This window comes from Gymnodraco acuticeps, unplaced genomic scaffold, assembly GCF_902827175.1.
Source record: "Gymnodraco acuticeps unplaced genomic scaffold, fGymAcu1.1, whole genome shotgun sequence".
NCBI lineage: Eukaryota > Metazoa > Chordata > Actinopteri > Perciformes > Bathydraconidae > Gymnodraco > Gymnodraco acuticeps.
Genome location: NW_022990673.1, coordinates 3,364,331 through 3,416,181, shown reverse-complemented (window position 1 = coordinate 3,416,181; position 51,851 = coordinate 3,364,331). Strand labels below are relative to the sequence as shown.

The window sequence follows — 51,851 nt, the reverse complement described above, 5'->3', positions numbered from 1 at the left end:
ACAGAATACAAGGCTACTAAGCAAAACAACCTGGTGAGAAACAAGCAGACCTTTATATATACAGTCTATGGCACAGACATAAAAAAAAATACAAGTGAAAATAAATGTAGAAATGTAAAGGTATATAATGTGTGTTCTGTTTATCTCAACTTGTATTTTTTAATTTATACATTCATTTACAGAAAACTTGTTATCCTAAAAATAAAAATAGGATTAAATTGAGTGCAATTTTAAAACCTGTCACTGAATGGCTACATCCAGACACTGTCAGCAGGTCACAGACAGGAGCTGCTGCAACTGTCTTTTTCAGATCAAAAGTGATTCGACTGCTTTAGTTTATAACCGATGTCTTTTGACTCATACCGATTAAACAAAACCAGCACAATGAAGAGAACCACAGATTTAAGGATTGAACAAAACGTTTATTGCAAAAATGTGTTTATAATATTTACATTAATAGCAACATTTATTGAGAATGATTATATTTCACTTGATTTTCTAACATTTACAGTTTAGCTGTTAATTTAAACCACTCTGTTCACAGAGTTTGAAAATCTACATCTTCAGAAAGATGTATACAGAACACCAGTACTTAAGAACCCACAGAACATATCTTAAGGGATTTCAGAAAACTCAGCAAACAATGCTAAACGCACGCATGGGAATGACCAAAACTCATTTTGGTCTCTGCACATGACACTGGAGCCCAAACTGTGGTGGCAACTTAGCCATAAATGTTCACCTGCAACATGAGACGCAGGCAATGTGTAATAACTGGAAAGGCAATACACGGTTAGAGAGCTTTAGGTTCAAATTTATCTTCCTTTTCGCCCCTTACCACCCTTCATCCCTCCTCCCCTCGGGCCACCCTTTCCTTTGCCGCCTTTTCCTTTGCCCCCATTGGCTCGTTGTTCCTTCCTCTGCATCCCCCGCATGTCCTTCTTCATGCGATTGTCCACCACTTTGAAAGCTCCCTTGACGCCGGCGGGCCGCCTCACCTTCTTGCCAGCTCCCTTTTTGCTGACAATGTATGTTAACTCTCTCTTCTCCTTCCCCATGCCTGCTTTCTTGTAGATACTAACAGAAGCAGAAAGAAAAGACAACGTTTTTCAATTGATGTTATATTACAATTATCCAGTATGAAGCGATGTATATAGTTTCAAGGTGCGGGCTGTCATACCTCTTCAGCTGAGCATTCTTCTCCCTCTCAGAGATGTCGATTGTGTTGCAGACTGCCTCTGCCTTCTTCTTAGTCTGATCCATCTTCTTCAGCATCTGGAAACATCAGAGAAACACAGAATCATTGTAGATGTTAAGTAAAAGTAAAAAAAAAAAAAATGTTGGGTAGTTTTGTTTGTCTTAAAACAGATCTAGCAGCTGAAATGGTTTCGAGCATGATCCAGTTTTATGTCTGATCATCTTCTTACCCTCCTCTTCTTCCTGGCCTTCGCCTCAGCAACTCGTTTGATGGGTCGGGCATCGATCTCCTTCCACTTCTGTTTGAACTCCTCCACCATCTCTCTGGTGACAGGAGTCGGCTTCTTCCTGTGCTTCTTTTCGTCAACCAGGAACCACTCCGGTACATCCCACTGCTGCTCGGAGCTAGCAAACCTGCAAGAACAAACCATCAGTTTGCTGTCTGGACATATTAAACATATATTCTGGGTTCAGAAACAGATACTGATGTGTGTAGTTAAATCATGTGGCATCTGGTAACAGATTTGACAGGAAATTCAAATCCAATTATTTTCAAATAATACATCAGGCATATATTATATTTCAGTCATTATATTTCCCTATTGCTTCATTTGACACTCAACCCCTAAAGCCCGCAAACTGAGGTTGACCTTAGTGTCCGGCTTTGGCAACAGAGGTGTTTCTGATAGTATGATCTACATATTGTTCATTTTGATGTTTTTATTGGATGTGTTGACAATAAGAAAATATAGAATGTTTGTAGCCTTTTACTTTAAATAAATACTGTAAGTTTTGTGAGACAATTTAAACCAGTTGAGAAGTGAGAACATCATAACGCAACAAATTCAAATCAGGGTTCCTGCCGGTTTCGCCAACTCAAATTTAAGACTTTAAGACCTTTTTAAGACCACTTTGAATAGAATTTAAGCTCTATTTCACGGCAATAAAGTATGAAGGAAAATTGCTATGAAAGAAGAAATACGTCCCATAATTACTTACAAAGTAAATGTATTCATGTTCAACATAAGAACAGTGACTGAACATAACATCATAACAGTACACAGAACTGTGTTAGCGTGTTAGACAAAAAGTGTGTGTGTGTGTGTGTGTGTGTGTGTGTTAGGGCTGTGCAATTAATCGTAGTTTAAATCGCAATTCCGATTTTGGCCTGCCACAATTACGAAAACAACATAATCGAAAAAAACGATTATTTTGCTTTGCTAGGTTGTGACAGTGCACTACAACATATTTGATCTTATTAAGTTTTAGTCTCATTTATTTATCATATTTATATATGATAAATAAATAAAGTAGCTTGTGGAAGTGCGCTCCAAAATATTTGTTGATCTTGTTTATTGGTATTTATTATTTTGATATTATTTATTTAAATGTATCATTTATTTAATTAATTTTTGTATTGGTTTTTCAGTTGAATTATACGTTCAGGGTAATCAACAGTTAAAAAGATACTGTTCAAATTATTATTCGTTTTAAAGTTCATTTAGACGCTGTCGCAACACAGAAGTACCTTTCAAATCCGATCATTTTTAAGACCTTCTAAATCATATTTAAGACCTTTCTTATTTTTTTAAGGCCTTAAATTCAGATGATCAAATGTAAGACTTTTTGAGACCCCGCGGGAACCCTGTTAAATACACAGACACACACCTGTGGAAGGAGCCGTCCACCATGTCCCTGGCTCGCTTCTTGGATGTAGCGATCATAGAGCCCAGGGCCAGGCCCTCCGCATCCAGGATCCTGTGTTTCTTACCTGAGGAGCACAGAAGCCAAAACTATTAACAAAGACAAGTTACACAAAACAAAAAGCTAAATACATTTTACTGGCTGCATTTTGAAAGTATTTTGAACATATAACCTGGTTTTCAGTTGATTTCCCCTGAGGTAGGATGTGTGTAGGTTGGAAATTATCAGTTTAACACTTTCAACATAAATGCTCCTCATACTCACTTATGCTTTCTACAGGGACAACCTGGAAGTCCTCGTCATTGGCCTCAACTGACGTCCCAGCAGACGTCCCCCCAGCCCCTCTAGTGACCTGCTTCATCTTGTTGATCTCCCTGAAAACAAGCAGCAAAATATTCATTTAACTATTTGTATATTTGTCAATAGTATGAATGTAACTGGATTTGGAACAGAAAACAGCATAAACAAAAAATCAGGTTTTACTTTTCATCATCACTGCTGTCATCTGAGTCGCTGTCAGTGTCGTTTTCAGCTTCTTTTGAAGGTCCCGCCTCCTCCACCTCCTCCTCCTCTGGCGTAGCAGTCTTCTCTTCCTCCCCCTCTGCAACATTTTCATCTTCAGCTTTCCTCTTTTTGCCTTTTCCAAAAGAAGATCCATAAGGATTATTATACTGCCTGTATCATTTATAGAGCTACTATCCTTTTTAGTAGATATTTTACTTTTTGTTTTACTGAGTCATGAAAGTACGTTGTAGAAAAAAACGACTTTTGATGAACAAATGTGAATCATTTCATGAGAAACAGAGGAGACTCTTACTTATTTTTTTTTTCTGAAGCCACTCAGTCTGTCGGAGCTCGCTTTCGGCGTCTCCCTCCAGGTTAATCTCAGAGAATATGCCCTACAGTGCAAAAAGATGGAAGAGTCACAGGTCACACAATAATCCACTTATTTGCAGATCAGTAATGATGTGAACAAATAGGCAGCTGAGAAATCATTTTATAACATTGTGAATATATGAAATGACAAACCTTGCTGAACCACAGGTTGGTTTCTCGCTCCTTCTTCTCATCCTTTCCCTCCAGTTCAACCAGCAAGGCACTATCCTGCCCTTCTACCTCCTTTTCTTCATCAAACTTTACTCTGTTAACAGACACAAACAGGCATTTTTAAAGAAATAATTACATGGTTTTTTTCTGTGAAAGTAGCACAATATTATCGATACATGACCGGAAAAACATTTATAATAGTGGTCTGTCTTGGTTCATGCGATATGACTTTACTTACTTCTTCTTCTTTGGTGCCAGCTCTCTCTGCTTCTGCTCCACCTCTTCCATATCCTCATCATCTAAGTCAGATGCGAGGGAAATCTCATCTGCATCGTCACCCTCTATATCAGACAGGAGGAGGTCGTCGTCTTCATCTCCCAGGGTGTCCGCCAGCTGCATGTCCCCTTTGGATATATCTGTCAGAGTCTGATGGAGAGACGTGAATGGCAAAGGAATTAGCTTTTTTGAGTCTTCCCCACCACCAAACACTTTGGAAGGAGACATTAGAGATGGGACAACAGTATCTGCAGCAAAACTAAAGACTATGCTTCCACAGGATGCATTTCAGAAGCGGCTCCACATAAAACTACACGGCACGTTGGCAGTGTTGCACATATTAGATCAAGCCGAGAAATATTGCGATGCAAAAATTGGCCCTGCTATGAAGCTCCCCTGGAGACGCACAGGCCCCCCACATTTGAAGAGCAAAGTCTAAAGACATTGAGTGTAGTCGCAGAATAGGTTTTTTTGTTAAATGTCCAGTGTACTCGGTAACAGTGCTGTAGCAAGTTTATACAATTGTGGGAAAATGTCCTCTGCCTGTGTGTGTGTGTGTGTGTGTGTGTGTGTGTGTGTGTGTGTGTTATCTTCACCTTTTGCTTCTTGATGGTGCTGATGGAGAACATGGAAAAGTCGTGGGAATCTGCGATGGAGACGCCGGGCAGGTCCATCTTCAGCTCCACCCTCTCCCTCAGCTTCCTCCGCTCCTTCAGCAGCTTCCTCTTCTTGCTGATGAAGCATAAGAGTAAGAAAATCTCACATTTCTAAACAGAATGTTCCAAATTTAATTAGCTTCCAGTCAAACTGAATCAAAAAATGAATTTTTATTAAATTATATCCAGAGTAAAAAGAAAAAAGTTGATGTTGTTGTACCGTTTGAGCTCAGCCACCTCCTCAGCTTTCATTTCTGCCAGTTTAGTCTCCATTTCTTCCTCATCTTCCTCATCGTCCTCACCCTCCTTCTCCTCCTTTTCCTCCTTCACCCCGGGTTGCTTCTTCTTCTTCTTCTCCTTCTTCTTCTTCTTCTCTTCTTCTTCATCAAAATCGGGTTTTTCTTCATCAGAACTTAGGCTAAAAAAACAGCAACAAGGATGGTTTTTATATATATGCAATAACACAGTCTGTGAAGACATGAGAATATTTCTGCAGCTTTCTGTAAATACGCTGTAAAGACTTTACTTTATATCCGGGTCAAGCGGTTTGGAATCTCCCTTCAGTTTTTTGGCCAGATATTTCCTCAGTGTGGTCCTCCAGGTTAGCAGCAGGCGGAGCTCTTTGCGTCCTAAAACTTTGATGTCACGCAGACACTCTTTTATCTCAATACTCGTGGACGGGTGAGACTCCAGGTCTGGGTTGTCAAAGGTGATCTGAGAGAAGAAGACAGAATATGAACTGAAATTCCTGAGAGCTTTTTCTTAACGTAGTCAGTCATTTTATTATTATTGCATAGTCCAGTACAGGATCATTTATAACTTTTGCTTACTGAAATGTATATTCAACAGGATTGTCTGTGAAATGGAAGAACATGTTAAATGTTAAATGATAGCAGTTTACTCACCTCATTGGCTTTGCTTAGGAAGTCTATGGCGTTATCGGCTTTCAGGAAGGTTGTCACTGTGAAAGTGTGGTAGAGTGTCAGATCACCATCTTCGTATCCCTCCGCCTGGAACAAAATCAAATATTATCATATCAACAAAATAGCAAATAATGTGTAAACACTGATTAAACTTGGATTGAAATGATATATCAATGTTTATCTGATATTCCTATGGCGTGTTGAGTGTACATACCTTTGCCTTCTTGACAGGAATCAGATCCCTGACAGTTTTGGCCTGCTCCTCCACCTCTTTGAACGCATGTTTGGGGTCAAAAAACCTGGCGTCAATTTTGTCCGGGGCAAGATAACCTGTTAAGAAAAGACAATGTTTAGTTCAGGTGAAATCTACAAAAGTGGCTAAGAAATAAGCGTCTGACAAGCTTTTTTCTGTCAGTCAGCTGCCACTGACCCTGACAGATGACAAAGATCTCAGCGGACTCGTTCCTGGACGCCTGCGGCTTGGTGGCCTGAACCTTCTTAAAGAACTGCTGGAAGATCCAGAGCAGCGGCTGGTAGTCTTTGGAGCGGAAGACCTTGGTGACGAAGGTGCCACCTTTGGTCAGAAACTCGCAGGCCAACTTCATTGCCATGAGGGTCAAATGAGCTGCAGGTGAAGCGGAGAACAAAGTGAGATAATGGGACATTTAAGTTTCAAAGTGATCCCTTATTCCTCACCGGTATACCATTGGGCACACTTTTACTTTTTGGTGGCACATACCTTGTGTGAAGGCATCATGTTGCCAGTTGGCGCCCACATTCGGGGCGCCGTCATTCAACACAACGTCGACCTTCCAAGTCTGCAGTTCCTTTTTTATAGCCTGTATGTGGGGCAGAAAGTATTGCACTCAATACATCAATGTTGTGTCTCCAGTGTCTTGTATTTTGGCAGGAGTTTTAAATTGTTTATTTAGTGTTTATCAGTGTTAGCAGCCTGCACACTGATGTTAGTCTGCAGCTGCCTCACCTGTCTGCATTTGTCAGTGGTGATGTCTTCCTGCAGTGTAACAACGTTGGGGATGGACTTAATGGGCACCAGGTCCACACCTGAGAGGAAAAGAACAACACATTTTATTACTTTTATCACATCATTTCCACATACAATACCAATTCATTCGATTAAAAACAGACATCAAAAAAGCCAGCCCACGACAGAACCATTTATTAGGGCTTCATAAAATGTATACATTTTTAAATTCCAAGTGTCTATTGAGCTTTTAAAATGACCTTTTAATGTTTGTTGTCAAATATTAGGACGTACTCTCGATAAACATATAAAAACCAACATTTGAATAAAATTGAATAAAGTCTAATTTAAAAAATATAATAATATAAATATTATTGGTGTAGCCTAATTATATTCTATAACTGTATAGAATTAATGGATTAACCGAAATGAACAGAGACATGCAAAAAGAAAGTTCATGAATGTCAGCATTTTGAATAATTCGGTACAGCCCTACAAAAAATTATAAATCAGAAAATGGTGACATAATACTCACCAATAATGATACTTGATATAGGCATAAACTTTGACGCCACCTGCAACCTGCAAGAAGAATACACTCACAATCATGAGTTCTACAAACAATAATCCACAAAAAACATTTCACTCATCTGCCACACTAGGCCGAGCATACACTACATAGCACCTTATTATTATTATTAATGATTGGAGAGACGTTAACAGTGTGCCAAAGATAATAAAAATACTGAATTAAAACGTTATTGTTGTTTGAGGAACTTATTTTTGCTGTCAGGAAGAAACCGTATATAGGGTGGATCAAATTCATAGAGAAAGAAAAACGTCTGTTAATTTTAGCACGTTCAAATGCTTTAAGGCTGACACTCTACAAAGTCTGCAGACTCAAGACATAGTAAACAGATGTGTTTATGCTTAAAAACTGTGTAGGTCTACCTTTATTTCCCCCCAAACGGAGAATTGATCAACTATCAATAATGGAAAATATACATTGATAATATTGGACTGATAAGCTGAACTGATAGTGGTATTTGGTTATAATAATTAAATATTGTCAATACTTATTTGCTCCCCCATTTTGGCCTGGGAAAACTACCAAGTTGAATAGAAAATAAAATATAAATACTTTATGTATGACAGGACACGATTCGCTGTCCCCCAATGCCGTTTAATGTGTGTCCCTTTGTATCTCTAGTTTGGGGACCATTGCTTTAAACCCTGGACATGTTAGTAGAATAATATATTTTGTTCCATCTCAGATAGTGTTGACAGGCTCACCATCCTCCAGGAGCAGCACACAGATCCACCACAGCTCTGGCTTTCTGAAGAAACTGGAATTTACGGTTGAGCTGAATTAGCTTGAAAGAAGATCGAGAGCGGTAACCTGAAAAAGACAAAACCAGATGTTATCAGAGAGCTGGTACTATTACAATATAATCCAGCGTACACTCTTCTTAGTGTTAGCAAGTTAGCTAGCACTCATGCTAATATCTACTTCAATGCTTACAGTCTAAAACGTGCTATATTTTCTAACAGTGGAAATGTACCTGTTTCTTTTGCCAGATGGTAAAATTTATCCTTTCGGGTTTTTCCGACTTTGAGTTTCTTCCCCATGTTTGTTGCAGTGTTTTTAACACTATTACTCTAACACAGAAATACCACAGTAACAGCACTCAAACGTCCATGAAAACAACACGTGGGGAGTTCTCGGCGCAGACAATCCACGTCACACCGCTGATCCTATTTCTTCTTCTACTGATTTGTTTCAGGATGATTGCAGGACGTGGTTGCCACCTGCTGCCTCACCGCAAAATGCAAGAACTTTGTTCTTTGGACCATGGTTTGGACATGTGATAAAGAGGAAATTCATAATTTGATATGGACAGATAAAACATTAACTGATAACAAATATCCTTCATTGTTGATAATTATTTATATATATATATATATATTCACTGTTTTGCATATTTCGTTTAACTTCTACTGCTGATATATAGGCTATAGCTTTATTTTTGTTTGGTTATTTGTTTTTTTTGTTTTCTTTTAGGTGCAATGTCTTATCTACATGCTGCTGTGACATAACATTTTCCCAAATTGGGATCAATAAAGTGTATCTGATCTTTATCTTATCATATTCATGAGTACATTTAGTCAACATATAAATACAGAGGAAACAGACATTGTAAAAACAAAACAAAAATGTATCAGAAGAAGAAGAAGAAGAAGAAGAAGAAGAAGAAGAAGAAGAAGAAGAAGAAGAAGAAGAAGAAGAAGAAGAAGAAAGAAGAAGAAGAAGAAGAAGAAGAAGAAGAAGAAGAAGAAGAAAGAAGAAGAAGAAGAAGAAGAAGAAGAAGAAGAAGAAGAAGAAGAAGAAGAAGAAGAAGACCCTTGATTAATCCCCAAGGGGAATTTCAGTTCACCTTTGTATTATATTTACAGTCTATACTGTAGCTGCAACATAAACTCAGATAAGGGTTCTGGAAACTTGGTCTGCACGACCAGAACCAACTAAAGTTTAATGTATAAAATCACACCTTGACCAAGCATCTGAGTTGTTAATATCTGACCAACAAACACAGTTGAAACCCTACAATGTAAACTCTACGAGGCCACTTTCTGAACAAATAACCCAATCATTTGCATTTTCATTCTTTATATATTTATTTCATGTATTTGTGTATCACAGCCGCATGAATGTTGGGAGGCAACACCCTTCAGTGAAGATCACAGCTGTCAGAAAGGCCTGTTTCTGGATCGTGTGTTGATCAGTCCCAGGACAGAGAAAGCGCTGGCTGCTGCCGTCACCAAACTGATGGCCCCAATGGCCCGCGTAGCCTGAGGAGACAAAGAGGACAAGAGGAGGTGGACTGTGATCTTCAATATATTAAAGAAAACAAGAACGTTTCTAATGTTCAATATGTTACACCTGTCTGTAACACAGAATAAACAGCATATTTATTTTGAGAGTTAACTGCTTTGATCATTTTCACATATACAAATCAAATAACAAACCTTCAACCCTCTGCCTAAATGAAACTTGTTCAGATAGGCCCAATTTTTGTATTTAGGAGCATTGATTTAGCATTGCCAAATCTATGGGTAGAATTAAAACGGGCTAGAGCCTATTTCATATACAAAGTAGAATTGTTTCCCCTTTATATGTCACAAACTGCAAAGATTAGTAGATGTTTATGGTGAGGATTACTTTAAAGAAATGTCCCTTATTCTCTTCTAAAAAGTGTAATTCACAGTTAACACTATGACTGTGGTGACATGCCATCAGTCACTGTGGTCTGACGAGTGGAAGGTTAGTATTTTGCCCTGATGACACATGAGACAAAGACAAAATAAACAGTGAGAGACCTGCTCGGACACCCCCTCCCCGTAGCGCAGAAGGGTCACAAAGTGCTCGCAGTTGCTCCCCAGCAGGTCGTAAGACACTTCCTGGCCAATGAGGACTTGTGCTCGCTGAATGATCTCAAAGACGGGCAGGGGTGTGTGGTTGTGGTCGTACTTGTTGTTTACACGGTACGAGTCACTACCCACCACCTCCTTCAGCAGCTGCATGCGCACCACTGCCTTCCTGCTGAAGACGGACTTCACACTGGACATGGCAGCTGCCTGGTTCTCGTCTAGAGAGGAAAAGGATAGCCTCAGTGTGATAACAAGATTTTTGACATAACAAGTATTACCAGAAGTGAACATTGTAGTATCCGGAATATTGCAGGTATTGACAATATACTGTAATATACTATTGACAAAATATAGACTAACAGTTGAAGTGGGGTTTGCACAACAAACAGACCCGAAAGTCCAAAAGCCAGGATCCAAAATGGGACGGAAACAACATGATTTCATCAAACTTGAACCAGTCTTAAAGACTTTAGTGGCTTCTATATTAGAAAAAAATACCAAGAACCTTAAAATGGAGCAAACACTTGACAAAGATTTACAAAACTAGCCATAAGTCCTATGAGATAAGATATTATTTAATTGATCCTTGGTCCTTACTTACATGTTATCTTCCTCAACTGTGGTTGTCTATGCACCATACTGTATACAACAAGGCAACATGCTCAGACGTGTAAACCTACTTGGTTATAAACCTGTTTCTGATTCTGACTATGATGGTGAATTTCAAAAGCTACCCAATGTGCAGAATTGGTACTTGGTAACATTTTGAATATAAGACTTTTACTTTACAGAGTATTTCTCCACTGAAGCATTAACTACTACTTTCACCTCTGAGAATAAAACCCAAGTTTCAAGGGACTTTAAACCAAACCACAAAGGTGAAAAGAGTATTTAGACTCTTTCACGAAAGTAAAAGTCACGACACAGAACTCAGCACTCATCTCATGTCCTACTGACCGACGGGAGTCAGGTTGATGATGTAACCGTCTCCCAGGTAGAGAGCCCAGTGCTGATAGGCTGGTCTGAAGATCTCAATGAGGTCACCGGGCTGAGGGTCACCGGAGGGGTCAGGAAGGTCAGGGTCATTAGAGGCCATCTGTACACAGAAGGAGAGACACAACACATATAGATATAGCTATTTCACATATCATTAACTTTCATAAAAGATAAGCACAGTGTGTCTGTTGAAAGAAAATAATATGGTTATAAAATAAGGAGGTTTAGAAGAAGGAGCAATTGGCATTTGTGAATTATTAAAAGTGAAAACATTATAAAAGATTTCCCATTTTAATCATAATCATCTAATGCAGTAGGACAGAGCATATAAACAATTATTTAAATGAACATTTATCTTCTTTCCAATCAGGCCTTTGCTACCCCAACAGTAACTATTTGTTAAAATGATAAACATGTTAAAACATATGGAAAGATTTAGCTGTAAATAGACTCTTGAAATGACTTGGATGTTTCTCCTGTTGGAGCATGTGCATTCATGGTTAATTATCACATATTCGGCCAGCATAATAACACCCACTGGTATATTTCAGGTCACACTAACAGCCTTCAGTAAACTTACAGTTGTGTTTTGTTGTTGTTTATCCATCCCACATCATGCTTCCACAATTTCTGAAAAGAAAAGAAAACACAAATAGGAGAGACAGACAACAAGACACACCAATAGATAACTGAAAGTGAATCGGACAACTAAGGAATTGTATTTGTGTTTTTTTATTTTTAAAGACTGTGTTAAGACTGGAGTTAAAAGGTCAAACACATTCCCAGGGAAAGAGAATGCTAGATAGGATGGTACAATGTAAAGCGGTCCCATACATTCACACACAGACAATACACACATAAGCTCTTGTGTCACCTGTGCGGCCACAATAGCATCAACACAATGAGGAAGCTGACAGAAGAATAGTTTGAGCCCAGGTTATTTCACATAGAAGTACTTATCCATAACACATTTACGTTTCCTATCACTTTCTAAATGTTTCATAGTTACATTCTAAATTAACTGCCTTGGATCACCTGATATGACTATTAACGTTTTCTTGTAATTCCACAGAGAGGAGAGTTTAGTTTGGATCAAAACTAAACGTTGATGGGATGAAATCTATATCCACCCAGGAGAGCAATTAGTACATCCATCTCATCATTAATGTATGATGTGTAGCCATGCTGAGAAAAAGTCTCATATTATTTTACCAAACCAAAACTCTCAAATGAAAATGTAAAGTTTAACTCTGTCTGGAGATTATATCATTTTTGTTGTAACACAGTATGTTGTAATGCTCTGAAAACATTTGTTGTTACCATAAATAAAACACATTTTGTAGAAAAAGAATAGAAAATACAAAAATAAGAGTCATACATTTAAAGTTGCTTGTTGTATTGATATGGCATAGGAACTTTACTGAATGTATGTGAGAGGCTCAAACAGTCAACACAGAGCAAATGCAAAGAGAATTAATACTTACTCAAACACCAGCAGCTTTTTCTTCCTCACCATTTTAGTTCTCCATCATAAATCCGCACATAACCATAAAAAATACAGAAAAGAAAAAGAAGAACGGAAAGAGATCGATTCCAAGTTTCGTAGTGATAAAAGATTGCCAATTATCCCAAAGCCAAACCAAATGCTGGAGGTCCTGTTGGAGGTATTTCAGTATCTGACTGATGACAGTTCGCCACAGTCGCTAAGGTCACACACATGAACACACACTCATGAACACACTCATGAACACACACTCATGAACACACTCATGAACACACTCATGAACACACACACACACACACACACACACACACACACACACACACACACACACACACACACACACACACACACACACACACACACACCACACACACACACACACACACACACACACACACACACACACACACACACACACACACACACACACACATGTGTTTCCTCCCTGCCATTGTCCCTTTCAGCAACAGCCACACTGCTCTTCGGAATAAGAGTTATTGTGGGCTTAACAAATACTTTATTTTATTTAAATGCTGTCTGCTCTCTGCTTTTAATGTGTCTATTGTGTTTTTCAACATTTTCATTTTCTCCTATCAGTTTCCAAGTTCCAAACAAAACAAAAAACCCTATTTTTCCTTCCTTTAGTACTATGTATGGGTATATGGTTATTTTTTGTATGATTGACTGGATTACATTACTTTTCAGATGACCGTTTTCATCCCATTCATGTCCATTATAACCATGTATCTTTACATGTATCTATTTTATAATGTTTATAATAAACTGAAAGATTGAACTTTCCTTTATGAGTTGAGACAATTATTATATTTTTTAAGCTAAATAAAAAATGAAAAGCCCTTTTGAATCAGCTGGTCAACTAATCACTACAAAGTCGAAAACAGGGCTGTTAGAGATCATGTACATCTTTCAGGATAAAGGTGCTTCCAACATATGATTATCTACTCAAATGTACTGCTGCAGATTAAACAACAACAGTATACAATTTAGTTACACTTACAGAACATTAAACAGTAGTGAATTGCAACATACATAGTAACACAGCAGTAATATTTATTTAGAAATATCATAAACTGCAGGATGTTAAAACACTGACAGAGAGCTTTTACTGAACTATAAATCCTCTTATTTTAAACAGGACTACTTTAACTACATTTTGCTTATACTTTTCCTGAATGCAGGACTTTTTAACATATAGTTTTTTTTACATAGTGTAGTATTAGTGTTTTAGTTCAGTAAAGAATATTAATACTTCTTTCACCCCTGCCAAACAGTCATACCCTTGGCGTTCATGAGCCTTAGCTACAATACAGGAGATGTCAGGGGTTGGATGGATTCTTTGCTCTCTGATTGGTTGGAGACAGATAACCTCTCGTCACTGTTCTCCGCCCCCTCGGCTGTACAGTTCATTGGGAAGCTGTGTCAAGCTGAAGACAGTACATCTGACCAGAGCAGGAAGTTAGACACGTTAAGTTTAATAAATAAATAATACATTTAATACATGTACATTTCAGGAAGACTGAAAAATCATAGTATATCAGTGGGTTCAATTTATGGAATTTACTTGCAAAAACTTTGTAAGTTTAAAATGTAAATATGATACAATCGATAACTAGAAGAAATGTAAGATGACAACAAAAACAATTGTAAATATTGGATCTACCTTTAGCCTAAATATGTTTATTTTTTACCAGAATGAATCTGAATCTGCTGGATTTGCAGACATTTGACTGCTGATTATATAAACAAAATGATATAAATTGATGATATAAACAAAATTAGCTATAAAATACCAACCTGAAAGAAATAATAGATTCCCTGTCAAATCAAAACCACAAGCAAGGGTGCATTTTTTTTGTTTAACAACCAAAGGCAAGCTATTTAAAATATATGCAAGTCAGTAGGAAATACACGTAAACCTTATCCAACCATATTCAAACACATTGTGGCATAATGTCAAACGCAGCAACTCAGATCAACTGGGCTTTTATTTTGAAGGTAATCCCGGAAGCTCTTCTTCTTTTGCGACTAGCGTGACACAGGATACAAACAGAAGGTTAGCCCGGCTGACAGCAACTCATCTTTCAGTGGGGAAAGGGATTCTCTGAACTGTCGCCGCGGATCGATATTGCTTCTGTTATGAGAAGAAAACACTGGCTCTGTTAGGACTGTGGTAAGGAAATGCTAGTGTGCTAATGCTAGTTTACACCCTGCTTGTAACGTTAGCTACTGTTAGCATAATCTGTTAGCTTGTTTTTCACCAACACGCGACCGCTGGTTTACTTTCATTTTTTCACATCTTTATCATAAGTAGTTGAGAAAAGCCAGGCATATAAAGTCATAATGTTTTATTACTGTGTCTCCAAGTGGGACCATGTCACTGCTAACTTCTTGACAGTTTGCTTACTAACGTTACTACTACTAGCTAACACACGTTATTTAACCTCTCAGCTTTCTTGCAAACAATTACCTAGAAGTTGCACAACTGCATTGTCATCATTAACACTCGTCCAGCCTGATCGGTGTAATACAGTGATCATGGTGGTAGTTAACGTTGTTTATGTGCACTTGTGTAACTGTGTTGACCTGTTTGACCCCTCTGTGTGTAGATTGAACACCATGGCTGCAGCCCCTCCTCTCAGACGGACGGATTCAGCTCGGGGGGAGTTCTCCCCTCTCAAGAGATTTGTTGTGGCCAAGAAGAAGATAAGCGATGTCTTTGAACAACTACTGAACTACGTGAAAGAGACTTCAGAGTTTGTAGAAGGTGAGAGGGTTTGCTTCTCTGTTCTCAATTTACAAAAGTACATTTACTCAAGCACTTTACTTTTTGAGGAACCTGTACTATACTTGAGTATTTCCATGTTATGCTACTCTTTACTTCTACTCCATTACATGTTGGAAGCCTATATTGTACTTTTGACCCCACTTCATTTATTTGAAAAAACAAGAGTTACTATTTATTTTACAGATTAGGATTACTTGCTAACACAACATATAAATAAACTAACACATAGCCTAAAATTATATATAATAGTTTAAGACATTTAGCAACAGTATATAAAGTAATTAAATTAACTCCACCTTTACCAGCAGTGATCAACATTAATGCATGAATAATAATAATAATCCAGTAAATGTATATGGTTCTGAAATGGGACATTAAGTACTTGAAAACAATTTGATGCCAATACTTGTTTACTTTAACTCAAGTAAGATTTTGTATGCAGGGCTTTTACTTTTACTACAACATCTAAGTACTTCTTCCACCTCAGTCCGTTTGTCAGTCAGGAATAGTAGGTCATTGATTTCATTGGAAAACTAATTACAGTTACCAGGATTATAACACGAAATGTATCAAAGAGAAAAACGCTCATCATGTTTATTATCTGTTTGCCAACTCACTCTGTATGAATTGCTCATGAAGTGGACGTTGGTTGTCGTTTTTATTTGGTCAGAAACCTGTGGGAACAAAGCTTTGCAGAACATTGCGAGTCAGGAGCAAAAGTTGGAGATCCAGGCGTATGCTGACAAACTTGCTGTCATTAAGGAGGTGCTGGCACGCAGACACATGAAAGTGGCCTTTTTTGGCAGGTAAAAAACATCTATACACAAACCTGAAATGTATTTGTTCCAAGTGTTCTTCTTTCCCATAAAAGCAACCTTTTATAGACGTTATTGTTGTGATGTACAAGAGTTAAAGTGGTCCTCCTCCAGATTATTTACGTAGAAGTTTGCCTGAGCTTTTATGTTCTTTTCATTTCACAAGTATCATTGAAGTGACAGACATTTCCTGTTGTTAGAACCCATTCTTTATAATTGAGTTTGAACTGATGTTAATTGAACCATATCATGCCCTGCACGCCTTAACCCAAGACACGACAGGGAGGGTGTGCCAGAGAAATACTGTGAGATTTCCTCTGCTTGATTGGGCAATGAGTTGCAGTTCCTTAAACCTCCTGACATTGTAAACACTTCCTTTTGCAAAGTAACCAGATTACTTACTCGGTCTGACCCATTAGTTGCATCACATTAGTGTTACATTGACATTTAAAGTAAGTTAGGAAGTTACAGCCTGGACAATTTTGGTAATTTGGAGTATGAGCTAATTATTTGTTTTGACACAGAGTCAATGACTGTTTGGTTTTTAGGACGAGTAATGGTAAAAGCACAGTGGTCAACGCCATGCTGAGGGACCGCGTGCTGCCCAGCGGGATCGGCCACACCACTAACTGCTTCCTCAGTGTGGAGGGCACTGATGAAGACAAGGCCTACCTCAAGACAGAGGGCTCTGATGAGGAGAAGAGCATCAAGGTAGGTGTTATTTAATAACGCTAACCTTTTTGCAAAAATGTTTTTAGGTTTAAATGAGTCTGTTACGAGCCATGGTCTGTCTCCCATTCATATTTTTACAGATTTGTGTTGTTCTATGGAGAACTACCTTGTATTCCTGCTGTTGTAAAGGGGACACAGAATGTGGCCATGTTCACTTATCAGACTGTCAGTGATGTTGTGCTACCTCACATTTCCTCTGTTGACTTGCAGTCAGAATGCCAGGAATATGGTATATGACATTTTTACTGTGGACATTTTGTTTAACCCAAAGGAGTCACATATGTGAGTACAAGCTTAAAAGGTTACTTCCTCAACATGATAACAGAACCAATCTCATTGTTTTATAAGCAGTTATAGAAGACTTTTCTAACAACTTCAACTGACTAAACAGAATTATTTCAACACAAGTTCAACATAGTAAGCAGCTGAATCAGTTTTAATCCATCTATTGTCCTCTCTAGCTGATGGCATGTCAAACCTGGTAGCTACCTAATTTCAAATGTAACATTTCCCTCTCTAATTATTATCTTATTGGCTTATATAAATAAACCTTCCTGTTATTAAGTCAAATTATTAACTGCATAGTGATACATACATCTTAGAAACATGGAATCCCTTCTGCAAAAACAGGTCAAATAAAAGAACCGACTTTTTAATTTATAAAAAAGTAACTGAAGAAAAACGATTGTGCTCTGATTTCTCCAGCCTAATCGAATAATTTGTAACATCCACAACCCTAATTTGAGTCTGTTTACATCTCCTCTGCAGACTGTAAACCAGCTGGCTCACGCGCTCCACATGGACGAGAGTCTGGACGCCGGCTGTCTCGTCCGTGTGTTTTGGCCGAAGACAAAGTGTGCTTTGCTCCGAGACGACCTGGTGCTCGTAGACAGGTAACGGGCTCCGTTAATCCAATCCGGAACGTTTGTTAATATGAAGTTGATAGTTTCTAGGAAATCTAAATGTGAGCTTTACACAAATAAAGTCAGTAATTTGATTGATACATTTATTTCGAACAAGTAAAATAAATAATTACAAAACAAATGTTGCAGTGCATAGTCATGTAAGAGAAATCAAAACAAAAAATGACATTTACAACAACAACAACAGCATTAGCAACATAAACAGTGCCACATCTAGTGTTCGAAAAGGAGTGAGAAGAAGTATAACTTATTTAATCTCACCCCCTTGTCCCTAAATGATTTATTTATAATCTATAATAATTATCATAATCATTATTTACTCACCCTCTCTTCTACTGCCTTAGCCCAGGGACAGATGTCACATCTGAACTGGACAGCTGGATTGACAAATTCTGCCTGGATGCCGATGTCTTTGTGCTAGTGGCCAACTCTGAATCAACGCTTATGAACACGGTAAAGCCTCTGAGCCTTGTGAAAATGTGACATTTACACGACATCTTAAAACAACTTTCATCACTTATTAAACGATTGCTCAAAGGTCGGTTCTGTGTGTACACATGGTTAGTTTGGACATGATGACATTACAATCTTTGCTTCCATGGATTATCACAAAATGTTCTTTTTAAAGGTGTTGTATGTCCACTCGGGGTGGTGACAGGACAGTCATCTGAACACTGACATTGTCATAGCTAATTATAACACACCACACTAGCAGGCTAAGCACGTTTTCAGCCAACTTAAAGGGCCAGTGTGGATGTCTTCTCTGCTAAGCTGGTTACATAATGAGGAATGTGGCTGCTCGTGTTTGTATGCAGCAGCAGAGGCCCCACAGTTGTTTATGTCTGCTCAGGCGTTCATGCAATGTAAAGCCAGAGAGAGAGTCAATCTCAGAGCTCCTTACCGGCAGAAGCTCTTAAAGAGAAAGCAAATACACAATCCCCTCTTTGCCTATACATCGACGACATCTCAGGCATCGTGTAAATAATGTAAGATATTCAAGCAGCAGTGTCGAGTGTCAGTGAGAGTTTCTGTCTGGCTGTGCCAACCATGAACAATGTGATCCATGTAGCCAACTCATTTAGCTTATTGGTCTGCACAGGTTTGTCCTGCAAAGTCAAGAAAATGTATCAATTGTTTACAAAAAGGGAAAAGCAACAATTTTTTTTTTTCTGATTTTGATTACTCTCCCCTTCGATCATCCAGGAAAAACACTTTTTCCACAAAGTCAACGAACGTCTGTCAAAACCCAACATCTTCATCCTCAACAACCGCTGGGATGCCTCAGCCAATGAGCCAGAGTACATGGAGGATGTGAGTCTGTTGTATCTGTCTCATGTCAGAATGAATCATATTTCATTATTACACGATGTGTTTATGTTGCAAAACTGGCATAAGCTAGAGTTTAGTAATTGGTTTAACATTGTACAGTTTTTACAATGAAAATGGTCACCTTCCTGCAGGTGAGGAAGCAGCACACGGACCGTTGTGTGAACTTCCTGGTGGAGGAGCTGAAGGTTGTGGATCGCGATCAGGCACCCAACCGCATTTTCTTCGTCTCCGCCAAAGAGGTGCTCAACTCCCGCATGCAGCGTGCTCAGGGCATGCCTGAATCAGGTGAGGCTTCACATTATAGCTGAGCTGTATTTGTGGATGATAGGGAACTGTTTTCCCATCTTAAAGTTTGATTTAATTGGCAACCAGGATATGCTGTTTGCAAAATCTAATTCTATACAGCCATGTTTAAATAGAAAAAGAGTTTCCAATCTTTACATGAACGGCTAAGTGCAGTGCAGTCAGCCGCTTTCAATCTATTGAAAAAAAATGATTTCAAGTTTTTTTCTGAAGTTTTTGTTTAGATTTTGATTTAACCTCTTTTTGTCTAAATAAGTAGATACCACTTAACTCGATTAACGTTGTGAATTACAAACAGTGATGAAAAAGAAAAAAAGCCGATAAAATAGTTAAGAACCTACCTGTGACGAAGGACAATTTGTCCGTTCTGATGCAACTTATGTATTAATAATAATAGCAATCACTTTTCACTGTTTAAATGATGTGATCATTAATCCAACAGGTGGAGCCCTGGCTGAAGGCTTCCATGAGAGACTGAAGGAGTTCCAGTGCTTTGAGAGGAGGTTTGAGGTGTGTGTCTGTGTGTATCTGTGTTTCCTCTCCATGTCTTACAATGTATTCCGACTCATCAAGGAAACATTTCCCGTCTGAACTTGACAGAGAGATTTTGGAGAGAAGTTGTTGATAATATTTGGATATATTTGTGATGATATGCTGATATATTTGCTACTACAAAGACATCTCAAAAGGCATGCCTCTGAGGTAAAACTGTCAAATCAAGCCAAAAACAGCAGATTACTCCAATGTTATTAAAGTTGATAAACCAGCACGGTCTGGCTGCTTGCCAGAGTAAGTTGCAACTGGAGGGAGAAAGTCACTATTGCGAGAAATTAGGCTATTTTTATTGCTTCAGACTGGTAGATAAAGAGTGTGTGTGTGTGTGTGTGTGTGTGTGTGTGTGTGTGTGTGTGTGTGTGTGTGTGTGTGTGTGTGTGTGTGTGTGTGTGTGTGTGTGTGTGTGTGTGTGTGTGTGTGTGTGTGTGTGTGTGTGTGTGTGTGTGTGTGTGTGTGTGTGTGTGTGTGTGTGTGTGTGTGTGTGTGTGTGTGTGTGTGTGTGTGTGTGTGTGGTGTGTGTGTGTGTGTGTGTGTGTGTGTGTGTGTGTGTGTGTGTGTGTGTGTGTGTGTGTGTGTGTGTGTGTGTGTGTGTGTGTGTGTGTGTGTGTGTGTGTGTGTGTGTGTGTGTGTGTGTGTGTGTGTGTGTGTGTGTGGTGTGTGTGTGTGTGTGGTGACAGAAATGTAATAAATAAGAAGCAGCCAAAGTCCTTGTCCTAACATTAACCTGAGCGGTGAAGAACTCTCACCTGGCTCAGGTTTCACTCCTAACCGTGCAATCACTGTGCATCCCCGACCAATCACTGTGCCTTATCCATCAACCTGCGTCTTCATTGCTGAAGTCTAGATTCACTTAGGCGAGGACATCTGTTTGATTTGATTTCATTCACTTTTGTTGTATCAACATTTTTGTGGAGTTTTCTGTGTTTTGATTTGAACAGGAATTTAATTGTGTCCATACTGGGAGGAAAACACTGAAACTAAAAGTTATAGTCCTTAAGATAACAGGAGGGCAGTTTGTTTCTACATGTCCTAAACACTTGTTACACTGACTGCACATTTATCAGAAATGAACTGCTGTATGTGTTGACAGTGAATCCAAACAAACTCATGTTGTTTTACTAGAAAGACAGTCGATAATCAGAGCAACAGCCATCTGATGTAATGCTTCACACTACGTGCAAGTTGTTTACCACACAACAGTAGGACACAGTAAAGTTGGTTACTGTGCTGAAGGTATGCAGCCTGTCAGTGAGAAATACATAGTGTATCGTGTGGCTCCTTCACAATAAAAGGCCCAAAAGTTTACATTTCAAGAAGCAGCATAAAATGTCCAATTTACATCAGCAGCGGCAGCTCTGATACCCCGTTTGGAGAGTGAACAGTGAGCCTGTTATCAATGAGAGAAAATCACACTGGTTTACATGCACGCTTCCTGTGAGGCACACTCGTTTGTGAAGGCAATTTGAATCCATCGCGGTAATGGCGGACTCCACCTGCAGTGAAAATGAGACGTTATAACAAAATCTAAATACTTCTAAATATTTCTAATTTAAGGAATTTTCCCAAACAGGGATCAATAAAAGTATTTCTAATCTCATTCAAATAAAACAAAAGGTTTATAGTTCATAAACGTATTTAATTTTAAGTGAAAATACAAATAACAATTGCGCTTTAGACATTACTTGTTTTGCGTGACCTACCATAGATGTAGAACAGGGAATAATTACAACTCAAAATGACACAATATTCCTGCTTTTATGTTTCAATTTTTTTTTTTTCATTTGCATTCTTGATTGTATTACACTTGATGTGTTTTCATTATTTTCCTGTGGCTTCACCAACACATTACTGTGACTACAATATGTGGGCTGTGGGAGGCAGGATACACACCTTGCTGCTGTCATTTTCAAACCTGTGTTTCCCCTTTTCTTTTCGTCTCTTAAGTTAAAGTAGCAGGTGTGTATCTTGCTCTCTGTTTGTCCCCGGTAGCGTGCACCTTCATGCATCTTACCCAGCCCCTATAGCTGTCACAGTAACTTATGTGTTATGGCCTCGCAGGAGTGTATCTCGCAGTCAGCAGTGAAAACAAAGTTTGAGCAGCACACTATCAGGGCCAAGCTGATCACAGAAAAAGTCAAGAGCATCATGGACGCCATCAACATTGAGGCGGCGGAGAAGAGGTGGGTATCTTGCTCAATGCATACTTACTTTTAGTTAGAGTGGATTGGTAGAGGTCGATTGTTTCTGGAAATCTGAAGTCTTTTGACCATGAAATGAAGGGACATATAGGTAATCTATGAATTTGTTGGTGTAACTTCATTTAGTGACATTGTGTTTACTAATGCAGGGATACATTAGTTTGTACATGCTATAACGATCAGTGGATTGTGCAAAAAATGCTACGTTCTGCTCTGTTACTCTGTGTATTCTTTTAATCCTGTTTCTTCATAAACAGCCAAACTGTTCAGCTGCCAGTTTGCTTTTGTGACTTTTATCCTTGTTGCTGGGGGGGGGCTTTAGAGTGGCAGCACTGGAGGACAGAGAGTATCAGATAGACCGGCTGGAGTTTGTGAAGAATCAGCTCCACCTGCTGATCGATGACATCAAGGCTAAGATCAAGGCCATCAGTGCGGACGTGGAGAATAAGGTAATGTAGGCGACGACTGGGGGAAGAACTTTGAAATGGTCTGTTTAGGTTTTAACCTCCACTTTACTCCAACAACAACAACAACTCTGAACTTGGCATCAAATGACATTTCCTTTCATCATTGCTTTGTTATTCTGTTTTATTGAATAACCGTTATAAGGGTGGAAATCAGGGTTTAAATAATCAGTAATTGAAAAATCATGAGATAGTCAACTGTTTATAATATAGGTTAATACAACTTCTTTTTGAGATCATTTTTTAACATTTATTTAAAATATTACAGTTATCAAAAGTGCTGATTGTTTTTTTAAATATATATTTTTACTAATTGTTTCACATCTACTCTGAATACTTGATGAGTTTAAGCTTACCTTCTCCCTTACAAAAACATTTTATTCTACTGCTGCCTGCAGTTTTTAATCAAGTTTAATACTGAGGATGAAACAACTCAAAACACATCGATGCCTGGACAGAAACAAAGAAATCAAAAACAACATTTACTAGGGATGTAACGATATGTCGAATATCGCGATATCGCGGTAAATAAATGTCTCAATACCGTCATGAGATTGCCAAAATGCACCGCAATTTAAAAAAAAAAAAAAAAAAATGTAATTTTTTTTTTGAAATTTTATTTAACCAGATGGTCCCATTGAGATCATCAATCTCTTTTTCAAGGGAGACCTGTCCAACATGGCAGCAAGTAGGTTACAACATGAACATAAAACAACAGATAACACAAAAGGACATCGTATTTACAGGGCTACATGTACATACCTAGAGACATTGACAAGTACCAACAGTATATTTATATCTCGCCCTGTCAATAAGCCTCACCTTCTTGGCAAAAACTGTATTGTTTTTTAAGCGGTGGAGAGACAATGCACAGTTTTACCCACTGCCCAAAGCATATCTCTCTGTCCCAGCAACATCAGTACCAAGCAAGAGAGTTTTTTCCACAGCAGGGGATATTGTAAACGCCCAAACATCCCAGCTTCTACCTGGAAATGTGGACATGCTCATATTCCTAAAAGATAACCTTGATGATGCTGAGTGAGTGAGTTAGTGAATTAGAGTTGAGTTACTTGAAAAACTAAAGTGAAACTTTATTTATTCTATTGCAGGGTCTGATTATTATATTGTTGACACTTTAAAATACTACTATCCTACTTAAATGCTGTGCAAATCAGATTCATTATTTAATAAAGAATATCAAATAAAAAAATAAAAATGTTCTTTATTTTTCAATATTGCGATAAATATCGTACCGTGGACTTTTTATCGCGATATTATCGTACCGTGAGTTTTTGGTATCGTTACATCCCTAACATTTACTTTATTTAATGCATCAGTTTGAGGCCTCATGCACTTCGGGGTTCTTTGAGTAGGGCCACAAGTTCTTCCTGCTCAGTGCTGGCGTTCTGTAGCTGACTGATATTTCTGGTTGTCTTTCTTCCAGGTATCCATCGCCATGGGAGAGGAGATCTGCCGTCTCCATGTAATCGTTGATGAGTTCCACTCTGACTTCCACCCATCGCCACATGTCCTTAAGATCTACAAGTCTGTGAGTAGAGACACAGATGTATTATACTCCACCACACATTTCCTCGCAGGTATTTTGTTTGTATTAACCGTCTCCATGTGACCTCCTGGTGCTGTTTGCAGGAGCTGCTGTCTCACGTGGAGGAGGGGATGGGGAAGAACCTGGCTTTCCGCTGCTCCGACGCCGTCCACGCCTCGGTCCACTCCTCACAGAAATACATGATGGGTAATTATTAATTATTGTTTGTTTTTTATTGCTTTTTATTCATTCTACCGTGTTGTGTACTGTTTTTATACTATTCACGCTCACTGCTTGTAGCACTTTGGGATTTGAAGTCAAATATGAAGTGCTTTATAAATGAAACCCATTATTATTATTAATTAGCTGCAAACATAACAGAGCACAAAATATAAGATCTCCTTTGTATTACTAAATGCATTCTGTGTCTCAGGTGAGGCAAAGCTTTCTAAAATAATTTCTGGTCAGATGCTTTGATGAATCTGCAGCCCTTAGGTTAAGCCAATAGGAATAAAGTATTCATCTAAAGCAAAAAGTTAACTCAAATTAGGTAAAAGATTTAAAATAAATGTGATAATATAAAGTACTAATAACTATCTGCGTCCCATCACTGTCAGAATGACTTGAGTCACAGCATCAATGAGGGATTACAGCTTCTCTTGGTCATTTATGATATTTTGTACTGTTATGTACATCTTTATAATGAATGGTGGGTGAGCTAAAATCACAATTTTCTCACAACATTTCCTAACTTAAAAGCCAAGAAAATAATCATCAATTCATAGAAAATTACCTCAGCCCAGATTTCTAGTCCCCCATTGTTTTCTCCCTCACCCGCTCATTTAGAGTGTGTTGCTAAACTTAGTCCAAACCTTTGGGGCTCTCAGGCTACGGTCTGCAACACCCAGCGCTGCTATATTGACCCTCATCGCTGAATGCCATTATCCCGTGCCCCATTATGCTACACATGCGTCACAGTGTTAGGCCAACGAATGCAAGCTGTGCTCCGTGACAGTGACGCTGAAAAGGTGTTAATGTGCCCTCTGACGATAAGGACTCAGGTGCTGTTATGAAATTGTGGTGTGATCTTTTTTCTTTTCCCTAAGGAGAGATGAAGAGATGCACAATATTTAATGATAGTGATGTTGATTTTTTCATCTGTGTTAATATCTGCCTCTTTGTTCCCAATGTAATTGCACAAAAAGTAAACGGACGTATTGTGAATAAAAGTACATTTTTCATTGTGCATCAGTGTATGTTTAAAATACAAACTAATCCACAAACTATCTCATGACTGCAGTTGACATTACATTACATTGCATTTAGCTGACGCTTTTATCCAAAGCGACTTACAATAAGTGCGTTCGACCAACAAAATACAAACTTGAAGAAAACAGAATCATATAAGTACTAGGGCCGGGACCCGATTAAAAAAATTAATCTAATTAATTAGAGGCTTTGTAATTAATTAATCGAAATTAATCGCATTTTTAATCACATATAAATATTTGACCTGAGAACAGTGAGAAGCAATTTTTTTCACATGGATTTTAGTACACCATTAGGCGCATTCACACCGCAGTACTTTTCCCACAAAGGTTCATGAGAATTTAGTTCATGAGAACTCTTTGAACCTGGGGGAGGATTAGGTAAATGAAGCCGCTGACGTCACTTCTTCTTCTTCTGCTTTGGGTTTACTGGCAGGCCGCAAACCACTTCACGGCGTATACTGCCGCCCAAAGTCCCCGGCCGGAAGTCCCCGGAGTTAGGGACTGGCTTCAGTAGAAGCTGCTGGGAGTCCCAGCAGCCTTCCGAGTAAATCGCCAGAACGCCGACACCTCCTCATCTCCACCGCTCCCATGTTTTATTTTGTGTTGCCATAAGTTAGTCTCTCTGCGTTTCTGCGCTGGGCTAATGCTAATAATGCTAATGCGAGGATAATAAAATGGCGGCTTCACAAAACTTTTTGGGAGTTTTACGGGGCGTGGTTTGCAATCCGCCCAGCCAATCAGAAATATAGCTCTTTTCTCACACGAGAGCCGTACGAAAGTCCCTGCTCTCTAGCAGCTCTCTGCTCTCTAGCAGGGACTTTCGTGGGGGTAAAAAGGTTCTCATGAACTAATTTTAGTACCGGCTCTTTTTGGTGTGAACGCGATAAAAGAGGCTAACGTCCACGCTAGCTGCTATATGTTTTGCATTGAGGTGATACTTGAGGCTTGATGTGCTGCGGTGATATGCGAATTCCTTTTTGCATAATTTGCACACAACCGTGCTCTTATCGACGCTTCCATCCGTCCGTTTTTTAAAACAACATTTCCCACTGTTGTTCACTGTGGTTTGTTGTTGTCTGAAGTCATGAACGTTAGTTGGTGCTCCAATATAATCGGTACGCCTGAAACTCATCCAGTGAGAAACGTTCCGCGGTGCAAAAATAAGTGCGATTAAAATGCGTTAATTTTTTTAACGTGTTCATTTTTGTGTAATTAATTAATCTTAATTAACGCGTTAAAGTCCCGGCCCTAATAAGTACATCAGGCTTCATAGAGCAAAAACATTTCAAGTGCTACTCAACTGGCTTTAGATAAGCCAGCCCTTTATTAGTATATAAGTGCTTTGTTAATAGTTCTATCGCTCGAAGTGGAGTCGAAAGAGATGAGTTTTCAGTCTGCGCCGGAAGGTGTGTAAGCTTATTAAGTTTATTTCTGTATATTTATTTTGTAATAGACTCTCATACGCACTTTCTTCTCCCTCTCCAGAGAGCATGCTCCCTCTGCTTCCCTCTTCCTCCCAGAGCCAAGTCCACATGCTGGTGCCCAGCAGGAAGTTTGACCTGAGTTACGACCTGAACTGCGCCACGCTGTGCAATGACTTCCAGGAGAACATTGACTTTCAGTTCACGTTGGGCTGGACAGCGTTAGTGCACCGCTTCCTGGGATCTGTCAACGCACAGAGAGCGCTCAAACTGGTGGACCAGAATTTCCAGGTACAGGCTGAAAATGTATTGTTGTTTATTATTCCTGCTTTTTGTGTGAGTCCAGGGTTGTACAAATTCTTACAGGTTACAAGCCATTGTATTGTGCTTGATCTTTTTTTTTTTATATATATATTTGAAATCAAACAATCCCATCATTACATTTCTCTGATGTCTCCTGGCGTCTCACACCAGACGGGGGAGTGAAACCCTTAATGAGACTGTAAAATAAATAAACAACTGACCATGATCACAAACTTTTCTATTTTGAATACGAAGATACTTTCGATAAATTATTTCTGTAAACGTACTCATAAAAAGCGAACAAACCCTGGGTGTGGCCTCGTTAACGTAAATACAAACCATTTTGAAGGAGCTCAGATTTTCCCTCTCGTTCCTCAGGGCTCCCTACCAGCGCTGCCGGCCCTCACCCCCTCCTCGGGCCCCCCCCTCATTGGCGGCCCCGCCCAACAACGAGACAGCCCTCATGACCCAAGAGGACGTGATGATAGCTGTGGCAACCAACGTAGCATCCCTCACCTCCCGCACCTCCATGAGCGTTATCATCGTCGGAGGAGTGGTATGTTGTTTCCAAAGTTGTCCTAGCAATTTGACATCCATAATGAAGTCCTTATAGGCCCGGACACACCAAGACGATTTCGGCCGTCGATAGATGTCTGGCTGTCGATGAGCGTCCGTCGCCCTACTCAGATTGGTGTGTCCGACACCTTCCGCTCCCGATTGAACATGTTGAATCGGGAGCGGAGGCTGTCGGCACAACAAATCACTCTGATTGGCTGTTCAGCTTAGCGAATCAGTGCATGAGAAGCCTTTTTTTTAACGCATTTTAATACAACCTTGGAGCCTACTTTGGTGATTTTTGCCGACTTTATGTTGATGGAAATTGTTTATAGCAATAAAATAAATAACTTGTGAGGAAGTGAATGATCTATACCTAAATCTATGAAGGTAGATATGGTGCAACTTGTGAGAGCTTGTAAAACCTGATGTGAGCACTTCAGAAAAAAATGAATTTAGTGATACATTACATGTCATTTGTTAGACGCTTTTATCCAAAGTGACTTACATACATTCAGTACTGTGGACAATCCCCACAGGAGCAATTTGGGTTGAAGTGTCTTGCCCAGGGACACAACGACATGCTGACTGCAGTGGGGTTTGAACTTGCCATCCCCTGATTCGAAGTCCATCACACTACCCACTGAGCCACAGCCTCCCATGATACCATGACACAATTCCATCAGAGTAATGATAAAAACCTAGAGGACATTATACAACTTCTGAAATCCTCCTCCTGCTGCCTTGATATTATTCCAACAGGGTTTTTCAAAAATGTTTTTCCTTGCATGGCCTCAGATCTACTTCATATAGTAAACAAGTCTCTTCACTCAGGTATTTTTCCACAGGCCCTTAAAACTGCAGTCATTAAACCGCTCTTAAAAAAGCATAATCTAGACGCTTCAGTAATGAACAATTACAGGCCCATATCAAACCTCCCATTTCTAGGTAAAATCATTGAAAAAGTAGTCTTTCAACAGTTGAGTAATTTATTTCCCTTTTTAAATAGCTGTTTAGATGTGTTCCAGTCAGGCTTTCGTCCAAACCACAGCACTGAAACTGCTCTTGTAAAGGTCTTCAATGACATCCACTTAAACACAGACAGTGGCAGAACTTCAGTGTTAGTATTATTAGATCTCAGTGCTGCGTTTGACACTGTTGACCACAGCATATTACTAGACCGACTAGAAAACTGGGTGGGACTTTCGGAAACAGTTCTAAATTGGTTTGAATCCTACTTAAAGGACAGAAACAACTTTGTTTCTATAGGTAAATACAAATCTGAGTTGACAAATATGACATGTGGGGTTCCTCAAGGCTCCATCTTGGGGCCTCTTCTCTTTAACATCTACATGCTACCACAGGCTCAGATAATGAAAAACAACAAAATAAGTTACCATAGCTATGCGGATGACACACAAATTTACATAACCATTTCACCAGGAGACTATTCTCCAGTTAAAACACTGAGTAAGTGCATTGAACAAATCAATGACTGGATGTGTCAGAACTTTCTCCAATTAAACAAAGACAAAACTGAGGTAATGGTTTTTGGAGCCAAGGCAGAACGTATAAAAGTTAGCACTGAGCTTCAGTCTGCAATGTTCAAAACAACAGATAAAGCCAGAAATCTAGGTGTAGTCATGGACTCTGACCTGAGTTTCAACAGTCACATTAAAACAGTTACTAAATCAGCCTACTATCACCTAAAGAATATATCTAGGATTAAAAGACTAATGTCACAGCAGGATTTGGAAAAACTTGTCCATGCTTTTATCTTCAGTAGACTCGACTACTGCAATGGTGTCTTCACAGGTCTCACTAAAAAATCTATTAGGAAGCTGCAGCTGATTCAGAACGCCGCTGCTCGAGTCCTCACTAACACTAAGAAAGTGGATCACATCACTCCTGTTCTGAAGTCTTTACACTGGCTTCCTGTGTGTCAAAGAATAGATTTCAAAATACTGCTGCTGGTTTATAAAGCTTTGAATGGTTTAGGCCCAAAATACATTTCTGACCTCCTGCTAAATTATGAACCATCCAGATCTCTCAGGTCTTCAGGGACTGGTCAGCTTTCTGTCCCCAGAGTCAGAACTAAACATGGTAAAGCAGCGTTCAGTTATTATATGCTCCAAATATCTGGAACAAACTCCCAGAAACCTGCAGGTCCGCTGCAACTCTGACTACTTTTAAATCCAGGCTGAAGACTTTTCTTTTTGTCGCTGCTTTTAATTTTAATTGAAACTGAGCCGTTGTGTTCATCAGTAAAGTGGAACTTCTGTGTGAACTATTCATATCTTAATGCACTGTAACTTTTTATTCATGTACTTTTTATTCATGCATTTTTTCTTTTAATGTTTCTTTTATTATCTTTTACTGTTTTTAAATGCCTTTGTCTGAATGTCTTTCATTTTTGTAAAGCACCTTGAATTGCCTTGTGTGAAAGGTGCTATATAAATAAACTTGCCTTGCCTTGATAAAATGTTCACTTGCAGAAAAATATATATTTTTAAAATATATTTTCCATTACAACTGCAACTTGGTTATTACAACCTCTCAAATCAGTCATTACAACTTCACAATCTGCTCTGTGGCAGTATAAATCGACGAATCTGCGGCCTTGACTTTTGCTACACTTCTTGCGATGAATGTGTCGCTAAAGTAATTTTCACCTGTAGATGTGGGGAGGGAGGGGGGTTGGATAGAAGGGGCGGAGCTATCAGAACGACGAGGCGCAAGCTCGGGTCAGTCACACACAAGTCACAGCCATGTATGTAATATATTTTTCTGCAAGTGAACATTTCATCACTAAGTTAATTTTTTTTTTCTACAAGCTACAAACTTTTTTCTTTATTTTTTCTGTTACTTCAAATTTGGTTCACAGATACGTGGATATTTACAAGAGTAAATGTAGGCACACAAGCACAGATTTTTTTCTGCAAGTTCTCACATTGTACTCTACAAGATGTTTTACAAGCATTTTGCACAATATCTATCTTCATATAAATCAGGCATAACGATTTGAAAGCAAGAAGCCTGGCGACTGCTTTTCATGACTTTACATAGGACTGCAGCTATTAAACAATCCCTGATGAGGCGGTCTAACTGTGAGGGAGCTAACCCAGCTTCTGTTTGTTGTTTGTCTATTCATTTATTTATGTTCTAGGTGTGGAAAACAGTTGGCTGGAAGCTGATCGCCCTGTCCTCCTCCCTGTACGGTCTGCTGTATCTGTACGAGAGACTCACCTGGACCACCAAGGCAAAGGAGCGCACTCTGAAGCGTCAGTTTGTCGACTACGCCACCGACAGGCTGCAGCTCATCGTCAACTTCACGAGTGCAAACTGCAGCCACCAGGTCCAACAGTAAGACACCGCAGCATTTACAGAAATCTACATGTGGTACGGTATATATGAAGCGGTCCAACTTAAGCTGATTTTCTCACAGTTCTTTGAGTATATTCTAGTGTTGATGTGTACAGAGACATTTTCATCTACAAGGCACCATTAATTTTTGAATATTATTTTTTTGTTAGTATAGAGTTCACTTTAGACACAGTCAGTGAATATCTCCTTGCAGTCTTTTCTGTGTTTAGAGCCCCAAATGGTTGCCATTTAATCAATTAGACCAGTTAGACCTGGTCTAACCTGATCAGTAGACCATTAGTGGCCAACCCGCGGCTCTCGAGCCGCATGCGGCTCTTTGCCCAGTCTCATGCGGCTCCTCAGTTCATATCGAATTTTAATTGTGTTTTTTTTTTTTTTGCGCATATGTATCCCAGTTCACAAAGGGTTAACAAACACAAGTTCCAGCCCAATCGTTACACAGAGTTTTCAACAAAGAAGTGCTTTAGCCAATCAAAATGCAGATCCTGCCGTACTGGAGGCGGGCTTTACTGCACTCGCGATGTGACAGTGAAGTGAGAGATCTGCTTCCCGATTGGCAGAAATATAACTCAGATAAAACCGTAATAACTCAATATAATGTTGTTCAAATCAAAACGGTAACAATTTGCAGTTGTATATGTGTATGTGAGAAGGCCTGCTCCCGGAAAGCTGGCTACTGGCACAGAAGGGCTCCCGAATTTGGTGATTCGCGGTAAAGAAATAAACAAGAGAGAAAGTGCATCTCTGTCAGCAGAGCTTCTGTTAGTCAGAGGGTTAGGTAAAAGTTGAGATGTCATGTGAGGAGAATTAACAAAAATACACTTTATTTATTTTCATTTATTTTTAAATAACTCATGAATCTGTGTGTGAGATACAGACAGGGAGAAAAAATTCGCAAAGATCGCAAATGTGCCCTTTCATGCATTTGAGCCCCCTTCCACATCCTCTGCACATTTCAAGAGAAACATGCATAAGTAAGATAACTACTTTTTTCAAATGTTTTTAACTGAGAGTTTGTGTGTGAGACCACTAATATTAATGGTTGACTATAACTGGCCTCTGGTCTAATACTGGTAGGAGAGGTTTTAAGTCAATTTCTGTCAATATCATGGACTGTGACATTTATAGGAAATCTGGCTGAGCAGAGGTATGTGTTTCTGTATGTGTGTGTGTGTGTCAATTATTGTTCATTTTTAGATTTTCATTTTGTATGTGTGAGAGATAGAGAGGGGCACATAGAGGAAGAGAGTGAGGGAGCACACAGAAAGGCTGAGAGCAAAAGAGAGAAGGAGAGAGAGGTCGGGGGACATACACCCAGCATGTGTGCCTGTGTGTACTGTATGATGTGGTTCTTTGCAGTAACACAGGACAATTATTGGCTCTTTACCTCTGATTGGTTGGCCACCCCTGAATTAGACAATCAAAAGAAAAATGACCAAAGACAGCCTGTGAATTGATCAATTTGTTAAAGCACATTTGAATGTAAATATGTCAGAAAAAGCAGTTTTCAGCCTCTCAAATAAGGATTTTTTTCTTTTCTTCTCTGTTTAATAGTAATCAAACCGAATATTCTTTTTGAATTTTGACTGACAAAACAAGATATTAAAGTACTTCACCTGGGACTTTGATATTTTTGATAATATTTGAAAGACCTAATGACGAATAGATTAATCTAGAAATATTTGACAGAATAATCAATCATTAATAAATAATTATTAGTTATCTGTGCATACTGAAAAATGGTTGGTGTTTTATACTCAGCCTGTATCAGTAAATGCACGAAGGACCATACATCTGGAAGGGGGGGTATTTGTTTTGTGTTCAATTCAAAATATTTACAATCTCTCTCGAGAATCACTGACTCTACCTTTTTATGGGCGGAATAATCCTTTAACATTGATATTCCATTCCTCAATTTCCTGTGAGCTGCTGAGAAATCCCAATAACCCGTACATTTCCTAATTTGCACACACACGTAGATCCCAGCACCCCCCTCCTCTAAGCCCCACCTAGCCTGCCCCTCTGTAGCAGGGCTAAATACATAAGCACTGCAATGCTGTGCCCTCTGTGTTGCCAGGGAGATGGCGGCGACCTTTGCTCGGCTCTGTCAGCAGGTGGACCAGACGCAGAAAGAGCTGGAGGCTGAAATCCGCCAACTGACAGCCAAGATAGATCAGCTGGAGACGGTCCAGAGCCACTCCAAGATCCTGAGGTCAGTGAGACCCCCGTCTCATGAAGGGTGGGGGGGTCTACTCTGAGGGACATGCATGCCTTGGTTATGTGAATTATACTACAGAGCTGGAGACAAGCAAACCCTTCTTCCACAATTTGCCGAATTTTCCAGACAAGCTGAAGAACTAGGTGTTTCTTTGTTGTTGTTGTTTTAGCTTAGGTAGCATAATTCTGCACACAGTAAACAGACTCACAGTTTAAGGAGAGATTTTAATTGTATATGAACATATGTGGTTGTTGTAGGATAAAGTACCTGTGTAATTTAGGATACTGTCACTGGCAGTTTTCAGATTTTCTTTTAGTCATATATAGTCGGATAATAACATTTATAAATTAAGGTGGTAATTGTAAATTAGTTCTTGAAACAAGTATATTAGGAACATCTAAACAGTTATTATTTTACTTATTACTTGTATTCTTGAAAGGCCTATGTAATTTGTATGTTTGGCAAAAAGGCAACTATTAAGTTATTCTATAAGTGAAGTAACTGCATTATTTAGAGAATTCAGATGTTACGCAGCAGCCCTGCAAATGAACAGTTTAAATAAACCGGTTCGGATTAAATTGGTCCAGATCTGACATGTGTTTGTTTCCACTGCAGACATAAAGCCACAGATCTGGAGAAACAGTTGGAGGCGTTCACATACGAGTACCTGCAGCCTCAGCAGTGAGCGGCTCCTCCTCCTCCTCCTTCTCCACAGTTTGGTTCTTGTTGAGCCAATCATTCCTCAGCCTCACAGCGCCGGCCCCCCCCCCCTCCCCTGAACTACTCCACAGACTCTGTGGACAGTAGTGCTGGAAAGATCAATGGATGCATTTTGGGCTATCAACCAAAATGAAATATATAGGTATTTTGATAATCAATGAAAGGTTAGTCATTTATAAGGCAAGAATACCAAACTTCTGCTGCTTCTAAAGTATGAAGGGTTTGTCCTTTTGTGTCATTTGTAAAAATGTTTTTTTTTAATTTTTGGGCTAATGCTCATTTCTCTCTTTTTGACATTTTGTAGACTAATCAAGGGAAAAAAAGAACATTTGGTAATGGAAATAATCTGTAGTTTCACTCTTGGTAGACAGAGCGAAAAAAGGCCCAGTCCAAACAGTATTTTCCTCTTCCTCTTCCTCCCCTCAGCCAGACAGGTGTTGCCTACAAAACTGCAGTGAACCACTGTAAACAAAACTGCCTGTAAAACAAAGAAACGTGGACTCACAGATGCTCCTGAAGGTGGCAATTTAATCTCGGTCGGTGGGAAAGCTACCGGTCGGGTGCTACATTTGACACTAACGTGCTTCTAACTGTGAATATGCCTTTTTTGACTATCTTGAGTAAATGAAGTTTGAGTGTATGTTAGATTGTACATGCATCTGTTCGAGCACATGAAAAATAAATAATTTAATAGAAAAAGATAAATGTTTTTTTTCTTCATCATAAGGACATTTGAATTGAAAGGGGAAAGCATGTCTTTAGCAAACTGTTGGTTAATGTTATATTTTCTAACCTTTCAAACTGTATAGATTCAAAGATTTGGAAATCCTCATTTTATAATATTTATTTATATCCATTAGACTTCTAATGACAAGTAACCAGTCTGCACTTTGTATATCTGTCTGCTTCTTTTTTTTTTTTTTAATGTGTTGAAATACCTCCAGATGTACCCGATTGTATTAAATCTGCCACAATCTAAAACTTGCTTTGTGTTCATTATTGGGAAGACTTTATTAGCGGTATGGAGAATTCCAGCGGCACAACTTTTCATATTTTGCATGAGGACCCCCTGCATGTGCTGTATTACAGTTGATGGCAGTGCACTAACAATGGCAGCAAAGAAGAAGACTTCTGGCAAGCAAATATGGAACTGGTGCACAATTTAAAATGATTTAGAAAATGGCTTGGCATATGTAGAAGAAAATGCGTTCAACATGTTTGTTGGACATTAAGTCAACACAAAATCCTATGTCAGATACACAATGTTGAAAATATTTCACCATATTTAAGTCTCAATTTCTGACTTGGACAAGGACCTGTGCTTTATCTCATGATAGAAATGTGTTTTTTATTCAATAGATAAAGAGCACCGATGTCCATGACCTTATGCAACTACTTGTTATTCATTCAACAGCTCTAAAACTAATCTACCATCCTATTCAGTGGGATAGTGTTTTTTAAAAAAAAATGTTTTATATTAGGATCTTAATCTTCTGAACAGTGCCACCTATGCAAAAGGAAAGTAGCCCTGTAGGTAAAATCATGTGGATGTTCCCTCGTACAGGCGGAGAAGGTTTGCACCAACTGCAGTCAGTGATGGTTAGTGCATTTGTTATCCTTTTTAAAATATCTTTCCACCTGTTAATTACACTAATATAATGGAACATGTGTTGATATTAAGTAATCGCATATAAATACATTTCAGTGTTTGTCTTTTGCCGCGACCATAAGTATGTTTCTAAACTAAACATATTTTTATTTGTACAGAGCTGACTCTTCTGCCAACAAGCAACATGTGAAAAAAGCTTGTAGTTTAATGTTAAGCACCAAAATCAGAATTACTAGTTATCCTTTCCTATTCGGTGTCAATTTTCTCCTCAAACGGTTGTTTCTAATTGAATAAAACTTGTTTAAACGTATTTATACAAAAGTGGATATAATGTTAATAAAGTTTTTGTTTAGACATTTGTATACAGTCTACATTTCTGTAACAAAGGAAATTAGTCAAAATGTGTATTCTTGGTTAGAAGCTTTTTATTGGTTACAATAACTCATGGCAACATATCAGTATCACCAAGCCACTGTACAAATACAAAAAAAAGGTCTGGTGTGAAAAAGACTATAAAAATTATTCCATAACAAGTGATTATAATTTCACACAATAGCACTGTAAGAGAATTATCATGGCACCAAGTCCCTGGTCTTTACTGGCTTAAAACATAAAACAATAAATAAAATCAAAGAAAATGTCAGAACAGTAGGTTGTAGAGTGAAAGGGCAGTGCATTATTTTTGTGATGGTGCTGTGGTGGTGATCATGTGACATAAGCAATTAAAGTGGTGTCTCATTGAATCAGGAGACTTTACATTTGTCATATCCAAATATTAAACCTGGAGAGTTATGCAAATGTAGTTGTCAACATATCGACACTGTTACACCAACAGGCGGATTCAATGGCTCCTTATCAGTTGTGTGGTTATAAACTGGAGGAGACTTCAGGTAAATACAACTAATGTGAAATTAAAAGAAGTCAAGCACCTTTTTGATTAATGAGTGAACTGCACAGGCACGTAGAAGTGTTACTAGTCCAGGTTCCAGCGGCTAATACTGCTGAATTACACACAGAGCGAGGACATGATTTCCTGCTGAATATCGCTGTCAGGGTTTATTGGAATATTTTTGAGATTTGGGAAAAGATGCTTAGATCCTTACGGAGGAGTTAGGAAAGATACCGCTTCGTGTCTGTCCATTAACGAGACATTTAAAAAAGCTTCTGCTAGCTGCCGGTTAGCTTAGCTTAACGATTGGAAACTGAGAAACAGTTAGCCTGGCTCTGACCAACAGTTACAATTCCTGCCTGTCTCTGAATCTAAAACAAAAAGAATATCTTGTTTATTAAATATGTAAAATGATAATTCGCCATTCAGAATAGTTCTGGCAACTCTCCTTTTCACACTTTGGTTTTAAGATATTGAATGTTAATGAGTGAGCTTCATTAGCCAGGCTAGCTGTTTCCAGTCTTTGTGCTAAGCTAATAGACTGCTTATGTTGTGGCCTTATATTTAACGGAAAGATATGAGAGAGATCGTCCCATCTAACTGCCAGAAAGCAAACATTTCCCACAATATTAAAACAATTCCTCTTAAAATACATGTTGTCATCTTTATATGGGGGACACTTTTCATGTCCGCTGATTGATATAGAAACTTCACTCTAATAAGCACTTTTATAACACTTTGGGATACAAAAACCCATCTTTAGATTTAAGCAGCCCACCGGTTTGATCAAACAACATCCTGGGTATAAAATCAGATACTGACATGAATTTAATTTGTGGATATGCAGAAGGCTGGCACTTGAGTAAAGTGAGCAATGTTGTTTTTTTGTTGTCACATTGACTTAGTTTTCAGTTCACAGCTCAGGGTCTGTGGATAACATTGGCACAAATGAGGAAGTAACACTTAGATCTATATGTTATCCACATACATCAGCAAATCGTCCCCCAATCCCTCCCCTCCCCCCCACACACACACACCTCAACACTGATATGCAATACATATCACATCCTACACACCCCAAAGATATTCTCAGGCTAAAAACTATAACGGTTATTTTTAACATTCTCTCAAAATTGATTCATCAATGCAAAGCCAGGTAGAAGCAGCAAAAACATTTAAAAACAAGAAAGGTCACGAGAATCACGCTATGCCAAAAGAGGGGTTTCATTGATAGCCGACTGAACCTAAATAAATACTACAAACTGTACGGTAGTATTAGAAAGTAGAATTGTATAAAGAGTGATGTAGAAACACTTTAAGAAGCAGTATAGAGCTGCATGTGGTCGCTGTGGTTTCTGTAAGCATGCTTTTTAGTGTTCACTAGTATCAGAATGTGCTTCTATTGGGAAACAAAAAATAATAAGCAATCTCTCTTATTGATAAATCTGTAAAAAGGAATAATAAGAGGAAAACATTACTGTAGTCGATGCTAGTATGACCTATTAGGAATGGTATTGTAAGGCAGAATGGAGACACAATAGTGCCACATCTCAGGAGCACAAATCCTCCTTTATCTAGCCCATTTGGGTCACATGTTTAAATTCAGAGATAGGCACCTGAGACAGCTGATGGATAGGTCCAAATCACATATATTGTTTTTTTAATTAAGCATTTAGAGGAACCAAAATAATGGAAGATGAGAAAAGACTCAAAATCAGAGATAGTACTTCTATGGGTAAATAAGTCACATGTGCTCAATGGTTTACATTTGTACTACAGTTCGTGAGTGCATATCTAGCTCTCTACCAAGTGTACATTTCTGTCTACCAAGTGTACTCTATTCACAAGCAATATTTAACAGTTCATAACATGTTTTTGGTGAGAAAAAAAAAAGTGTTAAACCATTTTTTTTTTTTTTTTTTTTTTGACAGGCTTGTTGTGGCACTGGTGTGATTTCAGAGTGGCTGACATGATTTCAGTTCCATGTATTCACTCAGTTCACACCCTGTTGACGACAAAAAGGACTTGATCCTTTGCTTTAAAAAAGGATAAAACGACATGGCAAACTCTGACCGATATCTTTATTTTGTCCTCTTCATCTTCCCTCTTGTCCCCAGCAGAGTCACTGCTGTCCTTTATGGTCCTTTAAATATCCTCATGTATTGACTCTACTTTATGTCCATACAGGCCTCAGCACCATTACAGGCTCACAGGTAGAAATGGCTTCTGCTTCGGGAGAATGCGTCTCTATGCGATGCTCATCTCTCCAACAGTGTCTTTTGTATGAGGAACTTAGATGCACATCTCGATTAAGGAAAAGTAGATTCTATAGGCCACAGGAGACGCAAAACCTATATTTAGGACTATTATTGGGTTATCAATCATATCACACAGCTGTTGATTTGCATGGAATGAATGTGGTCTTCAGATATTCGTGTGGTTAAAACCACAATCAAACACAAGTGGAGGCCAAGGCAGGGCCTCCAGGTAAATAACGTTTTCTATCCTAGCCTAAATTCAACGGTTTCTACTTTCGAGGTAAAGCTCGACTAGCAGACTTAAAACTTAAAAACACCGCTTGTTTTATTTTGACATGCTCCCTTTTATCATTATCACAGCAGTGTGGCGTTTCCTTTCATATGAAAAGACTGCGTTGAGAAATGCCAGGGGTTGTGTGGTTGAAAAAAAAAAATGCAGAGGATGCATGAATTATGTATACTGCCTGTAACCATAATACACATCGACTGAGGAACGTAAGTTTAGCTTGGCCGAATTCTAAGATTTGTTAAATCTTCGTTTGCTGGGCTTGACGAAATCAGCAAGTACCAGAAACATTGAAAATGAACGAGAGCAGACTTTTTAGATTCAATGATACGCTGCTGCCTCTTAATTGTCTGACGATCAGTCTGGTACTCACATTGGATAAAATCAGTGTTTCTGGCATTATGTTTTTGTAATGTGAATATGTACACTATAAATAAAACATAAAACCCCCAAAAACATAACAAAAAAACCTCAAGGGTGGGAAATAAACTACAAAAATATATACATACACATTATATATGCATATGATGCATATATACACACATAATGCTATACATATATACTGTCTTTATATATACATTTACATATTACATGCCGACGCTCATCTTGCTTGTTAGTCACGGTAATAGATGCTTTTTATCGCCCCCCCCCGCACAAGAGAATTGGGCAAAATCTTATTTTTTTTTTCCTTCAGTTTTTCACAACTAATCTCTTCTTTTTAAACTTTTGCTTGGCCAACTCTATCGAAAGGTTCCTATATTTGTTTCTGTGTAAAAGTTGGTTAAAAAAAAAGAAAAAACGTCACTTGGAAAGTTAGAAAGAGTTGTACTTTCTCACAGGAGGGCGGGTCGCCTGCAGAGAGGAGAGCTGGGAGTGAGTTGAAAGGATTTGGGCAGACACAGTGTGCACCCCTCCGGTCCAGCCCAGCAGATGAGTTGGGACATGTGGCGTGGGGGTGCAGGAGGAAGTAGGCGGGCAGTGATTGAGTACAACAGGGAAGATGTTTGTTTAGTTCCAGATGCGAAGGAAACTGTCCCAGGATCCAGTGGCCACAGCCATGCCGTCTTCTGTCACCCCTAAGCAGCTCACTCTGTTGTCGTGGCCCGCTAGCACACCTGAAGGTCAAATAAATGAGTCCAAGGTTGATCAGTTAAACCTGTACAAACTATTAAAAAAATAATATGAATAACTCAAATCACTGAAACGTTTTCAGCTTTGTAACACAAGAAGTTACACAGTCCGACCTTTATGCTAAATTTCAACTTGCTACTCATGTGTCTGTTCACATCTATTCTAGGATGCAATGTATGCTACATTTCACAGCTGAATCCATAACTGGCATTGATTTGATTTAAACTGAACAATTTCAAGCACAAATGCAGATAATTCCACCTCCAGTTTCTAAAATCTAAGAATTTGTAGGTTGCGTCTTGTCAAGAATTAAAGCAGAATTTACATTCATGAAGTTTGGTAAATCTGTATCCTAAAATTGAAAAAAAAAAAAAGAAGAAGTTTAGGACGTAATTTACCAGCACGCTCTCCTTTCAGAGTGTCCCAGACGTTGCAGTTGAAGTCATCGTAGCCGGCCAGGAGCAGCCGGCCGCTTTTGGAGAAAGAAACGGAGGTGATGCCGCAGATGATGTTGTCGTGGCTGTACATCATCAGCTCCTGGTCGGCACGCAGGTCAAACAGCCTGCAGGTGGCGTCATCTGAGCCAGTGCCAAAGGCGTTGCCATTGGGGAAAAACTGCAGGAGAGAAAGAAATCTAAATCAAGCAGATATCAGGATACAATTGTTTGAATTACCATATTATGAGGCTCCTTGACTTTTCCAGTGTGTTACAGACCATCCAAGGCCATATAATGCACCTAAGATCTGTATCTTCAGTGGAAGTAAAATGATGATGACCAATATATGGACTAATGAAACAACTTAATGTTGTCACACAAAATGTATATTAGAGTTATTGTTGATAAAAAGCTGATAACATCCACAATTTATTAAATGCAAAGGAAAACATTTTCTCATCAAAGTTGTCTTTGGAAAATGAATAATGCTTTTTACATTTCAGTAACAGAAACAGCAGTATGCAATTTTGCCTTGGTGTTAAACATCCTATAGCAAGAAATATAATTCTTGTACTCAGATAAAGCTCTAAACAGTAGAGTTAAAAAAAGAAAATGTAATATGAAAACTAAAATGTGTTTGCAATTTTCAAGTCATTTTAAACAATATCCAATCAGCAGTCTTCCACCCATCAATCCTTTAGACTCTTCCTTCCTACAGTGTGTGTGTGTCCGTCTGTGGGTGTGTGTGTGCACATCTGTTTCAGCACTCACGGTGACGGCGTTGATGTCGGACACATGGCCGGTGAAGGACTGCCTGCACATGCCGTCCCGGATGTCCCACAGCTTGGAGGTGGCGTCACAGGCTCCGGACACAAAGGTCTTGAAGTCCGGGCTCAGAGACAAGCTCATCACATCCCCTGTGTGGCCACTGAAGGAGGTGGCCTGCTGACCGGTCTCTATGTCCCACAATGCACTGCAAGAAACACGGTAGTGGTCAGGTGTGAGTGTCCATCTTTAATGCATCTTTATCCAGCCCTCTAGAGTTATGAGCCTGTATGGCTTAAAGTGGGCCTGCCGTGCATATCTACTTTAAGTATAAGCGTTATGAATAGCACAGATCAAAGAGTTTGTTCAATTAGCACAAAGGGAATGTAAAAAGCAGCAACAAGGGGGTAAGATGGTGAGAGAAGAAGATCAATACCAAGGAGAATTTTTTAAAATTTGTATTTAATGTGCTGGAGCATCTTCAGTCTAGCGTGTTAAACAGAAACAAGAATATTTCCATCATGTAAAAGCATTTCAAATCTTAGAGCTGTGTGGGTGGAGCAGAGTGTAAATCTCACCAGGTGGTGTCTCCGGAGCTGGTCAGTATCTGATTGTCGTCCAAGAAACGACAGCAAGACAGGTAACCTGGAGAGGATCAGAGGTTACACATCAGATAAGGAGCGCTCGGCCCTGCCTGATCAACCCCCCCTCTGCAAGACACTTTACTCATGAGCTACTCGTATGGCGGACAACGACTACTGAATTTTTCTACTGTGCTAATCCTTCTTCACGATGATGCCTTATGTCAGATTTAACCAGGAGCAATTTATTTTTCTACAAGGGATGCACTTGTGGCCCTTATGAACAGTCCCACTCATTTAGCTGATGGCAATCCTTAATCCACAAATTGAACCAGTATAAATAACAGCACTGTTGCGGCTTTCACACCAGCGCTTTTCCCTTTCTAGCTCCGGAGCTTTTTTGGTTCAGCTCCGGTTTCCCTTTTCTGCTCCCGCTCTGTTCACACCGCCCAGAGCTGCCGCTGCTGCGTCATGACGTCACCGTTTACGTGCCTGCTTCATAAAATCCAAACCGCGCGGAAATCCCTCACATCGACAACAACAACAATGGCCGATTGTATTGAAGCGCTGTTCGCTTTGGTTATCCTCTTACGAAACGAAATGGAAGGCATCGGACGACTTTACTTGGAACTTTACAAATAATCATACGCAGGTATTTTGTTGTTGTTCAGGAGGCTGATCCCGCCCCTGCCCCCGCCTCGACGTAAGAGAGACGTAAGCGCCGCCGCCTCTTAGCTCCGAAGCTCTTGCCTCTAGAGTAGACCGACAATTTTTTGGAGCTGTAAGTGAACCGGATTCCGGAGCTAAGAGGCTGCGCCTCTGCGGTGTGAACAGGAAAAAAAACGGTACTTTTCAGGCTCCAGGTCCGAGCCGGAGCTGAAAACGCGTTGGTGTGAAAGGGGCAACGTGAATCTTTCCACTGTTTTGACTCGTTGAACCAGCCCGTCAGCCTGTACATACAAATCTGAGCTCTAAAACTAAACTAAGGCATTGTCTACGTGTCACAGATATTCAACCAGGCATGCTAGAATGCTGCCCTCAGGTCAGAATATGATTTAAGAAACTGCCATAATGTTATTTAGGATATAAATAACTCAGTTGAGTCCATAAATAGGCTTATTTCATTAATTCATATTATATCTCAGCTGGCACTGTGCCTACCTGTGTGTCCTGGGAGCTCTCTGGTGACACGCACGTTGCCCTCCCGGGTCTTCAGGCTGTATATGGAGCAGATGTTGTCCAGGCCTCCACAGGCCACATAGTTCCCAGAGGGGGCGTAGGCGCACGTCATCACCCAGGAGGAACGCAGCGGGATGGCATGCATCTGAGGACAAGGAGAGTCTTTAGTAAATATAATAGTAGTAGTAATGTGGAGCTTCGGAGTCAGCAGTGGACATAACTCTGCTACTTCCCCTGTCCTTCAGAGAAATTAAAGAACACATTCTTGCTTTTGTCTGGGTTTTGCAAAAGATGTCAGTAAGAAACGTAGTAATTTCAGTACGCCATGATGAATATGAAGACAGCAGAACTTATTATTAAGTGCAAGAGGAAAGCACAAGACTGTTTCAGGTGGTTTCTTCCTCCGTTTTGGATTTCAAAACATTGGTATAGCTAAAAACTATGAGGCAGGAGTGCGCTATAGATTATGCTATCAATGGCCACATTTGTTTTATACTCTTAGGGGGAGGATTTCAATTTCAGTAATATTCTTTAAACATTAAAGCAGATTCCTCTCGAAATACAAGGGTCACTTTCACTAATTTACCAGCCAGATTAATTTGATAAATCTATAAAGAATCCACAAGAAAACCTTATTAATGTCATTTGGATGGAAGCTTGTCACAACATATATATCAGTATTGTGTTTGAGAGGGCATACATCACAGAACTGTTGGTATTGAACTCTGACAGGAGAAGCACATTTCAGATGGCAGAAAAACGTTGAAATATACTGTTGTTTTTGTACTTACTATACAATCTATAATGTCATGTCAATAACCTCACCTTATTTGTTGTGTAGCTGTCCCAGATGATAAGCTTTCCATCTTGCGAGGCACTGACAAGTAACCTGGAAAGTGGAGAACAGCACAATGAGAAGCGGTCCACATGTAGAAAAACCCACATAATCTAAAGGGTACATGCACCTGGATCATTAAAAGCAATGAGAGCCAGCAGCCAGCTAACAGAGTACTGTGCTACACTGTCTGAATGAGTTAAAGGTGATCTGTCAAAAAGCATTCAGTGTGAGCTCCCTACTCTTCTCTGCCACTCCCCGTTTCCCTCCATCTCTTCCTCCCCCTCCTGGTGGAAGTCTCCTCATCCAGGGAAGCCACTTTTAATGTCCCCCCATGTAATATTTATTACCCCAGTTATGTAAAAGTCCTACTGTCTAATGGTAAGCACGAGGGGTCGGGAAAGCACTAGAAAGAAGCTGGGGTGGGGCGCAGCAGAGAGGGACAGCAAGAGAAGAATGCAGAGAAGAGATGAAGAAGAGAGAGAGAGAGAGAGAGAGAGAGAGAGAGAGCGAGAGAGAGAGAGAGAGAGAGAGAGAGAGAGAAGAGAGAGAGAGAGAGAGAGAGAGAGAGAGAGAGAGAGAGAGAGAGAGAGAGAAGGGTGGTGGCAGATGAAGAAATGGCTGAACTCCTCCCCCTCCCTCACTGGTGTTTCCGCCTCTCCAATGACAGGAAGTGGTTTGACGGTGCTATGCTACAATCAGAGGAGAGCCATCACGCTCAAATGTCAGTGGCTGTATACACAATAAACACTGGCCTCCTGCAGGGTCACCCAGAGGGAGCCAGGCAAACACATATATATACACACACACACTTAACAGAATAATCACATTTGAACAGCCTATGCATCATCTGCTGCAGGTAATACCAGTGTTTACTGTAGGATAAAACAAGTATGCTTACACTGAACAGATATTTATGATTTTTGAAAATCCTAAATGTTGTAGTAGATTTAAAAGTTAGGTCACACTATCTTTAGGTTTTATTTCTCATACACTTCTCGTTTATTGATAAGAAAGAACTAGTGCACTACATGCATACTATTGGGAAAATACAATCCTCCAAGTGCTCGTCATTTCAACAAACCGTTAAAAAGCAGTCTGTAAGTTTTAATTAAGTGAAAACTCATTGTTAGCAGCCACTCTCTAACTGATTGATTGTGAATCATTAACATTTAGGAAAAAAGATTGTTAGATCTTACAAACTGCATTTAAGGAAATATTTAACAGCTGGGGTGGCTGCCTGTCACTGTGCCCAGCTATATCATTCCTGTGCTCAAAGTGGGGGCGTTTACCAGTGCTAGCGCTACGACAGAGTTCAGTAGTAGTGGAGGTTGCAGTAAGTGACAGTCAATTATGGTGGTATTAGTCTTATTAGTAGAATATAGTAGTTTTAGTAGTGGTAGTAATAGTAGTAGTGGTACTGGTAGTAGTATAGCCCCACACCTGGGACTGCCGTCACTGCCCCAGTGCATTGCATTGGGAGACAGATGGACAGAGAGAAAAATAAAGGGTGACACAGACATATTAAACACATACATAATATTAATGGTAAAACCAGTCCTATAAGCAGTTTGAACCCCATCATTTAAAAAGGTTAGAGTATCAGAGTGTATCTGCAGGGAGAGTTGTAAATTGATCCTGAATTGCTGCCATAACTGAAGTCATGCCTTCACTCCTTAACTAACCTAGATATTAGCAGCCAAGTTGGAGCTATTACTAAGACATTACCTATGCAAAGAATTAAGCAGCCGAGTCATGATTAAGCCAATGCCAGATGCCAGTGGATTTTATTGTAAAATTCCTTCTCTGTGACTGTAAGGTGTGTCCAGTTTGTCTTAGCTCTTGGTGGCGCATGGTGCCACTTTTTTGCCATTGCCCCGTTCCCCAAAAAATGTAACACAATAAGAACATAAAAAACAAATGGTATAAAAAGGTTAATTTCCTATCGTGCTGTTTGATAATAATTAGTTTCCTGTAAAATAACCACAGTACCTGGAGTCGCTCCCCCAGTGCATTGCATAGATCTTGGCCAGGTGGCCCCTGAGAGTGCGCCGCGTCCGCATCTGTATCCGGCCCACTGAGTCCAGACCAGCTGTGATCTGCCAAAACACAGGAAGACGCGTCAGCAGTGTCACTCGAGGCCCACACACACACTTATCACTACAAACAAACACACTACACTGGACAGTGGACTCTAGCTCAGGCAGTAAAAACAGGTCAAGATAACACAAGAATAGACAACGACTAAAAATAGTGAAGCTAAAATAGCTGCATAATGTCTATGAAGTATTTTCCCTATAACTTGATTGAAACAACTGCCAGGGCAATAAAAAGCAACAAGCTAGATCATGTTTGAAAATAGATTTTTTTAGATGTAACATTGCTTATTGGCAAACAGGCATATTGTAACTTAGGGTGCATTTGGAACGACACAACTTTGATTGTGTTAACACTCCCTAAAATATAGCAATTGTTAAAAATGAAAATACTTATATAATATTGTGTAACAAATCTATTATTACTATGTGGAGAGGAAGACGTACCTGTGACAGAGTGGAGTCGCTGCAGGCTTTCCTGGCATCCTGTGACACAAGAGAAAGAAAATAATCATGTTGGCGATTGTTATGTCACTATATGCACAAATAATGGAAAAAACATACCTGAAAAGGAACTAAAATACTTCTGATTAAGTGCTATAAGTGCAATAAAATGTGCTTATTGCTGATCAACTAAATATCCCAGTGACCCTAGAATAATATCACAGCAGCAACAGACATCAATGCATCAGTTCCCACGATAAAAACATTTCACGAGACAAAGAGGATGATTGACAAGTTATATGTCGAGTGTGTCACTGTCTCATCTATAACGGCATGAGTCACAGCTAGAGAACAGACAGTGGCACACATGCGATGCACAAAAACACGTATAACATACACGCGCAACATAACATAAACAAACGCATGCACAGAAAACGTTGCATTACCCGGATCTGATTGCGTAGTTGCTCGGCTTCCTGCCGCAACTGTTCCAGCTCGCTCATTGTCCCTCTGTGATGTGTTCAGGCCACGCTCCGCTCCAAATCCTTACTGGGCTGGGAAAACACAAGTGCCTGCACGCATACACACACACACACACACACACTCTCAGGCGCACACACGCTTTACCAGCAGACACCTGCAAGACAGAGAAACAGAAATACTATGAGTTCAACAGGCAGACGGAGAGTGAAGGGTGGGAAGACTTCCATCAGACAAACATAGGTATCCTGTATGGGCTCAGACCAAAGGAGGGTGCTGCAGAGGTGGGGCCGGGTGGGGGCCCTGGGGGGGGGCTGGCTCTTCAAACACCCCCAGTGTGGTTCAAAAGGCCATCTGAGCCCGGCTCTGACCTTTCCTGACTCAATCAGCCTTTTGTGTTATTGCATTGCGCTGTTTACTCGGCCGGCCCCAAAGAGCCTTGAAGTGTGTGCGTGATTGTATCTGGAATAATTATTGGATAATATATACAAGTAAGAAAAACAACATGTACAATTCTATTGTTATAGTAAACATATTGCAAATATTAATGTGTGTGTGTGTATGCATACATTATGTGAGCATTTACTTTAATGTGCGTCTAGTTAAGGTATGCCATGTATTTGAACGCGCACGTATGAGTGTGTTTGTGTGTGCGCAAATGCCTCTTCCTTTACCTTGGGGAGCCTGAATGTGGGTCACAGAGCACTTAGACACTCCTCAGTAATGTTTGGACCGCCCCCCCACCGCTCATTTTCCAGGCCGTTTTTTTTTTTTTTTTTTTTTTTTACAGTCTGCTGTCCAGAAGTCTAATCCTCTGAGATTACATTCTCGGTTCCATTTTCTATAATTCAACAATTACACTGCGTCCAGCCCTAATGCGAAGAGGAGGTTGTTTGTGCGTTATCCTAATTTTTGCAGGCTTTAAAACCCATTGTGATCCACTTACTTAATCACAAAAGAGACACCAAAATCATTATACATACAAGTAACTAAGACAATGATTTGATGCGTGCGCTGCTACCTATTGTCTCTTAAAGTGACACTATGAATGTGTGAAAAGCTGCCGTTTTAGATTCTTGGTTCCCTTCGTCTGACCATTGTGCCTCTGCTCTGCACTAGAGAGGATGCTTTGGCCTGCTCATTGAGGACCGTAGTCTCAGCCAGGGAAGTCTTTGACAGTAATGAGGCATCAGGGGCCGCAGCGTTGCAATGCTTTCAGCTGCCCGGAGGTGACGTCACTCTCTCCTCCGGCTGACGCAACCACCCTGAAGAGAGGCTCTCAGCGTCAGCTCGCCTGTGATGTGCTGCTGATGACTGCCATGGATCTATTATACGGTATGCCTCTGAAATCTGCCACGTCACACATAGCGCCTTGTGGACTACCAAAACACCCGATATGACCTTCTTTACTTAATGTTTTTAATTAATGTTTTCCACCAGGGGCTTGTGTAGTGAAAGGCAACAGCGCACACGAGAAAGATAAGGTAGAAAATGATACAGGTGTGATGGAGTTAGACGCAGAAAATGTGTTTTAGTGCTTTCGGATACAACCGACAGCTCTGGTTTTAGTGCTTCATGACTTGTCTTAACGTGTGTGTGCACTAAGGTTAAGTAATTTAGAAACCAAAACAGGTCATTCCTTCTTTAGTAAAAAAAAAAAACACACATCAACCATAGCCAGCAGAAGCTGTCACAGTTAAATGGTCCCTACCAAAGGACTAGATCAACTTTACCTTCCACAATAACCGATGTAAAACTTTGTGAGCCGTGTGCCTTTTCCCTAGCCATGCAGCCAGCCGGGCCGACGCAGGCCCAGATCAAGGCTCACGATCAGGGTGACAAAGACAGAGCTGTGTGTTGGAGCTGCCTATTGTTTAGAGCAGGGTGCCAGCTACAGTAGTTAGAGCTGCTTGGCACCACCACACTTGGGTCTCTGAGACAGGCCATGGGAGGCTATAACTGCTACAGCTCTTATGACACTAAACAATCACCCAACATGTTCAGCCTCACACTGGAGCTCCCAGCAGCAGGGAAATATTGTGTGTGTGAACTGGGACCGACAGCTGACATCTGCATTTAAGTGCGTGGATGCATAAAGGCAGACATAGGGATATTGGTAAGGGCTTTGCTGAATGCATTCTGGCTGCTATTGAGGATCTCTTCTATAAGTCCGAGATAGATGGAGAAAAACGCAAACAATACGCCCTTAAATCACCTGTTGAATATACATATCTGTATTTAATACACTGGTCAATGAATATAACTGGCTTTAATTAAAGAATATAGTCGTCTCATAACCTCCATCAGCAACTATCATAACACTTAAAAAGTTATCCGTAATGATTTAAAGACTTATCAATACTTTTCCAAGTGCACCACAATAAGAAGGAAAGATAAACCGAACATTTATAAAAGAAACTGAGAAATTCACGACAATTAAAAAACACACAAATAAATATTTCAGTTTTAAAATATCAATATTATTATAAGAATCTAGGCCGCTTGAAGTAAAGTTGAAATGGTATTTGTATGACCCGATTAATTTATCTATTAATTACAAACTATTTTGGGCAATCTTCACGGCTTCCAGTTTAATAACGCTAATAGTTGCTATTTAATAGTACACTGGATCTTTATCCTACAATTAATTAAGGAAGTAGTTGGAAGATGTATTGCCCTATAAGAAGATTGCTTATACTAGTTTTGTATGCAAGCAGTTTTTACATCTTGTTCAGCTGCTGCACATCCTCATACGTTTAAATCCAGGTAAAAAAAAATGACTGTAAAAACTAGGGGTGCACCGAATGGGAAATTCTTGGCCGAAACCGATACCGAAAATAGGAAACAGTTGGCCGAAAACCGAATGCCGAAAGCCGAAGCCGAAAATGATTAATATAAATATATATATAATGTATACATTTTTTACCAATGTTGTTCAGCTACCTGATTATGGAAATAGACATGATTATGGCAAAACTTAACTTAAATAATAATCACTATTATGGGTCCATAAAACATTTATTCAGCACTTTTGAATGCATACAGTACATTTATATATGTCATGTATTATTGCTAAAAAACATTATATCGCAGTCTTAGTGTCGCCAACTCGTTTCTAATATGCAAAGACAACAAATCGTCTATGATGTATTTTCGATCAGACGAGATCTCTCCCCCGTCTGTGTGCGAGGGGGCGGGGCAGTTTACACACACGCAGCTGATACATGCAGCGGAGCACACTGCGGAGATGGCGGAGAGAACGCGCTCCGAGGTGTGGTTAAACTTTACCCGTCTCGATGTGGAGAATACTTGTTACCATAAGTGCAATAAGAGTTTAGCATGTAAGCACGAGCAATTTGTCTAAACATTTAGCAAAAGTGCACCGCATGCAGACGGAGGAATGTACCGGGTTCGACCGTCTTTCTAGCAGCTCTGTAGCCCCATCCACGAGTAACGTTTCCACGTCAGGTGTTATGTATGCTAGCAGCAACACACGGAGTTAACTACATGATACAAACATGTGTTAATGATTAGAGGTAACTGAGTTATTTAGTTTGTTAAATTGTCAGCTATTCTGTTTACAGTCTGTCATCAGATTATTTAATACGATTTGTTAAAGGCTCAGGGCAATCTCGATGACAAAGGTCAATGTCCCCCCCCTGTGAGTCAGCCGCGAGCATGGTCGCCGCGTCTTTATTACGTCATCACAACAACACGTTAGGTTACCAACGTAAGCCTGTTCTGACATTCGGTGATAGCCGAAAGGGCCTTTTAAACCATTTTCGGCCGATAATTTTCGGTGGCCGAATATTCGGTGCATCCCTAGTAAAAACAATATGTTTATCACACTGGCCTGCAACCTTCCACTTTCATACCACTCAGGGAGATCTCTCTCTCTCTCTGTGTGTTTCTCTTTCTGTCTGACTTCTCTATAGTAAGTCAATTGTCAGTCAAAAGTCAATAGTGTCTGGTTCCAATAATGAAGCTTGCCCACATTATATTTGTTACCGGAGACACTGTCGCTCCAGTGTGTGTCTCTGCTGGCTCAATGATAGCTCATACACAAGTGAAAACATACAACCATAAAGAGAGTAAAAGAGACACCTGGAGAGGATTCTTATTAGATAACACTCATTGGCAGGTTTTTAAATTACATGTGTCAATGAGACATTCTGCTTCTCCAGGGTCACATACAGTAGAAAGTCAGTCACATCTGCCTCCATCATGAACAAATACTGAGCAGCGGGGGGTGCAGGCAGTGCAGCTGCACCCAGAGCCACAGGGGCCCAACAACATGAAATGGTCAGGAAGTTAAAGAATTAACAATACGCACGCACTGCCAGGTCTAATCAAATGATTACACAATGATCCACTGTGAGCACTTAATACCAGCGTTTACAGCAAGGTCATCATATTTATCAATCCCATATTCTATTAATTGTAAACAGTTATTATGTTACATGCAAAGTGAGGGATTTTGCTCTCTTAGTTGAAAATGTATTGGAATATTTTACTGGTTTTGACCATGTCTGTTCATAAGTGTAACGATTGCGTTTTATTTGTAATAAATATTTGAACTCAATGCTCCAACATTAGCCATA

The 51,851-nt window shown here is 39.6% G+C and overlaps 4 protein-coding genes across 4 annotated transcripts in view; 1 reads left to right on the top strand and 3 right to left on the bottom strand.

Annotated features, from left to right (window-relative positions):
- Positions 1 to 401: 401 nt before the first annotated feature.
- On the bottom strand, positions 402 to 8,598 carry ftsj3 (FtsJ RNA 2'-O-methyltransferase 3). Its single transcript, XM_034230053.1, has 20 exons — positions 8,351 to 8,598; positions 8,082 to 8,187; positions 7,324 to 7,370; positions 6,789 to 6,868; positions 6,543 to 6,642; positions 6,234 to 6,428; positions 6,018 to 6,133; positions 5,786 to 5,890; positions 5,407 to 5,594; positions 5,101 to 5,298; positions 4,821 to 4,956; positions 4,187 to 4,374; positions 3,931 to 4,042; positions 3,719 to 3,800; positions 3,385 to 3,538; positions 3,166 to 3,275; positions 2,866 to 2,968; positions 1,428 to 1,611; positions 1,181 to 1,275; positions 402 to 1,077 (listed from the first exon to the last, which is right to left on the bottom strand). Exons 1-20 carry the CDS (start codon positions 8,415 to 8,417, stop codon positions 816 to 818), a joined length of 2,628 nt encoding a protein of 875 aa, XP_034085944.1. The 5' UTR covers positions 8,418 to 8,598; the 3' UTR covers positions 402 to 815.
- Positions 8,599 to 9,480: 882 nt separating this feature from the next.
- plaat1 (phospholipase A and acyltransferase 1) lies at positions 9,481 to 12,857 on the bottom strand. Its single transcript, XM_034229974.1, has 5 exons — positions 12,698 to 12,857; positions 11,794 to 11,843; positions 11,175 to 11,313; positions 10,167 to 10,435; positions 9,481 to 9,638 (listed from the first exon to the last, which is right to left on the bottom strand). The coding sequence occupies exons 2-5, from the start codon at positions 11,818 to 11,820 to the stop codon at positions 9,537 to 9,539; spliced, it is 537 nt and encodes a 178-aa protein (XP_034085865.1). The 5' UTR covers positions 11,821 to 11,843; positions 12,698 to 12,857; the 3' UTR covers positions 9,481 to 9,536.
- A 1,912-nt stretch (positions 12,858 to 14,769) lies between these two features.
- Positions 14,770 to 35,241, top strand: LOC117555184 (mitofusin-1-like). The gene is given in 19 exon segments (XM_034229972.1): positions 14,770 to 14,908; positions 15,345 to 15,502; positions 16,194 to 16,329; positions 16,887 to 17,049; positions 17,839 to 17,963; positions 18,338 to 18,446; positions 19,197 to 19,304; positions 19,454 to 19,607; positions 20,068 to 20,135; positions 22,239 to 22,360; positions 22,701 to 22,827; positions 24,287 to 24,391; positions 24,493 to 24,595; positions 27,145 to 27,371; positions 27,762 to 27,803; positions 27,805 to 27,939; positions 31,105 to 31,301; positions 33,400 to 33,534; positions 34,156 to 35,241. Coding segments are annotated over 18 exon segments (2,274 nt in total). The 5' UTR covers positions 14,770 to 14,908; positions 15,345 to 15,354; the 3' UTR covers positions 34,226 to 35,241.
- Positions 35,242 to 36,276: 1,035 nt separating this feature from the next.
- The window catches only part of LOC117555185 (guanine nucleotide-binding protein subunit beta-4), an 18,881-nt gene continuing 3,306 nt past the window's right edge, over positions 36,277 to 51,851 (bottom strand). The window contains exons 2-10 of the mRNA XM_034229973.1: positions 47,217 to 47,407; positions 46,774 to 46,812; positions 46,223 to 46,329; positions 44,221 to 44,284; positions 43,378 to 43,540; positions 42,214 to 42,280; positions 41,642 to 41,843; positions 40,832 to 41,048; positions 36,277 to 40,417 (exon numbers count right to left, since the gene is read on the bottom strand). Of these exons, the coding sequence (XP_034085864.1) occupies positions 40,311 to 40,417; positions 40,832 to 41,048; positions 41,642 to 41,843; positions 42,214 to 42,280; positions 43,378 to 43,540; positions 44,221 to 44,284; positions 46,223 to 46,329; positions 46,774 to 46,812; positions 47,217 to 47,273 (1,023 nt within the window). The 5' untranslated portion in view covers positions 47,274 to 47,407 and the 3' untranslated portion in view covers positions 36,277 to 40,310. The remainder of the gene's footprint in view (positions 40,418 to 40,831; positions 41,049 to 41,641; positions 41,844 to 42,213; positions 42,281 to 43,377; positions 43,541 to 44,220; positions 44,285 to 46,222; positions 46,330 to 46,773; positions 46,813 to 47,216; positions 47,408 to 51,851) is intronic.

Bases quoted from the DNA above. Each gene is read 5' to 3' on its own strand.
- ftsj3 (XM_034230053.1), bottom strand. From the start codon at position 8,417: ATGGGGAAGAAACTCAAAGTCGGAAAAACCCGAAAGGATAAATTTTAC. The intron at 4,375-4,820 runs GTGAAGATAACA...TCTCTCCATCAG, and splicing joins GCACCATCAAGAAGCAAAAG to ACTCTGACAGATATATCCAA. The intron at 3,276-3,384 runs GTAAAACCTGAT...GCTTGTTTTCAG, and splicing joins GACAGCAGTGATGATGAAAA to GGAGATCAACAAGATGAAGC.
- plaat1 (XM_034229974.1), bottom strand. From the start codon at position 11,820: ATGGATAAACAACAACAAAACACAACT. The intron at 10,436-11,174 runs GTCAGTAGGACA...TTTCCTCTCTAG, and splicing joins CATCAACCTGACTCCCGTCG to ACGAGAACCAGGCAGCTGCC. The intron at 9,639-10,166 runs GTCTCTCACTGT...TTGTCTCCTCAG, and splicing joins GGGAGGGGGTGTCCGAGCAG to GCTACGCGGGCCATTGGGGC.